Source organism: Glycine max, chromosome 5 (assembly GCF_000004515.6).
Source record: "Glycine max cultivar Williams 82 chromosome 5, Glycine_max_v4.0, whole genome shotgun sequence".
In the NCBI taxonomy this organism is placed as follows: domain Eukaryota; kingdom Viridiplantae; phylum Streptophyta; class Magnoliopsida; order Fabales; family Fabaceae; genus Glycine; species Glycine max.
This window is the reverse complement of record NC_038241.2, coordinates 40,088,876-40,141,481: the sequence shown is the minus strand read 5'-3', so window position 1 is coordinate 40,141,481 and position 52,606 is coordinate 40,088,876. Positions and strand designations below refer to the sequence as shown.

The following is a 52,606-nucleotide window of genomic DNA, read 5'->3' as shown; positions in this document are numbered from 1 at the left end:
AGGTCAGGGTCACACAAATCAAACCTAATGCGGGCTGCGGGCAACCCGTGGATCCCGCGGACCAAACTCGCATAGTTCGCGGATTAAGCGGGACGTGTCCAAAAATATGAACAATTTAAAAAAATTGGTCCGTAACCTGCACGGACCACGGGCTCCACGAGCCAGTCCATGGACCTGGGCCTGTTTATCCACCCCTACACTTGAAGGTAAGGGTGTTTGTGGATTGAAATGAATCAATTTTGAAGAAAAAAATCATCTGATTTAATTTTTAAAATTTTTTAAATTAATCATCAAATCAGCTTGATTGAAAATTTTAATTTGATGCAATTTAAAGTAATTTAGATTTGGTTATTTTTTATTTTATTTTTATTTTTCTTTGGAGAAAGTATTAAATAAATGGCAATAAACACAGTAAACGATTTTAAGGTATTAAATATCTTCAACTCAACGTATAACTCTTCAAATATATACTATTAAAAGTAAATTTACATATTTTAAAATTATACTTATGTATCTTTATTGAATAGTTACTAAAAATTATATTCAATTAAATAGTTTTTTCACATATAAATATAAATTATGTGATAATTTTATAAATATATAAAAGAATAAAATATAACATGAGTAGTAACATAAATCTATTTATATATATATATATATATATATATATATATATATATATATATATATATATATAACTTTGGTTGGTATTAAATTGGATTTCAATTTCAGAAAAAGAAAAGATTCGATTTTAAAATCAAATTCGAAATTCAACAAATCCAATAAAAAATTGTTTTTTTTTCTTTTGATCCATTCAATTTTTTTATTTTTGGGATTGATTTTTTCGATTTTGATTGAATTGAATTTGTTCATGAATATCCCTGTCTAGAGGTGCCACACCGATAATATTAACAGCGAGTGAGATTAAGGCATTGTAAGATTTTCCCTATTGAAACTCTTTGTCTTTAAATCCAGTTAAGTTGGTTTTACATTCTTCTTACAGATTTATTACTTTTTTCTGTTAACTTTTTAACGAACCAAAGCTTTCTTATATTTTTAAGAGCTTTGTATTTACAAATATGCTTAGTGACATGGAAAAAAAAAATCTCCTGAAAAAAAAGGTGTTTAGGTTTAATAACTTTGATTTTATCTATGAAGTCTAGATATGGGGTACAACACGACGCAGATACAACGATATAACAAATTTTTTGAAATTAAGGATTTGATATGTCTTCAATACGTTGATAAATAAAATTATATACAAATGTACCAAAAAGTGTAGACATTTTTTTCAAGTAACGAAACTACACAATAATAACAACATAACACAACATAAAAAATAAGAAAAGAAAACAGAATTGAGAAGTCAGAATTGAAAAAACATAACACAGCATCAATAAATTTATATCATTTAAAAAACAAGGAATAAATCAAATTTCAAAAAAAAAATAACAGTTAAGCCACAGAGAAATCAAACACACAAAACAAAAAATACAGAGAGAAGAGATACATCATTGGAGACGCACACATAGTGGTGACCTTGTTGCAAGAGAAGTGAAACCGCCGTGAATGGTGCTGGAAAAGGGAGAGAGAAGATTGAGAATTATCGGGATTTTACTGTCTCTTTTCATGTTGTCTCTGTGTTGTTCCATCAAAATAATACTATATAACAGTTGTTGTGTTAATATTTAATGGTGACATTTAATTTTAAAAATCATGAAAGATACATAGTTTTAAAGGGATAACAAAGAGACGAGAAGAAATAGCACAGAAATCAAATCCGAATCATCGTTTGTTTGCATTTTGTCCTTCTCTATTAAAGAGGGAAGTCGTGTGTCGAAAGAGAGAAGCATGAGTCATATTAGAGTCTTGTCCCCCCAACCTAAGTCATGTTTAGACATGTTTAGATGTCAATTGGAAGAATTTATATGTACTTTTATTTTTAAAATAATCAATTTTTTTCTTTATTTTGCGTCTTGAAATTTAGGGATGTACATTCAAATGACTAAATATATTCTCCACTTTTATTTTAAAACACACTGTTAGAGTCTCATTTATTTTATTTTATTGGGGTTGGAAAAAAAGGAATTAATAAGGACTAAATTAAATGGAGATAAGTATATATTTATTGATATGAAATTAAGATGAAATACATCAAGCTTGTTGGTACCAGGTCAGTTAAATTTCTTAGATAACACTCTATAGTCGTAACTCTCAAAGCATATGCAAATATTACATAAATAAATAAAACAAATAAATATTAATGATTCTACATAATAATGAAATACAACATGTGTTGTATTGTCGTTTAGGATTCACACCACCACCATTGTTTTGGCTAAGTTTCTTCATATTAATCAGGTGATTTTTTCCATTCTCAAAGGCTCTGCATAATAATTTCTAAGGATGAAATGTCTAGCCTTATGGTGTTGAATCTAACCTTAGGTACATGGTAATAATGATTTTAGTACATTTCACTGAATGTTTATTTTTCTTTGATGATAATGATGTGTTGTTGCTTTTATCCATTCATTTAGTTCCCATGGATGTCTCAGCTATATGCTTTTTTCCCTGAATATGATCAATCAAGCATTTTTTACTTGTTGTAGTAATGTGACACAACTCCCAACTCCATTCTTGCTTGGCTTTCTTATGCAAATTTTCACTGTGATCACTTGCAAATATTGCTACTTTACGCTTTCCACCACAATGAACAACATTTGGTCTAGCCTACAATTGAACAAACAAAATCACTTATGCTCACAGACCAATTAAGAGCTTCAATATGGCAAAATATTCAAAGGATATTCTCAAACAAGGTAACGTTTTTTAATCAAAAGCTAAAAGTGAAAATTTCACAATCAAAAAACATGAAAGAAGGAACACGAAAAAAATATAGAAATTTAATATAAAGATAGAGATGCAAATGAAGAGTAAATTAAACACAAGTATCTACACTAACCAATTGGATCACTTTATCCTTGTAAATATGCGTAGAAGCGAAATAGGAGAATAAATTATGAGACCCACCAAACATGTTAAAATTGTTATTAAATTGTATCTTCTCCGATCTTTGCATTGGGATTTCAAATATTTTTTTGATGTAATTTCCCTCCTCACTTTCTCTTTTAAAGTTATCGTCTTTGTGGCAATGTCTTCTCATTGATTGTTATCTCACTCCCGATCTCGTATTTCTATTTGAAAAACTCAAGATGTTGAAACATTGTTGGAAAATTCACTTGACACAAACTCACACCCTAGAAAGCAAACAATGAAAAAATGAACTCATGTAACAATTTATTTTATTTTTTTAAAACTACAAAACAAATGGGTACATATATTGAAAGAAACGTGAATGGAGCATTATCTTATAATGGGTATCTAGAAACATAAGTGGTAATAGAAAGGGATAGTGACAATATTGTCCTTCCATTTTGGCCATTAGAGTATTTGAACTTCATGACAAAGTTTTGAATATGAAACAAAGGAAAAGATGATGAGAAAGAAAAATAAGTGTCGATGAAATAAAAGATAATGTGAGTATTTATATGCAATGTTAAGTTTAAAATAACATTTAAATAAATTTTTGTGTGTAGTTTTGATTGGAAATATGTCTCACTATTTTGATAAAGTTTGACTACAATAAATTTAATATGATTTTTGTACTCAACATTTAATATAAATAGACATTTAAAATGGTAAAAATTTAAATATTTATTGTTTCAAAATTCTAGCATTGAATAATAATTGGTTACATGAATATTTTTAATAAATTAACGCGTGGAAGACTCTCAATTACAATTAATTTTTTTTTATACCAAAACTATAAAAAAAGTATCATGATTAATATAACTAGTATTTTTTTTTATCGTCAGTTACGTAGAATAATTAGTTGTTTTTATATAATTATCACCTACAATCAATAAACATTTTTGAATATATCAGTTATATTATAATTAAAATTTATATTTTATATTAAAATTATTTTGAATACATAATTTATATTTTAAATTCATATTAAATATTTTCTGTAAGAAACCAAATAATATTTCATTTGGGCATCTAAATATTAATTAAAGAATAATAACATATTTTATTTGAAAGATATAAATTGATTAACATTTTTTAATGCTTTCAAATAAAGGTATTTTATTTTTAATTAATTGAAGGTATTTAATTATTAATAATGAATATAAATATATGACAATGAAAAAGAGAGTTAAAATCTCGAGTATTAAATGAGAGCATTATTTTGATGCATTCTCCTTATATTTCATAGCTATAATACCCTTAATAGTTTATTATATTTGATGAACCTTTTTTGTTGATTTTTTTATTGAAATAATAATAATAATAAGTATGTATTGATAAAATATTAAATATAATGTTTTGAATAAAAAAATCAATATTATTGTGTGAAGTTATTTTACATTGTTATCAAATTAAAGATTATTGTATATAATAAATTTGTTAATAATAAATAATTTAAAGTTTATATTTAAAAAAAATATTAATTGATTAATAGAATAAAAAAAATTTATGCTGAAAATATATAAAAATTAATTTCTTATTACAAAAGTCGACCATCTTATTATACTTGACAACTTATTTACGGATGTAAGTATATAAAAATATTTATACTATTAATACATTTTAATCAAATTTATAATATATTTATATTTTTTGTATGATATAAAAAAAAGAAGAATAAAAAATTGTGAAATAAGTTATGCAGTAGAAATAAGTTTTTATAAAAGTGGCATAAAAAGTATATTGTTGTAAAAAGTGGTACAAGCACATTATAATTTTTAAGGAATTTGTGGGCCGTGGACTTGAAAGGCTGTTCCAATACAATGCAAGTAGTAGTAATAAGGGGTGTAGTTGTTGATGGCGTGTGCATGCACATGCAATGAATGAACATTACACATTTTTTCTTATATATTATTTTGAATACACTCGTTATTATTAATTAGAATTTATAAAAATAAAAAATATTAAAAAAAAGAGTGAAACTTTTAAAAAATTATATTTTTCAATAAATTATAACTAATATTCAAAAGGGTGTTACTTATTATATTTCACGTAAGTAATGAGGATCAAATTGGGGTCACTTTCTTTCTGCCCCAATTATTGTTATTATTGGAACCTTGGAAGAGTCAAGAGTTCTACTTGAAGGAGCTGGCCTAGCCTGTCCATGGTTGTGGGATGTAGATTAGCTTTTCGACTTCCCTCCTCCTATACTATAGGATATCAATATCAATTATCAAACACAACCCACCGCTTTATAATTGGATTGGTTCCCACAAAAATTAGGAACACAATTTTTGATAAATTTATTAAAAATAATAAAATTCTATTTTTTTTATTGAATTTTATTCGTAATTTTCTATTACTTTTTAATAATAATAAGTATGTTAGAATATTAAAAAGTGTCTTATTAACACAATAACACCTTCGGCCTGCCAAACTCATCCACATTCACGCCTCGCATGAAACACGCGTTTGACTAGTTTTTATCGCCCTAACTTGATAGTAGCACTTAGTGCAGGCCTGTTTGACAATTTTTTTTTTATCATATCGCTAGTAATGAGTATTCTTTTATTTTTTTAATAAATATTTTTTTTTGAAAAATTTGACTGATCAAATTAATGAAATTTTTATTTTTTTAATTATATTTTTTTATCTATAAAACTTAAACTTAATATTTTATTTTAAAAAAATCGAGTGTGATATCACTTAAATCAACTATTTAATATTACATGTTTGACACGTTTAATGTTTCATTCCAATTATGCCCTCCTTTTTCAACTTTTCTATTGATTAGACCAACGAGTATCCACTATCAACATACTATTATCAGTGCTTAAAACTTACTATTTTCGCTATACATGTTTCATTTGGTCAGCATAACTGCATAAGATTCTCATTGTCTTTCCTGAAAACTGAAAAAGTAGGTTGACATCATATTCTTCATAGAAATAATTAAGAGTGCTAGTTTGGATAATCCAAAAATGATAAGTATTGCTTGTAAAAAAAATGGAAAGTGTTTGCTTTTATTCTTATATAGTTTTTGTCCCGCAAGTTCTTGTTTTTTAACCGCTATTATTTAATAAATATTGTCTCGCTATTTAAAGAATTATAGTTTACCATATATAATGGAGGCATTGTATCACTAATGTTAGTAATATGTTTTCAACACACTTGTAAAATTATATTATTTATTATTGATTAAAATTTATAAGCAACATTATCAAACTCAAGAGTTTACATATACTTATGAGAATTTTATAGACTCAACTCATCAACTTAACTCTTAATTCATAAGAGTCTACTTCATATAAAAATAATAATAAAATATCTATAAATAAGATACCAATTAAATATTTTAACAATATAATAAAATAAAATCATAAATCATAAATCATAAATTTTATGATACTTAAATTAAATAATCAAGTCTAGTAATATATTACTACTAGATAATGACTTGCATATGTTATAGTAGTAGTAAAATATTTCCATCCATAATGATGATATTAGAGAATAAGAGTTTAATGTTATTAAATGTGAGAATTTTTTGATTCAGAAAATACTAAATGAATGTATGTTAAACACTAAATAAATAAAAAACAACAAAAAATAACTTATATTTTTATCTAATTTTATTGACTTGGTGATAAACTCGATAACATATCGAGTTTTTTTAGAATTTATAAACATATTTATGTTTATAAAGACTAACAAAAGAGCAAATGTTATTTTGCACAAAGTGCAACTAGACAAAACACACAAAAGCATGACCATTATTGTTTTTTATAGTAAATATTAATTAAAAATCTAAAAAATATATAAAATATCTTCTAACAGAATACACAGCTTCGTGCGTATTTGACGAATTAGTTTTCGTACCAAATATCATTTTCCTTAACAAAATTACACGAGTTACACTTTCTATTTAATAGATTTCATATATGATTTTGTTGGTCTTAATAAAGTTAAGATAATGTTAGAATTTTTATTTGATTTGTAAGAGATTTTTTTAGCATGATACTCAAAAGGAATTGATATTTAATATCGAGCTTACAATTATATTAGAGTAATCACGATTGTTTTATTTAAATTTATTGGTTTATTTTGTTTATTTGATCAAGATTAATTATTGTCACGTAACTATCTCTTGGACACGCTTCCTAATGATTCTGAATCTCTGAAGATCAACCTGTTTTAATAAGCTGGTAGTAATATATAATTAAATATTGATTAAATAATATCGATCATGTAAAAATATTAAAATTAAAGGGAATCATGTATCCAAGTCATCTTGTAATTAATTCTAATTTTAATAATAAAATATTATTTTATTTTTATTGTTATATTTCAATATTTGATTAAATGGTCTATTTGATAATGTCCTTGATTAAAGTTAAAGACTTGCTATTATAATAGAGATTATGATAATGAGAAACAAGTTTGTTCTAATTTTAATCTAAACCATTCTTGATTATAGGATTATTGTAAATATGATATCAATAATTCGGATAGATTAATATACAAGTGATAGTATTTATTGGATAAATTTAATAAATCTTATTTATTAATTTGCATATATAAATGAGTCACATGTTGATGAGATAATTGAACTGACTCAATTGAAATTTTTTAATGGTTAAAATTGACCATAAACTGTCAATAGAGAATTCTTAAGAAGAGATATAATAACTTTCTTTGACCTGAGATTGTCATAGTAATTAACATGTTATTTGTCGTATTTTGATTCCAGACACCTAATGCTTCAAAACACTTGTTGAATGAATATTGAATATGATTAAATACTTGTAGAATTAATGATTAATTAAGAAGGAATTCATCAACTCTTGATTTTGCTAATGAGTTTGAGCTCTATGAATAAAATTATATACTGGTCAGGAAAATTAAATGAAGGAAAAAATGAGTTTTTTAAGTCATTATGAGTTAACTCAAAAGAGTTTGATAATAATACTATACTCTAGAGTTAATCCAGAGATATAAAGATGAAACAAATTATTACACTACTTTTCTAATGGTTTTTGAAAGTAAAATGTTATTTCATGCTATCCAGACGTTAAAGAGTGTTGCTAGACGTCTACCTTGATTAGTATATTAATTTGATTAATATATTATCGACTTAGTATTGAACCTACAGGGTCACATACAAACGAGTGTTCTAATCTCTGTTAAATAAATTATTTTAATATTTGATGATTAATTAAATTAGAGAATTTAAGATGATCAAATGATTAATTGATTTCAAAAGGTGGAATATTATTATATTTTTGCTAGTACTGAAAATATAAATAATATGAAAATTTTGGTGAAAAAAGAGAAACAAATATGCATGATTTTGTATTTGAAATTTAGGTTGAAAAGACGGTTAGATACAAGTTTGACTTAGTCAATTATTATTTCAATTTTAATTGTTAAATGGTTAGCAATAGAAGGTAACTTAAAAAGGATATTATCAATAATAATTTTGATTTGATCATAAATTAGGTATCCTTAGCGTGTTATAAATAGAGCCTTGTGGTGCACGTTGAAACAATTTCAATATCACTTCTTTATTATAATCTTTTCACTTGTCAAAGTTGTTGACGAATAGAGGTCCATCTCGGTGTATGAATACACGTGCAGTCTTACACTATTGAAGAGTTTTTATGCTTCAAGAGCTCATCAACGTGTATATTTTTTTAATATGTCATCTGTTTATAATATAATTTAAATACAAAATAGATTCTTTTATTTTCACAATGTGTGTTTTTTGAACACCATTTTTTCCCTACAAAAGCAAATATATATATAATGAAACAAAACAAAAAGTAAGCAATTTAGGAGAAACCTTAGCAAAGTCAACCATAGAGATTTATATGATTCATATTTTAAAATTAAACTTTTAAATTTATTATATTTTTTATACAATTATGTATTTGTGTTATCATTAAAATAAATTTATGTTGATTTAATTATTTTTACATAATACTTTAATTTTAATTGTATAAATATATTCCTTCATTGAGAGAGACAAATGTTTTAAATAAAGATAAAAAAAATTAATTTTTTTATCAAATAGTTTTTTTAGCTAGAAAGGAACTTTAAAATCTAAAAATAAAATTACCAAACAACTTATTCTTTATTTTCAAAGCTCTTATATTTTGAATTTTAACTTTAAAATGATTTTAAAGAAAAAAAAACCCCTACGACTAAACATAACATAGATCAATACTTTAAAAAATGTCAAGCATGCTTTGAAAAAGACTAAAATATATTATTCATTATTATAAATTTGACAAAGTTCGAATTTTATCCTATAATTTTTTTTCTCATAAAATTATAAATTATAATTTTTTTGGCAGAGTAAGGTTTACATATATGCACCTACATCTGCTATTTTTTTTACATCAATTATATGTCAATTTCACTAGATCAAAAACATATTTTTAGTCTTTTAAAAATTAAAAATTAGAATATTTTGAACAAATAAGAGGATTTAAGCAATATATTTGAGAAATAAATTAAATTTAGATCTTATAAAACCTAAAATAATCTATCTTTTTTTTAGAAGAAAATAATCTATCTGTTTCCACTTCTACTTGTGATTCAGATGAATGCATTGCTTGTTCAACTATACAAAGGGAGATGAATAATGGGTAGCATATCCTATAGGGTGGACCATTTGAATACGCAAGCTTTACTAGCATACATAATACATATTTACATAATTTATTGGCGTAGGACATAACAAATACAGGAAAGATAAATCCTACGAAAAATTAGTTCCAGAAATTGCACAAATCCAGTTGAAGAAGTTTTATCGAAATTAAAAAAATTTTCTACTTTGTCCTTGCCGTGCATAAATAATCAACGATTGATGAGCTGGTCGTTATTTTTCATATTATATATTCTTTCGTACAAAATATATAACACGGTTGTGATTTGTAACTCACAATTCTGTTCAGCGCAGGCGATGCTAATTTAGTGCCAAAAAAAAAAAGCTAATTTGTATATTGTTCCATGGTTAATTATTGTTTGATTTTGTTAAATCTGTTATGAAAGTTGAATATTATATATACCATTTCACGGATTGATTTTCCATCGTTCGTTCTTGCTTTTATCGTCCATTATTTCATCTTAACCCCCATCATGGTTATGAGGACTATACATGGCACCTAAGACTTCTTCATTATAATTAAGATATTTCAACCGCAATCAAGTATAAAAGGAAGAAGGGATAGGAAAATGCAAAGAATATGATATTATAGTAAGCCTTTGTCAACGGCTGGGGTTTTGCAAGTCCAAAAAACACGCTGATGAAATCATGAAAACATGCACCATTATGTCCACTCAACTTACCCTTACGTATTATCACACCAAACTCTAATTCACTTTAATTTTGTTTATGAAGATCTTCAATCTCGTAGAAGACCTATAACGACAAACCCTAACTATTTTGTTTGATTAATACACACTTGCACTACACTAATGGAAAAATTAAATAAAGTTATATTTAACAATAATGATAATCAGGTGAAGGTAATAAAGACACACTGCATGATATGTGTTTGATGGTGATCATCTCGCGCGCATTTAATTGGTAACAATTTCTTGCACCAACAAATCTTGAATTTCTGACCCCAAAATTTCTTAAAGCAAGTTACATACACTTTTAAACGTTTAATTGGAAATTGAAGCACTACAAAATGATAAAATTAACTTTGATAACCTGTTAATATACCCAGACAAAATCATGGTGAACCACTTTGTTCAAGTTGTCGAGATCATACTAGTATAATTTAAGCACCTTGAGTTCTGATGAGTTGTGGTTGTGGATTCGAGCCATGGGGGTCAAGGTTCTCGTGCTACTGATGCACGGTAAAATACTAACATGCATTTGACAATTGACAATCACATGTGTGTTATGGTTCTTCTTGAATACACAAGAGTCCAATGTGCTTGCTCCAAGGAAATCAAAATCCAAGTGTTTGAAGAAAGAGAAAAATGCTGGGTGAATTTCCTTGGCTGCCAAACGAAAAGGGCATAGTACTAACATTCCAAGCAATTCGAAACAAAATTTAGATATGCATGTCGGGACTAGATTTTTTTTTTCCTTTCAATTACAATATGATTGATAGAAAAAAGATGTTGATAATACATGATCAAATTAATTTTTGTGTTTTAGGTAAAATTTAAGAGAAGGAAATGGTAGAGGGGAAAGGTTTAGGTAGAAAAAAATCCATAAAAATAAAATAAGCAAAGGTTTAATTTCCAATTCCGTACATACGAAGAACATGCATTGAAAGATATCATAAATAAATTTCTTTAGAAATAACAAGTCTTTAACTCTGAGCCAGCCGAGAATATTTGGACATAAAAAAAAGGAGTATTTATCTATAGAAAACGGTACAGAAGTAGTATTAAATAAATGAAAGATTTTGATAAATTTATTTTGGATTTGATTTATTAAAATTGACGAAGAGGATCCTTTTTCGTAAACTCCACGTTACCATAAATTGGACCTCATCCCCATGGTTGAAATTGAAAAGGAGGGTTAGTTGGGAGATATTGACGATGAATTGTGGGGAATATTAATAATTAACGACAAGGATACTCCTGGAACCAGAAAAAATAACAAAGACACAGTGGTCAACCGTCTTCCTCTAACAAATAAGAGAGTGTCTGTCTGGCACCTTTGACTCCGAGACTATCTTCGCTTCGCCATTCCTTGATTTGACTTCACTATCCATTCCATTCCGATTCCCTTTCCCTACCTTCATTTCCTTTGCTTTTCACTTTTCGCTAAATCACTACAAGAGAGATGCATCGCCGCTAACCTAAAACAACCTCCACGCCCACCGAAGCAATGAAGGCGCAACCACCAGACGGTGCCGCCGCCGTCGCACCCAACGCCGGCGAAGGTTACCTCTCTCTCTCTCTCTCTCTCTCCGTTTACAACTTTGTTTTCTTCTTCTTAAAGTGAATTATGGCTTAGTTTAGGAGGAGAGAAGAAAACCATAAACGCTGAGCTATGGCAAGCTTGTGCGGGGCCGCTTCTCAACCTGCCTTCGCCTGGAACTCACGTCGTTTACTTCCCTCAAGGCCACAGCGAACAGGTCAGTTGTCGTTCCAGCGTTTAGTTATTCTTCACCTATTTGCAACTTGTCACCGTTTTTCTAAATCCGTTCGTTTTGACTTGCTTCAGGTAGCAGCGTCTTTGAAGAAAGACGTGGATGCTCAAGTCCCGAACTATACCAATCTCCCCTCCAAGATACCCTGTCTTCTTCACAATGTCACGCTGCATGTATGCTGAAATCTCTGCTTCAGAAGTGTTTCTTACTTTCCTTTTCTAATTTTGTGCATTTTTCGTGTTTGTATTCCCAGGCAGATCCAGACACGGATGAAGTATATGCTCAGATGACACTTCAGCCGGTTCCTTCTGTAAGTAAACTATTTAAAACTGTATTACATGCCGGACATTGAATTATAACGTGGTATTGATAGAGTTTACCCCTTTTACCTGGACGAATTAGTCCTTGCCTTCTAGTTGCGGGATTTCCTTGGTTCACCAAAAAAAGAAAACATGGTCCTGTTTACGAAGATAGATATTAGAAAAATTCTTATTTGTTAATGTTATGTGTGCAGTTTGACACGGATGCGTTGTTAAGATCGGATATCTTTCTCAGGTCGAGTAAGCCACAACCTGAGTTTTTCTGTAAACAACTGACGGCAAGTGATACGAGTACCCATGGAGGTTTCTCTGTACCCCGCCGTGCTGCAGAGAAGATTTTCCCTCCTCTTGTAGGCTACTTTCCTATTTCTGTTCCTCAAGCGTGACTTTGGAGTTTGATTTGATTCTCTATTTTTTTCCGTATACAGGATTACTCTGTGCAACCTCCTGCCCAAGAACTTGTAGCCCGGGATTTGCATGATAATGTTTGGAGATTCCGCCATATATATCGTGGTATGTTTACATACATCCATTTGTAAATGGAAACTGCTGTACTATCACATACTCATCCTGGCCGTAACATTTTTCAAGCCTACTCCTGAAAATGTTTTGCCTACTAGGACAACCAAAACGACACTTGCTTACGACTGGATGGAGTCTATTTATCGGTGGAAAAAGGCTTTTAGCTGGTGACTCTGTTTTGTTTGTAAGGTAAGAAGGGTTATAATGCTTACCTTTTTATACTTTTGGTGTTGGAGTTTGTGGTTTACAAACTTCTCTACCATATGTTAATGCAATTCAATCAAACTTTACCATTTAGGCTCAGCTTTTTTAAGCTAACAACTTATAGTTTTGCTAGATTTCCTGATTTGAATGTTTCTGGGCAGAGATGAAAAGCAGCAGCTTCTTTTGGGTATAAGACGAGCTAATAGGCAACCCTCCAATTTATCATCTTCGGTACTATCAAGTGATAGTATGCACATTGGAGTTCTTGCTGCAGCTGCTCAAGCTGTTGCAAACAATAGTCCCTTCACCGTGTTCTATAATCCTAGGTCAATATCTTTGATTTACTCCATTATAAAAGTACTAATGCGTCATTTCTTTGACTATCAGTTTTCTTTCCTGTATGTCAAATCAGACTGCAATGGCATGAACCAGTATCCCCATTTCCAATTTTTTTAACTTAATCATTCCTTTGCATGCAGGGCTAGTCCCTCAGAATTTGTTATTCCTTTAGCCAAGTACTCCAAGGCAGTGTATAGCCACCATATATCACCTGGTATGCGCTTCCGAATGATGTTTGAAACTGAAGACTCAGGAACAAGAAGGTGTGTCATTTTGAGACCATGCAGCATATTTGTGAACTTTAGATGCTAAGTTGAAAATAATGCCTTGATGATGAGAACTGGGTGGTTGAATGTTATAGTAGGAAATGGAAATAGTTTATCTTGCAAGTTTCTGTCTTAAACGACACTTGATTTCTTCATTCAGTTTACTTAAGAATTGACATTTCATATAGTATCACTGAGATGATTGTCTGGGAATGGATGTTATCTTGGAAATAATTTTTATAAAACAATATTACATTCAATTATATTGCAGATATATGGGTACAATCATAGGTGTCAGTGATCTGGATTCTGTGAGATGGAAAAATTCACTATGGCGTAATTTGCAGGTACAATTTGTCACATCTTTATCTTTTAGCAATTCAAAGAGGTAAAATATACCATCCATAAGTAGATGAACCTTTGATTGCTGGTACTTTTTTTAAAATCCCCCTCCCCCCTCCAGTTTTTAGCATCATAAGCAGTCATATGTAAGTGACACATATATGTTCAGGTTGGTTGGGATGAATCAACTGCTGAGGAAAGGCAAAGTAGGGTCTCAGTCTGGGAAATTGAACCTGTGACTACTCCATATTTCATCTGCCCGCCTCCTTTCTTCAGATCCAAGATACCTAGACTACTGGGAATGCCAGGTGAATAAATTTTTGGTGCATAACTTTTAGGAGCAAAAACTAAGTATGTTGGATTTTTCACTAGAAACCTTTGTTAGATCCTTTCATTCTTGACCTTCTTACTTGTTTCCACCAAAATTTCTTGTTTATAAAACTGGAGCACGCTAATGAGAGTTAAGGAAATAAAAGTAGAAAATATTTAATGAAAATAACAAATTTATTATATTGATAACACAAATCTTTCAGTACTTGCATTTTAAAGTTATTTGAAGCATTTAATAAAGTATATTAAATGTTCTTTAATCAATGTCCTTAAGGCAATTGGTAAGAAATTAGGGCTTTGGTTAAGGAAACAAAAGTAGAAAATATTTAACGAAAATGAGAACACTTGTTGATAACACAAAAACATGCAGTACTTGCTTTTTAAGTAGATTGAAGCATTTAGTAGAATATATTGATGTTCTTTAACCAGTGCCCCTATGGTGATTAAATCATTAGCAAGAATGTATCAAATTTCTCAATGAAGACAAACTTGAATTCAGTATGAACATGGGAAATTTATTTAGGATGATGTATTTTGTAAGTTATTTTTCAAACCTTTTGCAGATGATGAGCCTGATTTCAACAACCTTTTCAAGAGTACAGTTCCCTGGCTTGGTGATGATATGTGCGTAAAGGGTCCCCAAGCTCTCCCTGGCTTGAGCTTAGTTCAATGGATGAACATACAGCAAAATCCTGCTCTTGCTAGCTCATTGCAGCCAAATTGTGGGCCTTCCATGTCTGGATTGGTTCTGCAAAATCTTCCTGGTGCAGATATTGCAAATCCGCTGGGGTTTTCTACCTCACAAATCTCTCAATCAAACAATGTATCTGTCGATGCTCAGAATATACTTCAGACTTCCCAGCAACTCGATCACATTCAGAAGCCACCATGCCCATCCAGTGCATTGGGAGCAGTCACACAGCCGCTGCAGCAGTTGGGTGATATCACTCAACAACCAAGGAACTTGACAAATCAAACTTTACCACACGATCAAGCTCACACCCAACTTCTGAATCCCCAGAGAGTTGTCCAAACTAACAATATTCATCAACAGCAACAATCGTCCATTCAAAAGCAACAACTGCTTAGAAGCTTGTCTCAGAACCGAGCTCAGAAGCATCAACAAACTACATTGGGTTTGAATGAACGGCAAATTGTGTTTCAATCCCCTATGCCCGATCATTTTAATCAACAATTACAAATGTCTGACAATCAGGTTCGGTTTCAGTTGTTACAGAAGCTTCAACAGCAACAACAGACACTCTTGGCACAGCAGTCTGCATTGCAGCAGCCTGCTCTAATTCAAATCCAAGACCAGCAGAGGCAGCTTTTAGACGTTGCAAACAACTCTAGTTCCCCAATTCCTGGTCAAGTACTGGAAAATCTTCCTACGCTTCAAAACTCACTCCCTGAGGCTAATTCTATCACCCATCAGATAACAATGCCAAGTAGCCAGAAAAATTTTCATTACTCTCATCTATCTCAGCAACCTGCCTTGCTGTCTGAAATGTCTGGCCATGTTGGACTTCCCCCTACAGTTACAACCAATCCACTTTCTGCTTCTGGTGGAAGTATACTGACTGGCGTGGGGCAATCGGTAATTACTGATGATGTTCCATCTTGTTCCACTTCACCTTCCACAAATAACCGTGCCAGTGTACTTCCTCCGGTGGTAAGTTCCCAGATCCATAGGAGCACAACAATAGGGGATGACATGGCTCAGTCTGCTGTCACGATCTCGGGTGCAAGTACCCTAGAAACCATGTCATCTAATGCAAACATTGTCCAGCCGAAGTATGAAGTAAAGGCTTCTTTAAATATTTCAAAAAATCAGAATCAAGGGAATGTTGCCCCTCAGACATACTTGAATGGTGTTGTTCAGACAGACTATTTGGATTCATCATCTTCTACAACATCACTTTACCATTTTCGGAGTGATACTCATATGCATCAGAATACCAACCCATTTTCTTACAATCCACAGTTGGTTTATTGTAGAGACAATAGTCAAAATGTTGAAGTTCAGGCTGATGCTAGGAACAATGTTCTGATTGGCAATAACGTTAATGGCCAAATGGGAATGCCATCGAATCTAGATTCTCTTTTAACCAAAGGCACAGTGGGGCTGGGGAAGGAGTTGTCTAATAAATTTGCCTCCGGAGGCTTGCTTAGAGACTTAGAAAATAACAAAGGTGTTCCGCCAGAAATTTCATCTTCAATGGTTTCACAGACATTTGAAGTCCCTGATATGAGCTTCAATTCAATTGATTCTACAATAGATGGTAGTAGCTTCTTGAATAGGGGTCCATGGGATCTGCCACCACCACCTCCACCACAACAACAACAGGTTCAACGGATTAGAACATACACCAAGGTTTTAATATTATTATTGTTGTAGTTTTAATAGTAAACATGTCTCAATGGTGGATGTATGTTTCTTGATTAGTATGCTTGTTTATAGCCGTTACGTTGTTCTAAGTTAGTCTTTTGTTCCTATAGGTATATAAACGTGGAGCTGTGGGAAGGTCCATAGACATAACACGATATTCAGGTTACGAGGACCTTAAACAGGATCTGGCTCTTAGGTTTGGTATTGAGGGACAGCTGGAGGATCTACAAAGGATTGGTTGGAAACTTGTATATGTAGATCACGAGAATGATGTTTTACTTGTGGGAGATGACCCTTGGGAGTAAGTCCTATTATTTCTTTTCTGGTTAGATTTGCTTTTGCGCACATGATTAATCCTCACTTTTTCTAAATTCAAAAGTCATTTTTTCTCATTACTAGCCTACAAGCAACCACAACAGAAACCTTTTCCTATGGGGTTGATTGCATGGATCAACTAATACTATAATAAATCATGTCTTACTAGCATACTTACCGTTAAATTTTCCCACTTCCCTATTTCTTGTATTTTATGAACATCAAGATCATGAAAATTAGAATTAAAAACAAATTGTTTGGAACATTTGTATGATGTAAAATATCAAGCACCAAAATAATTGGATAATGTGCTTCATGTACAAGGCGTGATTCCTGAACTTGGAGTATGTAGTTGTATCCAATGTTGAAATTAGATCACTTCCATAAACCCTATTATTGTTATTATTATAATTTGATATCTTAATTGCTTGTTATGGATATTTCAGGGAGTTTGTTAACTGTGTCCGCTGCATTAAAATACTTTCTCCTCAAGAAGTTCAACAAATGAGCTTGGATGGAGATTTTGGCAATGGTGGCCTTCCATATCCAGCAGGCAGCAGCTCTGATGGTGGGAATGCTTAAATGGCATCCAGGAATCTGCTAATTATTCTTCCATGTTAGTAACTTACATCGTTTTTAGGACATATTCATCAGTGTTGTCCAAAAGGTTGTGGGGTCGGTCGGCAGATGATTTTGTCCTGCTGCAGCAGGCTGGGTAATATTTGCGGTTATAACTTATTAGGAGAAATTTGTCTCTGCCATGTACAGGCGAATTTGAAGAGCCAAAAGAAGAAAAAGGTGGAAAAATTTGCTGCCCTCAATCTACGACTTACATTTAAGGTTGTTAACCTGGTGATGAATGAGATACTTGGACCACACGCACATGGCACATCCCAACAAAGATGTGTTAAGCCATATGCATGTGATGACGTTGAAAAGTTGAGCAGAAGTTCTCTTGGCAGCGTTTGAAATATGTATTAAATGCAGCGTACTGTAGAAAGAAAGGCTGAAATATCACGGCATAGTTCAGTGTATAAAAGTAGGTTTCTTGTGCGGTCTTTAAAAGGAGTTATTGACATCTGAATTGAAAGGTGGCTTTTTGGTTTTTTGTAAAACACTAGGCAGCTAGATATGTATTGTATGGCCAACTATATATTGAAGCATCAAATACAGAATGCATTGTTTTGCTGCAAAAATAGTCCATCAAATTAACTGGGGACCTCGGCTGACTTGCATTTTTTTTTTTTTATAAATCATAAATGTACCCGATCAAATCATGTTCTTCATCAATTGACTATTCTTCATGTGATGGATTCTCATTCTAATTCTTGATTAGGAATGCCATCGTTGTGCCAAATAAAGGGCGAATGAAAATCAAAGAGAACAATAAAAGTTAAATTATTATATTATTATAAAGATGGTGAATTGGTTGTCAAGTTATTCTAAGAATAATTTTTATCATTTTGTTTATCAATTCGTTATACATATAAAATTATCGGAATGCTGGATTTTTGAACATTATTTCATTGAAGTATATCAAGTTTTAGATAAATATGATATTTATAGTTACATAATCTTATATTTAACATTTATTTATATTTTAAAAGTATATTGTATAATTAATTAAATCTATTTAATGTTTTAATTTTTTTTATAAAAGTATGTAGACTATATATATATATAAAATAAAATTATTAAAATTGAATATATAAAAAATGAACGATTTTGACAAGGATTATGTTAATAATAATTTCATCTCCAAAGAGTAACTCTTTCTCATCTTCATAATTTATTTTCTTCAAAAATTATAATAAATAATTAATCTTAACTATTAAATAAATAAAAAATGAATGGTGAGAATGATAAGATAAAATTACTCTTGTAGTAATTTATTTTCTCCTCATTATTATGGTTTGGGCCTAGTAGACAAGCAAACTTGAAGGCAGAGAAACATGAAATTTTTTTTTCACCAATCATTTTTCTTCAACATTCAACATACTTTTTAATAATTCTAACATTTTCTTTAAGTATAGTCCATATGAATTGTGAATCCGTAAGTTTAATTATCTTAAAAAATATTTAACGTGGTTAAATATAACATTAAAATTTTTAATATATATTTAATACATATAAATTTACATAATAAATTTTGATTTAATAATATATTTCTTTTACATATATAAGTTTTAAATAAAATTCATAGGTTCAATAAAAAAAAATATATTTTAAAAAATAGATAGATTAAAATTAATTGTTATAAAATTTATTATATATATTATAAATTTTAACATTATATATCATCATATTAATTATTTTTAACATAATTGATCCATTAATTTAATTAATTTGACGATAAAACATAGTTTTAATAAAATATATTTTTAATAATTGGTATTCAATTTTTCTCTCTCATTATTGGCTGACTGTATGAGAAAATTTATTGAATACAGAAAGAAAATCACAAGATACAGACGCTAAAAAATAACAAAAAATTGTGGACATACAGAAATTAGGGTTTTAGGGGTTCTGCCTGGAAATCAAATACAATTACACTCCCCACCGTTAGATTCAAACTGTGAGTGGTGCTGGTAGCAGCAGCAGCTGAAGCTCGCAGGAAATGGAGATGGAGAAGGAGAAGGAGTCGCTAACACTGGGAAAGCGAAGAGAACCCGATCTCCCAGTAACAGTAACAGAGACCACTTCAATGCCGAAGAAAGCTCGCAGTTCGGAACGCACGTGCGTGCACGAGGTGGCCGTTCCGAGCGGCTACGTCTCGAGCAAGGACGAAGATCTCCACGGAACTCTCTCGAATCCTCTCCACAACGGTCCCATGGCGAAGTCCTATCCCTTCACTCTCGACCCCTTCCAGCAGGTCTCCATCGCCTGCCTGGAGCGCAACGAGTCCGTCCTCGTCTCCGCCCACACCTCCGACGGCAAGACCGCCGTCGCCGAGTACGCCATCGCCATGTCCTTCCGCGACAAGCAGCGCGTCATCTACACCTCTCCTCTCAAGGCCCTCAGCAACCAGAAGTACCGCGAGCTCAGCCAGGAGTTCACCGACGTCGGCCTCATGACCGGCGACGTCACGCTCTCCCCCAACGCCACGTGTCTCGTCATGACCACGGAGATTCTCCGTGGAATGCTTTACAGAGGATCCGAAGTTTTAAAAGAAGTGGCCTGGGTTATATTTGATGAGATTCATTACATGAAGGATCGCGAACGAGGCGTCGTTTGGGAAGAGAGTATAATCTTTCTGCCACCGGCGATCAAGATGGTTTTCCTTTCGGCTACTATGTCAAATGCGACGGAGTTTGCTGAGTGGATTTGTAATATTCATAAGCAGCCTTGCCATGTTGTGTACACTGATTTTAGGCCCACGCCATTGCAGCACTATGTGTTCCCCATGGGGGGGAGTGGGTTGTATTTGGTGGTGGATGAGAATGAGCAGTTCAGGGAGGATAATTTTTTGAAGCTGCAGGATACTTTCACGAAGCAGACTTTGGGGGATGGGAAGAGGGGTGGGAAAGGCGGTGGAAGAGGTGGGAAAGGTGCCAATGCCTCTGGTGGTTCTGATATTTACAAGATTGTTAAGGTTAGGTCAGTACTTTTGTGTGGTGTTATTATTAGTGATCAAATGAGATGTTTTTCAGCATGTCAGTTGTACCAAGTACTAATGAATGATTATGACACTGTTTGGATAAACTTATTTGTAAGTACTTATAGAAGAAAAAAAATAAAAATGGAAAATGAATTAGAAGTTAAAATTAGCTTATACTGTTATACATAAGTTCAAATCAGCTTTTTGAGAAGTTAAATGAGAGGCCAGTTTCCCGAGTGACTTGTTGACAACTCGGTTTGAAACTAGCAGTAAAAATTAAGTTAAATGAGAGTTTTTATAAAAGTTGAATGCATAAGTTGATTTTAACTTATGCCTGAAACTTAATTCATTTTACTTTTTGTATTTTCTTCTCCTATTAGTGTTTTTTTGTGAACTTTATCCAAACAATGCCATCTATATATTAAGTCTGGATATCATCTGTTATGTTTTTGATGGTTTTTTATTTTCTTTCTCTGTTACGGACTTAGGGTGTGGATATTATTTTGAACAACTTATTTGAGCTTATCTTATGATATAGAGAGAATTTGTGAAAATAACTTATTATATGTCCATGAGCTGTTTACAGGTTATTTTAATTAGTTCTCTAGGATAACTTATGAAAACAACTGACAAGTTATATAAAAACAATTTAACCATATTTTCTTTTCGATTATAGAAACAACTTATGGGAACTTAGATGATACACACATTCAAAAGGAGTTTAATTGAGCTGTTTACCCTAACATAACCCTTAAATTGTTACAAGCTTATTCTGTATCATCATTGTCATGCAAAAGGAGTTGACTTAGTATTCTGTTGTTGACAGCTACTCGCTCCAGTCTTAAATATAAGAAAAAAAACACATTTTTCTTGATCTCAAATACTTCCTCCTTCCCTAATTATAAAACTCTTTCAACTAACTCATGCCCCTTAAGAAAAGTAGTTAATTTAGTTAATCACATTAAATACATCAATTATTTATACTATTATTCCAAAATTATCATTTTCCTATCTCTCTATCATTTTCCTATCTCTCTATCCATTTTCCTGCCTAGGGTAGCTTTGCTATTCTTAGCCGGTCCCAAGTCCGGATAAAAGGAGAGGGTTGTGTTAGGCTTTCGACAGCCAACGTTAAACTTTGTCGAATCTCTATGACATGGATCAATTACGTAATAATGTGAATGCTAGGTCGTTGTCCGGAAGCAACGCGCTGTATGGCTCGAGTACAGTGTCAAAAGAGTAAGGGCCGCTGCATCGCCGCCCGGATGTAGTGAAAAGTAAGCAAGGGTTCCCACATTTTCGTGAACGGGTGTGGGTAAAGAAGCTAGTTCATGACAGGAGGATTCGCTTTGGTACATGGAATATAGGCACACTTACTGGAAAATCTATGGAAATAGTGGATGTTATGGTGAGGAGGAAGATCAATTTTATGTGCCTACAAGAAACTAAGTGGACAGGTGAAAAAGCGAAAGAATTAGACAACTCGGGATTTAAGCTGTGGTATACGGGAAAAATCAGATCAAGAAATGGGGTAGGGATTATTGTGGACAAGGAGTGGAAGAAGGATGTCGTGGATGTAAGAAGAATAGGAGATCGTATCATAGTCTTAAAATTGGTAGTGGGACAGGACACCTTTAATGTTATTAGTGGGTACGCACCTCAGGTTGGGTTAGCAGAACACTTTAAGGTAAAATTTTGGGAGGATCTAGAAGGGGTACTTCAGGATATACCCCAAGGAGAGAAAGTTTTCCTAGGAGGGGATCTCAATGGACATGTAGGTAGCGTGGCTAGAGGTTTTGAGGGGGTGCATGGGGGTTTTGGCTTAGGGGAGATGAATGGGGAGGGTAAATCCATCTTGGAGTTTTCGGAGGCTTTGGATCTTTCTATAGCCAATACATGGTTTAAGAAAAGAGAGGAACATCTTATCACTTACAAAAGTGGAGGGACATGTTCTCAGATAGATTTCTTCCTTATCAGGAAGTCTGATAGGAAGTATTGCTTGAACTGTAAAGTTATCCCGGGAGAGAGCTTGACTACCCAACATAGAGTTTTGGTTATGGATGTAAGAATTAGAGATAGGGCGAAGAGAAGAAGTCCTCTGGTAGCACCAAGGATCAAATGGTGGCACTTGAAGGGTGAGAAACAAGGAATCTTCCAACAAAAGATATGGGAGGGTTGGTGTGGACAATCACAAGGAAGTGCAAATGATATGTGGAACAAGATGTCCCAAGAGATTATTAAAGTGGCTAAAGAGACGTTGGGTGAATCTAGAGGTTTTGGACCTAGGGGTAAAGAATCGTGGTGGTGGAATGAAAATGTTCAGAGCAAAGTTAGAGTAAAAAATGAGTGTTTCAAGGAGTGGTCTAGGTGTAGAAATTCTGAAACTTGGGATAAGTATAAGATAGCTAGAAATGAAACCAAAAAGGCGGTGAGTGAGGCAAGAGCCCAAGCTTTTGACGGACTATACCAAGCTCTAGGAACCAGGGACGGAGAAAGATCTATATATAGGCTTGCTAAGGGTAGAGAGAGGAAGACTAGAGATTTGGATCAAGTAAAGTGTGTTAAGGATGAAGAAGGCAAAGTCTTAGTGCATGAAAAAGATATCAAGGAAAGGTGGAAGGCGTATTTCCACAACTTATTTAATGATGGATATGGATATGACTCTAGCAGTCTAGACACAAGAGAAGAGGACCGGAACTATAAATACTATCATCGGATTCAGAAACAGGAAGTAAAGGAAGCGTTGAAAAGAATGAGTAATGGTAAGGCGGTGGGGCCAGACAACATACCTATTGAAGTGTGGAAAACTCTTGGAGATAGAGGTCTTGAGTGGCTCACCGAACTCTTTAACGAAATTATGAGGTCAAAACGCATGCCGGAGGAATGGAGGAGAAGCACGTTAGTGCCAATCTATTAGAACAAGGGGGATATACAAAATTGTGCAAATTATAGGGGAATCAAGCTCATGAGTCATACCATGAAATTATGGGAAAGAGTGATCGAACGGAGATTAAGAAAGGAGACTCAAGTTACTGAGAATCAATTTGGTTTCATGCCGGGAAGGTCGACCATGGAAGCGATTTATTTATTACGGCGGGTGATGGAGCAATATCGCATGGCCCAACAAGACTTGCACTTGATTTTTATTGACTTGGAGAAAGCGTATGATAGAGTGCCTAGAGAGATTTTGTGGAAAGCTCTAGAGAAGAAAGGGGTTAGGGTTGCATATATTCGAGCTATCCAAGATATGTATGATAGGGTATCGACTAGTGTTAGGACACAGGGTGGAGAGTCAGACGATTTTCCCATCACAATTGGTTTACATCAAGGGTCAACCCTTAGCCCCTACCTTTTTACCTTAATCCTGGATGTTCTCACGGAACAAATCCAAGAGATAGCGCCGAGATGCATGCTTTTTGCAGATGACATAGTCCTCCTTGGAGAGTCGAGGGAGGAGTTGAATGAGAGGTTGGAAACTTGGAGACGAGCTCTAGAAACACATGGCTTTCGCCTAAGCAGAAGCAAATCGGAGTATATGGAATGTAAGTTCAACAAAAGAAGGAGGGTTTCTAACTCAGAGGTGAAAATAGGAGACCATATTATCCCTCAAGTCACACGGTTTAAATATCTTGGGTCTGTAATACAGGATGATGGGGAAATTGAAGGGGATGTGAATCATCGCATTCAAGCAGGATGGATGAAATGGAGAAAAGCATCGGGGGTGTTATGTGATGCAAAGGTACCGATCAAGCTAAAGGGAAAGTTTTATCGGACTGCGGTAAGACCGGCGATTTTGTACGGAACAGAATGTTGGGCGGTCAAGAGCCAACATGAGAATAAAGTAGGTGTAGCGGAGATGAGGATGTTGCGGTGGGTGTGTGGTAAGACTCGACAGGATAAAATTAGAAACGAAGCTATTAGAGAGAGGGTTGGAGTAGCGCCTATTGTAGAGAAGATGGTGGAAAATAGATTTAGGTGGTTTGGGCATGTAGAGAGAAGACCGGTAGACTCTGTAGTGAGGAGAGTAGACCAGATGGAGAGAAGACAAACAATTCGAGGCAGAGGAAGACCCAAAAAGACTATAAGAGAGGTTATAAAAAAGGATCTCGAAATTAATGGTTTGGATAGAAGTATGGTACTTGATAGAACATTATGGCGGAAGTTGATCCATGTAGCCGACCCCACCTAGTGGGATAAGGCGTTGTTGTTGTTGTTGTATGTAGGGAAAAAATAATTAATGCATCTAGAAATTAAAAAAAGGGTTTTATAAAAATGGACAAACAAATTTCTGAAAAGGGTCTTATGATTAGGGACGAAGGGAGTATAAGAAAATTTCAGCTAATTTTACCTTATTTAATGCTACTATCTCTAAAATACCCTTCATTTAATTGAGGTGTTAGTTTTAATGACTCTATTATTTCTAATACCAAGTTCCAATAAAGGATAAGTTAGGAAAAAAATTACTTCTTAATTGAATTTGGTGCAGTTAAACATGGTTAACTAACTTTCTTAGTTGGTGTGAATCGATTTTTTTCTTCTTATATTTGGTACTGGAGGGAGTATGAGCTTTCGATAGTTTTGACATATTGGCTGGTTCTAATGATGGTAAAATCAGAAATGTGGCCAAACATGCTAAAGCAACACTCAAATGGAGTAGTTCAGATCAGAGAATTTTCCATTTTTCTGTTTGAACCAGACAAAATATACTTGTTAGAACTGGCACCAATTCTTTGATAATGTCTGTTAGTATGTAGACCTAATATAGTTAATTACAGAGTGCTTGATTTATTATTGTTACTTTTCAACAAAAAAATACGATGAAAATGAAGAATGGAAAAGTATATACATTGGGGAGGGGGGGTGTTTCCTGGCAAAGAGGTGAAGGGAATGTCAAGACAGATAAGCACATTAAACAACAATACCCTACTCGAGTTGGGAATCTACATTGTTTTTACACTAGTCACAGACAAATTGGCAGTCTGTCTGAGTCTCTTGATCCCTTTGGTTTGTTTTCTTGCATTTTTTTAAGAATTGTTATTCTTAACTCGTTGTGTGGAAAAACATTCACCTTATTGAATTTGTTGGAAGTCTAAAGCTCCTCTAAGGTTACTTGAATTTTCGGAAAAGCATTTTTTTTGGAAACAATTGCTTTTTTTTCCTCCCAAAAACTTTCTCGGGATGCTGTAACAAAAGAAGCACTTTTGACTTTGAAATAGCCCAAACATGCAAGTAATTTAGGTGTTTGTCTCCCTTCCATATGGTGTAAAGCACATGGTCTTTTCAAAGGAGTTTCCTTTACAGATATGATGAGAGATTGAGTAGCTTTACTATCATGGTGTCTATTGTTCCTAGATGCATATCTTTTACGTTTGTCTTTTTTAGGGAGGACTTCTTATCCTCATTTCCCTCTAATTTTTTTTCCTGTCTCAATAAACCTCTTCTATATAATAAACACCAATGCTTAGGCTTTATTTGAGCTAGAATGTTTCTTGATTTTCAGATGATCATGGAACAGAAATTCCAACCTGTTATCATCTTTAGCTTCAGTAGAAGAGAGTGTGAACAACATGCAATGTCTATGTCCAAGCTTGACTTCAACACCCAAGAAGAAAAGGATACAGTGGAGCATGTTTTTCGAAATGCAGTGCTCTGTTTGAATGAAGAAGACAGGTGCTTACCTGCTATTGAGCTGATGTTGCCACTTCTTCAGCGAGGAATAGCTGTCCATCATTCTGGACTTCTTCCTGTTATCAAAGAATTGGTTGAGCTTCTTTTCCAGGAAGGACTTGTAAAAGCCCTCTTTGCTACTGAAACAGTAAGATTTTGTCCAGCTTCTGCTTTCTTTCTGTTACTTTTCGCAATGTGTCTCAGATGCACTTTTCTTCAGTTTGCAATGGGTTTAAATATGCCGGCAAAAACTGTTATATTCACTGCTGTTAAGAAATGGGATGGTGATAGTCACCGTTATATTGGATCTGGTGAATATATACAGGTGAGAGATGATATATTTTTTGGGCAATGGTGGTTGTTAATTTATTCATTCTAGTGCCCACATTACTATTAGTGATTTGCTACCTTCAGATGAGTGGAAGGGCTGGGCGTTGTGGCAAAGATGAACGTGGAATATGTATCATAATGATTGATGAACAGGTGAGTATACTAGTGGTCAAATTTGTTTTCTGTTGCGTAATGTGTTTCTTATTAATTTTGTATCATAATGATTGTTTATTTTGTCTTATCTGTCATCTATATAACAGTCACATATTTGAAAACTAATTAGTTTTACATTCATCAGCTTACTATTTATCTGATTATTTTATGCAGATGGAAATGAATAACCTCAAAGACATGGTTTTGGGTAAACCTGCTCCTTTAGTTAGTACATTCAGGCTTAGCTACTACTCAATTTTAAATTTGATGAGCCGTGCAGAAGGCCAGTTCACGGCCGAACACGTAATACGAAATTCATTTCATCAATTTCAATATGAAAAGGTTTCTACTGAACCATTTACTTCAAAATTTTATTAGCATTATTTGCACTTGGATCTTATTAGCATTTGCTTACCCTTGTTCAGGCCTTACCAGATATAGAGAAAAGGGTGACAAAGCTGGAGCAGGAAGTAGCCTTGCTTGATGCTTCAGGAGAGGTAATGTTTGTTTGTGGGTTCTCAGTTTAAATTTCTTAATTATATGTTTGGTATTCTATTAATATATTGACATTTGATTTATTATAATTTATAATTATGTAGGCTCAAGTATCTGAATATCATAAGCTAAAACTGGAAATAGCACAGCTGGAGAAGAAGATAATGTCAAAAATAATGAGGCCTGAAATAATTCTTTATTTTCTTGTCCCTGGTCGATTGGTAAGTGATAGCATACATCAGCATGGAAATGATTTTGAACTATGTTTTGCTTCTCTAATTTTTCTTCAGCGACTGTGTGTAAATGAGTTTGTGACATCATTGACACGTCAATATTTATTAATTATTACTTATTAGTAAACATTTCATATTTGTTTGGTTCTTTTTTTCCCCTTAAATGTCTTTGTCTACAATTTTTCATTTTTTGGTTCTTGTTTAGTGTTTAATTGGTCATTTGCTCCTTTTCCTTGTCATACTTTACTGAGTTAGATGGACTTATTAACCTTTCAGATCAAAGTAAGAGAAGGTGGAACTGATTGGGGCTGGGGTGTTGTGGTCAATGTTGTTAAGAAACCTTCTGGTGGTGGTTATATGGTTGATACTTTACTTCATTGTTCACCTGTTTCAAATGAGAACAGTTTGCGGCCAAAACCATGTCCGCCCCGCCCTGGAGAGAAAGGTGAAATGCATGTGGTAAGTTCACATTTCAAACTGTTACTTCATTTTTCATGGCTTTTGGTTGTAACTCTTCTTATATCTGAAAAACTTATGCTGCTATCTGTACAATTACCATTAATAGGTTCCTGTTCAATTACCATTAATCTCTGCCCTTGGTCAACTGAGAGTATCTATACCTCCTGATCTTCGACCCTTGGAAGCAAGGCAAAGTATACTGCTTGCTGTACAGTAGCTGGGCAATCGTTTTCCCCAAGGTCTTCCAAAGCTTAACCCTGTAAAGGTAATTATTTGTCACATACGTCACAAGTTGCTGGTATGTTATTGTTCTCTATCTTATAAACAAAGAGTTAGATAAATAAAATAAAATTATTCAACATTTGACCTCAAAATTAGGGCTTAACTGCACTTGATTTTTCAGTGATGCATGCATTTTACGTAAACTATAAGACCAAATCTTTTGTTAATTTATTGTTTGCTGACATTCTGTCTTTTCATTATAATGTTTTTTTCCCCTGTATTTACATGTCATAGCCAAAACTGTTAATGGCCTTTCTATGTCATATTTTCTCCTTCATTGCATTTACCTTGTAACTTCTCTATTTGATTCTTCTGTTTTTTAATGGGTAAGATCTTTAACCATATGATTTCTATTAATTAAAATAAAAAAAAGAAAATCTTTCTTTTTGGTAACCAAACCTCTAGTCATAGGTTTTAATAGGCACACTATTTTCTGATTATTTTAGAGAACAAATCAGCAGACTATTGAGCTTGAGTGATCCTTGACAGAATCAGAACATTATTTATGTTTTGTATTCTCTAAAATAATATTTTCAGGACATGGACGTACGGGATTCAGAGATAGTTGAACTAGTGAATCAAGTTGAGGAACTTGAGAAAAAATTGGTCGCTCATCCTATGCATAAGGTTTGTTAAAATGAACCATATTGTCCATGTGATAAATGCAGTGTTGCTTTCCCTTTGAGTGTTACCTTAATATTTTCTTACAAGTTAGCATCAAGATATGGATCAAATTAAATGCTTTGAGAGGAAAGCAGAAGTGAATCATGAAGTTCAGCAACTGAAGACAAAAATGCGGGATTCCCAGGTATTCACTTTCTTTGCTAGACTCAATCATGAAGTTTGGAACTGAATGGGAGTCTGGACAGTGTCAGCTAAGCATTGCATTGTATTTGTATCCAATGTCCATGTGGCTCCATGTAATTTAACGGCTTAACAGCAGTGGATTGTTAATGTAGTGATTTTATTCATGACAAATTCTGAGTGCACTATTGTGGATAACTGTACTCAGTACTCCTTTATTTAATTTCTTGAACTCCTTTGTTGCATGATTTCTTTGTTATTTTAATGGGTTCAATGGTTATCAAAATAAATTTGTGCAATTTTCAGCTACAAAAATTTCGTGAAGAACTTAAGAATCGCTCACGAGTCTTAAAGAAGCTTGGTCATATTGATGCTGATGGTGTAGTTCAGTTGAAGGGACGAGCAGCCTGCTTGATTGACACAGGCGATGAACTCCTTGTCACTGAATTAATGTTTAATGGTGAATCAATATTTGTTTCCCAATTATAGTTTACATTTCATTATGTTTTGTAACCTGTTTTTTTCCCTTCATTTCCCCTCCACCATTAGGTACTTTTAATGACCTTGACCATCATCAAGTTGCTGCCCTTGCGAGTTGTTTCATACCAGGAGATAAGTCAACTGAGCAGATACAACTGAGAACAGAGCTTGCAAGGCCTCTGCAACAGCTTCAAGATAGTGCAAGAAGGATAGCTGAGGTAGGTGTTTTTTCACTTAACCTGAATTTATCTTCTGAATTAAACTATAAATGGTATCACCCTTTTGTCACAGATACAACATGAATGCAAATTGGATATAAATGTGAATGAGTATGTGGAATCAACCGTAAGACCATTCTTGATGGATGTGATATACTCATGGTCAAAGGTTAGTTATACCATATTTTTGGCATGAATTCCTTGTATACTTTTAAGTCATTTACTTGGCCTCCTGCATTAAGGAGCATGTTAGAAATATATTATAAAAACCATTCATGTGTCTTCACCCAATAGCTTAAGCTTTTGGATTGATGATTCATGACAGTTTTTATTTGCTGGATAAGTTTATTTTTATTATTTGGTTAAATTAAAAACTGTTCCAACCCTTGACACCATTTTTGTGTTTCAACCCTTGCACAAAAAACTCTTCATTTTGGTCTTAACATTCAAAAATGTTTAAAAATTGGTCTGTGCTGATTGTTGAAGCCATAATTTTTTTTTTCATTCAAGGACAACATGTAGAGTTTTTTTATAGCAACTACGGGCCAGAAAAATGTAGAGTAAACATTATGGATCAATTCATAAACATTTTTTCACGTGGGGAGGAAAATGTGAGTTGTGATTTAGTGAATAAAATTTTAACAATATATCAAATTGTTACACAACTGATCATGGACCTTGCCTGAGCCTGAACCATCATTTTTTTTAAGTTAGAGCTTTAAGAATACAGCAGGACATAATGTTTTTCTTGGAGTAGGAGAATGTGAGGTTGGCAGTGGAAAGATGCCTGTTGCATTTACTGTCTCTTGATCTGTAATTGTTTTTTGGTCCCTTTATTAATAAAATTGAGTTGAGAGTCATGACTACAGGAGCTGAAACTATTCACTGAGCAGTCTTAGTAATATATACATTAACAAAAGGTAATATACGTATACAGACTTTATATTTTTATTTTTTCAATTTAGGCGTCCTATACTTCAGTGACAGACTAGTGTGTGGTTTTTTATAACTTCCAATTTATCTTCCGAGCTTGACCGTTGATTCTACATTGCAGAGGGAAAAATCCCATGAATTGGTTAGAGTGACAAGTCCCATGGTCTACTAGTCTTTATTCTTTACCAAGTAACATACATAGTATCTTCAACAAGGACTTATCTGCATACATTGTGGCACTAAAATTCATTTTATATCGTAAATTTGAAACCCAAGACATGTATAGACATCTCAGCTGCACAGTGAGACTAATGGTGGGTAAGCATTCTCACATGCGTGGGAGAAAAAAGGAAAGATTTACTTGTTTTAAGTATATATTAATTTATTTGGTCTCTCCTTTTAAAATCTTCTCCCAGGGAGCAAATTTTGCTGATGTTATACAAATGACTGACATCTTTGAGGGGAGTATTATTCGGAGTGCTAGAAGGCTTGACGAGTTTTTGAATCAGGTACACGAATGTCCACCCTCTAGAAAACAACCACGTGTTTCAAGTTTTACTATGATTTTGCCTAAAACTTGCATCTTGCAAATAGGTCCTTTTCTATTCAAGAGATGGAAAAGAGCAAGTAAATGTGGTTAAGTTGGGTGGTTTGATGGCATGACTCAAAGTGTGCTATTCTGGGCTATTGCATTTTCAATTAGGTTTCATAACTTGATTACTGATGCAATATTTGACGTATGTTTGAAGTTTGAGGTGTTTTGCCACAAGTGAAAGTGTAATTTACTAGAGTCAAAGTAAAAGTGGTTTACTTGTATTTTGGAAATTGGTTTATTGTTGGAAAACCTTTCCACTTACCTCTTAAATATTAGCAGTTTTTGAAATTCCTTAACTAAGAACCCAGGTCGACATAAATTTAATGTGCCTATTTGGGACAGAAGAAAGTCATAGTGCTCCGGCTCAGTTCTTTAAATGTTGCAAAATATTCAAATATTAGCTTTAAGGGGCTTATAAGATAAACAATTGGTATGCTTGATCATTCTCCAAGTTATCTTGTTTAATTCAATATTTGAAAGTCAAAGATAATACAGTGACATGATGAATTTTATCGAGTTCTTTTCGTCTCGCTTTTTTCCAGTTGCGTGCTGCTGCTAATGCAGTTGGAGAGGCTGACTTGGAGAAGAAATTTGCAGCTGCAAGTGAAAGCCTTCGACGAGGTATTATGTTTGCAAATTCTTTGTATCTGTGACTTGTTTTTCTCCAGACCTTACGTTATATCTCACGGTCATTCCGGCTGGCTGAAAGTTTACTTTCCCATCCAACCTTTTGGCATGCACCCACTTCCTTCTCTTAAAAGCTTTCTGGTGTAAATATTTGTATGCTGTCACTAATGGTAAAGGGTGTGAATATAGAGTGATAGAAAAATCTGGTCAATAGATAGAAAATTCCGGTCAATAAAGGTTCATCTTGAGAGTCGCAGATCATTCATTTATTTACCTTCAGAACCTCTAGTCTGTCTGGGGCTTGAGGAGTGAGGGTGCCGAAGATATTTGTTTGTAATTTGCTGAAAAATTTTCAATACAAATTTTGATTGATAGTTCATTATTTTAGTGATCTATCTGTATTATTAGATTCCAGATGACTGAAGGAATAACAATTTCCTTATGTAAAATGCGCCTCTTGGTTCTTGTGAGTTGTGATGATTGCAGTGCGGTCAGTAGATAAATAAATCATAAATGTCTCCCCAACAGGCCAAAAAACAATTGGATTAGATAATTTTTAATAATAAATTTAAAAATGCTCAATTATACTTTAGTTCTAAAATTTATTTATACAATTATTTTTATATATTTAAATTAAAATATAATCGATAACTTGATATGTTATTTAAAATATGTTAGCAAATAAACTTTTTAAAATAATAGGAAAATTCCTCCTAGATAATAATAGAGGTATGTTTTCGGTCCCTTGAAATATTTCGGGATGTTAGTTTTAATTCCTACCAAAATTTTATTAGTTGAATTGCAAAATTAAGGAACTATAAATGTTATACTTGGAAAAATTAAAATAAAATATACCATATCTTAATTTTTTTTTTAAGTGCTCAAACTTGTCAAGTTACTAGTTCGCTTGAAATTGGTTTAATTGGCTAGTTTATTGTTTTACTCGGAAAACTAGGTAAGTCATGCTAGTTTGATGACATCTTTTATTCAACGAGCATGTCAAATCAATTATTGGTGTGTGGGAATAAACATTAACTTCTATTCATGTTGAAAGCGCTCTGGAAAGTGAGAATACGGGTTTAAAATTTGGAAAGTTCATTTGATAAGCGAATTGAATTCAATTTTGATAACCATGCTTGTTTCTTTTAATAAAAGTTCGAAAATTAAAAAATGCTCTGGGTTAAGATGAATATAACAAATGAAGTTAATGGGATGGGTAAATTTTTATTATGTATTTGAGTCAAAAGAATGTACATTGATGATGTATATAAATAAAACTTACAATCAATAGTGCGAAAATGAACTTATTTTGGTGGTTGATCTGTTGATATACTTGACGTAATATAACTTGTTATTTTTGAATTATTATTGTCTCGCTTGGAATTATTCAGTGTCTTCATGATCAATTAGCTACTTTTATTGTTTGATTTGTTAAAATCTACTATATTAGACAAAACAAATACATTTATTACATATTTGATATTTTTTTAAAAAATAATACAAACAAATGACAAAAAATACACAAGACAAACAATTGTTCTCCAACTCAAGCTTTTGTCTTATGTGATTTTTCTTGTGTTGTGCTTTGGTGTGTATCAAAGACACTCTTAAAATATAATTAACTACTAACACATTTTAATATTATGTAAACATATTTAACCATTAATATTGCAAATACAAAATGATATTTTTATATAATTACATTAATGTATTTTTCATGTGTTGTAAGACAAAGTTAATTACTATTAAGTATTTCAATAATTCTATAACGTTATTAACTGCATGTAAGACATATTTAACTATAAGTACCACAAGTATAGATTAATAATTATATAATTTTATTTTAGACTTATTGTATTTACCTACATAATTAACCACGTTGAGTGAACACCAAATATAAAATTATAAAGAGGTTGAATATCAATACCCCTTATTTGCGTAGAGATTTATTTATTTATCACCATATTATTAGTATGAGATATCATGACTTTGTTGATAACTTATTTTTGCTGAAACCTAACAGAAAGAGAAAAGAAATAAAAGATGGGAGTGGAGTATTTGAATATTTGAATGATTTAGATGTCTAAATATCAAAACTCTTTTCTCCTCTTAAAATTAAATTTTAAAAAAGTGAACCAGGCTTTTAAGGTCGAAAGAAACCCAATTGTGGTGGGCCACGTAGCAGTCCAAATTGTCCGAGTACCTTCCAACTAGATTTAGATTTAGGCGGAGCTTTCAATTTCGCACCTCCCTCGTTTCCATCGACATCCGCATCAAAAGACCTTCTCTTTCTCTTGCCATCATTTCATTCCCCATACGCTCCATCCATCACCCTTTCTTTCATTCTGTTGGGAAATGGAAGTCACACTTTCAGCGTGCAAGTCCATTAGCTCGCCTTCTGTTCCCGTCGCAGTAAGCACCCTCTCATTTCATTCGCTAATTACAATTACTATATTCATTCATTCATATGCTCATATTGTTCCATTGCTCTGAATCTGATCCCAAAACTAGGCTTTATTTGCGGGGAAAGCAGGAACTAAGAGTTCGCAATGCAGTTTTTTAGCTGGAGCAAACAAAGTGAGGTTTCCTAGGCAAGTCGGTCAAGTTAGCCACGTTCGCAAACAGCGCCAAACGCGTCACTGTGGTGCTCTCCACGCGACTTGCAGCGGTGACAAGATCCTGATCGCGAATAGAGGCGAGATTGCGGTTCGCGTTATTCGAACCGCTCATGAATTGGGGATTCCGTGTGTGGCTGTGTACTCCACCATTGATAAGGACGCCCTTCATGTCAAACTGGCTGATGAAGCTGTATGCATCGGCGAAGCGCCGAGTAGCCAGTCGTAAGTCACTCACTGCCTTTTCCTTTTGTTAGTTTCACTTGTTGTTCTGGCTCATGTGTATGTGTCTATCTGTGTGTGGTTAATGAAATAGTTTTTGAAATTCCTGTTTAGGTACTTGCTGATCCCGAATGTTCTGTCGGCTGCTATTAGCCGCAGATGCACGATGTTGCATCCTGGCTATGGTTTTCTTGCGGAGAATGCTGTGTTTGTTGAAATGTGCAGGGAACATGGAATCAACTTTATTGGGCCCAACGTGAGTAGATTATGCAGTTTGTAGAATACACAGTTTGTTTGCTTCTTGTCTGGTGACCGCACTGATTAGAGCTTTACAATTGGCTCGCCTGGATTGAATAAGACTTATTTAAACTGTCCCATTAAATCGTACTATTGGCTTCGCTAATTAAGAGGTCTACAATTGCTTCTGTCTAAAGTATCTTGAAGCCCTGGAATTTGATTTCCAGTTACTATAAATACACTAAGTCATCAAAATATCTTAGGTATTAGTATATAGACACATCGAAAAGGTACGAGGATTTCTGTTTAGTGTTTAACCATGCTGACCAGCTTGAAAGATTGTAACTAAAGTAAAGTAACAATATTGTTAACCTGTACACAAAATGTTCTTGCAGAGTTGTGTTTGATATTCTGTTGTTTGTCTGTTTAATATTGAAATTTTTTGTTGAAATTTTTCTGTATACAGGTGAGGTTCAGTTTTTAAGCTTTTTTATAGCATAGGCCTAGTCAAAGGTGGCCTGCAGTTGCAAGTTACCATCTGTTATCACATTTTTAATTTGATTTTAATGGATTAGTCTTAATTTTTAATGTTTTCCCTGTTGAATATATATAGCTTCTTTACTTTATAAAGCTGTAACTGTAAATCGATTATTCTAATATTTCCCTTTCAAATGCTAATACTGAATATTTAGTTAAAACTTTCAGCCTGACAGTATTCGGGTTATGGGTGACAAAGCAACTGCCAGAGAGACAATGAAGAAAGCAGGTGTTCCCACCGTTCCAGGAAGTGATGGCCTTTTACAGGTATTATATTAGGCTCAATTTACAAGTAGCCTCAATGTAAAGGTTGGAGGCCAATATCATATTCTATGATATCTTTTTGATGAATTGAATTATTGTAACAGAGCACAGAAGAAGCTATTAGGCTGGCAAATGAGATTGGTTTCCCTGTGATGATCAAGGTAGATTGCTTTATTATTTTGTATTTGTAACCTTGTGCCTATTTGAAGCAAATTCCAATTTTTTGGATTGATGTAGATCATTCTACACATGCTTTATAAATACACACATAAACATATATTCTCTCATGTGTAAATACTATATATGAATCTAACAAAGCATAGTCTCGTAAACTTTTACCTTCCTTATTCCTAGTTCCTATCCCTTAATCAGTAAATATTCATCGGATAATGAATCTTGTTTGAAAGTAAAATTATATTATGATTATGATTAATTTAAAATTCTTGTGGAAATAGACTTAAGAGTATTTAGAATTTAATGTAGAGTAAAGCTACCCTATAATTTAATATCAGCTAGGTTCTTAACAAAAGTCAATATGTCTGTTTGAAAGTACTATGTTGGCATACTCTCATTTGTTTGTGTGTTTGCCTTTTTCCCCCCAACAACAATGACATTGAAAAAAGTTAGCTTCATCTCTAGGTATGATCCTCCATTTGTATTAGGGCTTAAGCCTAGTTAAGAAAGTTTTGGCAAAAATGCGCAACATATGCTGAGTTTCCTTTTCTTTACTTTGTCATCCTTAAAATAACTTTTGATTTGATGTTGGAAGAATTTCTGCAGACTTTTGTAATTACAGTCTACAGGAGCAACTTGCATGATTCTATTTTAAGGATGACTGTTTCAAAACTGGAAAATTTGTAATTAGGCAGGGTACAATTTTGTACATTGATTCTTTTTTTTTTCGTTAGTTGTGCATTGAAAAGAAATATTTATTAGTCTCTATTCTATGTTGTTTATTTCATTGCTGATTAAAAAACTGATTGAATGGGCCTTGTGAAGTTCTTGTGTACAATTTTCTTTAGCAACTTTTTTGAACTGACAAATGTATGGTGTTTCTTAGGCAACAGCTGGTGGTGGAGGACGTGGCATGCGTCTTGCTAAAGAACCTGATGAGTTTGTGAAGTTGTTACAGGTATTTTTGCCTGAAAGGAAGTTCTTGTTATGTTGGCTGTACTGCTGAACTAATTACAGTCTTTAGTTTCTTATCTGTTGTAATAGTTAAAGGGAAAAGCTAGAAGTGGTAAATTTGAAATACAAATCAAGTATAGAAGCCATAATGATCAATAGTTTGTTTTTTCATCTATTTTTTCATGAAAAATTACTTATATTTTGGGGGAAAAACAGTTTTTTTTTTTTTGCTGTGTTTAGTTTTTTTATTCTTTAAATAATCGGAATCTAAAACAAATCAGATTTTTAATTACTTTGAGAAGCTGCTTTGAGTATCTTCTCAAAAACACTATAATTATAACTACCTTTTAAAATATAAAATGCTTTTGATAATCATAACCAAATAAAAAACAACTGCCTCTAATAAATCTTTAGACAAATAAATCACTTTTTTATACATTCTTTAAATCAACTTTTTTTAAAAGCTTCCAAAATCAGGTTAAAGAAAAGAACTGAAGGAAGCAAGAATGCTTGCACCTTGAGGACAGTCTTTTACCATATATATCTTCTAACAAAGCAATGGATCAAGATGGATTCTGATTAAAGGGAGATGATTTTATTTTGAACGTAAATAGTTGTAGTCTGGTAGAGAGTTTATGCCATTGATGGGGAAAAGATATATGGTAAAAAAAAAATTCTTCAATTTGATTTATTTGCAGCAAGCTAAGAGTGAGGCAGCTGCTGCATTTGGCAATGACGGGGTTTATTTGGAGAAGTACATTCAAAACCCAAGGCACATTGAGTTCCAGGTAATGTTATTTTTATTTTTATTTCTTATTGAAATCTATTATCTGACTGAAGCCTGGAGATTAGAAAACCTTAAGGAAATTTTATCTGTTAAGAACTTGGATCTTGGGGAAACACTGAAGTTGGGAATGACTTAAGAACTGGAGCTTTTGCATTTGAGCAATGTAATAATCAATTTCTTTTTGCTTACATATGAATGTCCTGATTGTCTTAGAGGCTCTGAAGTAGTAACTTACAGTGTCTATTGATGACATTATTCCATTTGGTTAACTAAATCCATACAATAATGAAGGAGTTATAACTCTAAACCCAAAAATTCCACATTGTAGTTTAAATTGTTCTGTCCATAAAGTCAATTTAAATTCTATATTTTGTATTCATGCCAATTTCATGGATCACACAGTTAATTATTTAACAATGTAGAAGCACCTTGCAGCCTCCTTTTCTGGCTATAAGTTAGAGCAGGTTGAAGAAAAGCTCTGCATTGGTGATTGAGTAAATGGACAGTCTTACAATTGATTTGACAAATTCTTAGTTGGTTTGGGTTCTTACATTTTTTAGTGCAAGACCTGTATGATTTGAAATACATAATGAAATTATTTTGTTATTATTATGAAATCCTTAAGTCTTATTGGAGTACTTACAGCTTAATGCCTTTATGATTGTTGGTGATCGCTTGGATTTGTAAATAATATTGTATTTATTTCATCTATCCCTTTGCTTCATGGCTGACAGGTTCTTGCAGATAAATATGGTAATGTTGTTCACTTTGGAGAACGTGATTGCAGCATTCAGGTACTGTCATCTAAATTCCTCTATTTCCCATCTGTCTGTCTATGTTTAGTTTGTCAAATTAGTTGTTTGTATTAAACATATTAATACTCATCTCGAATATAGATGATGTTTAAATGACATTGAATAAAGCATAAAAACAGTGTTCTGTGAACTTGTAATTTGTGTTTCTGACTGGAGTTTTTTTTTCTTGAGTCTGCATTGTGAAAGATTAAAGCAATGTTTTTGGCAGTAATTCAAGCAAATTATCATCATAATGGTTACTTATAGTTTTTTCCATTATATTTATATTAATGGAGTTTCAAATGTATATCTAGTATTGCATGATAACAAATAACGGAGATACATGTGATAAAATGCAGAAAAAAAAACCCTTGAACTTGATTGTGATTTGAATGTTATTAAACAAGCTTTATAGTGCTGAGCAAAAAAAAAACAAGCTTTATAGTAAGATAGCAGTATCAAAAGGTGTTCTGAACTTCTGATTTTTTTGTTTCTGTTTTCCTAATCATGTTGCAAGAGATTGTACCTGAAGTAATGGGTTCTGTTGAATGCGTTTTTCAATGCAGAGGCGTAATCAGAAACTGCTTGAAGAAGCACCATCTCCTGCCCTGACCCCTGAGTTGCGAAAGGCAATGGGAGATGCAGCAGTTGCTGCTGCTGCATCTATTGGTTACATAGGTGTTGGAACGATTGAGTTTCTTTTGGATGAAAGAGGTTCCTTTTACTTTATGGAGATGAACACACGTATCCAGGTTGGAAATAATTTTTAATATTCTTGTATTATATAAAATGAACCTAGGCAAATGTTCAATATTGTGAGTGAATAATTTCCATTATTTTATTCTTTTGCCAGGTTGAGCATCCTGTGACAGAAATGATTTCCTCAACAGATTTGATAGAAGAGCAAATTCGTGTAGCTATGGGAGAAAAACTTCGATACAAACAGGTAATAGAGGAGATATTTTACTTTTGACTTTTTAGAATCTTGCTCTTATTGTAGTTTTTCTGCAGGAGGATATTGTCCTCAGAGGACATTCTATTGAATGCCGTATCAATGCAGAAGATGCTTTTAAGGGATTTAGACCAGGGCCAGGTATCTTGATCTATCAGTGGTGTATTTGTGGAAAAATATGTTAAAAAATAGCTCAGTATTTGAATTTGTTGTGTCGAGTGCTTGCATTTTATGGTTGATTTATTTTTTATTTAAGATTATTAATATAAGGACATTCCCCTCAAATAACAGGTAGAATTACAGCATACTTGCCATCTGGAGGTCCATTTGTTAGAATGGATAGCCATGTTTATCCTGATTATGTGGTTCCTCCAAGCTATGACTCCCTTCTTGGAAAGGTGTGCCAATCTGTTCTCTTTTATAGAATTGATTTGCATCCTCATCTGGATTGCTATACTACATGATTTTAGTTTATGTTTTTATGTTCCATATGAACTTCAAATTTGTGTAACTTGCCTATCTCCTGTCAATATATAAAGTATCTAGTTGTACAATTCAATGTAATAAATAACATCAATATTTAATACAAATGTATATTAATCATAGTCTTTTCCTTTTAAACTCAATTGCATTTTAAGTTTGTTTCTCTTCTTGATGCTTGGGCTTTTTGGATTTAAACAATGATAAGTTATAAATATAAATTAAAAGGTTACTATATTTGTTAAAAAGGAGAACATATTGCCTATTGGTATGTGTTTTGTTTTCCCACACAAGTGGATAGAATGAATGGAGGAAAAAAGCAAAAAAAAAAAAAAAAAGAGGGTTCAAAATATTAAATGAACAGGGTGTAATATATTCTAAATGTAAGTTTCAATTTATGTTGTGAGGAGGCTTAGATGTAATAAACACAACTATATGTGAAGTGCACCTTTTATTTCAAACCCTTAATCTTGTCTTGACTTTGTGAATTTTTTGTAGCTGATTGTATGGGCTCCAACAAGAGAAAAAGCAATTGAACGCATGAAAAGGGCACTTGATGACACTATTATCACAGGTAAAATAATAGGATTTTTATGATTTTGATTATTCTGACAAAAAAGAATCAAATACTTTTTCTTTGCACCTCAGTTAATATACTTTGCTAAAAGAACAAAAAGTTAGTTTAAAGAACTGATCCTCTGTAGTTTGAAACAAATTGCTGGAGGTTCAGTTTTTTGATCCAAGGGATCATATCTACTGAACTAATTTTGCCACAAAGATCTCTGCACTTTTAAACCTTAGTTGTAAAAAGAATGTGCTGATGATCTTGATCCTTGTTTTAAACCCTTCACTTTGTATCGTATAATTAACAGTTTCAATTTTGTTACAGGAGTTCCTACTACAATTGATTATCATAAACTTATCCTTGACATAGAGGTAGGTGTGCCTTTTATATGTACTTTTGGTAACATTTATCCTTTAACAATACTTTCTGTTAGTCAAAAGTCAGAATTTAAATGACTAAATCTAATATATGTCATACCTTCATTGTTTTACAGGATTTCAGAAATGGAAAGGTTGATACTGCTTTTATTCCAAAACACGAGGAAGAGTTGGCAATGGTAAGAACCCAATATAACCTTGAAAATATTAATGTCCCTAACAATGGATTTAAAAATTACTTTCGTTGTTGAAGCCGACCAATTTTGGTAGGAAAACTCACTTGAACTTGCATGTAGAATCATACACTGAATCCTTCAATACTACCTATCATGATTGATTGTATAGTGTTGAAATCTCCTGTTCCAGCTGATAGACCTTGTCCAGGATTTTGAGACAATTATGGAAAGCTGCTTTTAGAAGTTTTTGGCTCATCAAATCAGGGTTTGGATTGGATACAAAAATGTAGTGTTACAGTCTAGTTGCTTGTGCATCAGATGCTCACAAGTTTGGTGTGAGACTCAAGGCTCACATCAGATGCTCATGTGCGTGATGTAGGATATAGTTATCCCAAGATCATGAAACAATTGGTATAAAAGCTTGCCACTGCTCATGTTGCAAGCAAACGGCACTTGAGCATGGTGACACTGGCGTAGAAGTGTCTGTCCCTGGCTAGTGAAGAGCTAGCACACAGCGACACTTGGATGATGGGTGGTATTGAAAAAGGTCAGATGGTCATGACACTTGAGTTTGGTGCAAGAGCGCTCGTGAGCATACTGTGAGATTTATATCGTCCTAGAGTCTCCAACCTCTTGAGCTAACTTTTGGGCTTGTGGTTCTCCCAATATCTTAGTTTTTTTAATTTGACCCTAGATAACTAAATCATTAAGTGCATGCGTATGCATTATGTCAAAATGGTGTGTAGAAGATGAGGAGCTACTAGCAAGTTTATAAATTAAAGACGTTCTTGAGTGATCTTTGAGAACGAACGAAAACAAGAATGGTCCTATTGCCGATAGTATTGAGCATCCTTGCTAATGTATTCTGGGAGTTTCTAAACCTAAACGTTAAAAAAAAAGTTGTCTTAATTGTCCTATTTTATTGTAATTTTTGTTGACAATTTTTTATTTATTTTGTAAGTTATTTGATTTGATGTCTTTTTCAATGCAGCCTCCGCAGAAGATGGTACTCGCTAACAGGGTGAACGAACTAGCTGGTTCAACTGCCTGATGAATATGATTGTGTGATGTCAGAATTGCTTTTTGTAATCGCCGTGTTGTCAGTGCCTCGAAGTGAATGTTTTAATGAAATTTTGATAATTAGTCTCGTACATTCCTTTTCTTCACATAATTATATTGTAAAATCAATTAATTCATGTTTGATTTCATCCCAAATATTATTGCAAGGAATTAAGAATAGGTCCTTGCATTTTTTTCGGAAGTCATAGTTGTCACAATGGTTGGTTTAGAGGATCTTGTATTAAGAGCTCGATGCTAGATACAGTAATAAAAACTTAACCTTATCCTAATAGACTGGGTTTGTTATATGGATCAATTGGCGTCGCTAGATACTTAGAATAGATTTTGTTTATGTTATCTTTTTTATGATCCATGTTAATTGTATTCATCGAGAAAAGAGAGATTTAATGTAATCCAGCCCTTTTCGTGACCTTATCAGCCATGGAAATTGTCGTCTGGGCCGTCAGACATTAGTCACGGAACAAAGAAACGACCTTTGATATTTGAAAGCGAGGTTAGCAATTTAGGGAAAAAGGTACAGACGTGACTTAAGTTCATTGTGCTTTCTAGAAAAAGTTGAATGAAGTTGAAAACTAATCAAACTCGACTATGGATTTTGTAGATTGACAAAAACCGCTAGATACATTCTCGAGTTTCTTCAAGACAAAGTAAACTAAAACTTGGCTTTGAAGTGCTTGTTGTGATGTCATCAAGTTGTTAAACCTGCTGCCTTGTCGTCCACTTGTAACATATTAGCATTATTAAGTGCAGTTTACATTCTCCCCGGTGACGATGAGCTTGAGCGGCTTTCATATCCAGACATCCCTGACATTGACTGGGATTCACTCATGGAGTCCTACAAAAAGAAAAGAATGTGATGTTACTGACTGTAATATAAGGTGAAGAAATTAAACGACTTAATTATGAGTGATGGTGACTGACTCACTTGAACTGAGGAAAAGGTGGAGCTTGAGTAATTGTAGTTGTTTCTGGGAGTGAATCCAGTGGACATACCGAACATCATCATCATGGGCATGTTTTCTTCAGCAAAATCTCTGAGTTTGTTGAGCTCAGGCAATACAACTTTTCCAAGATCAGGTCTATCTTTTCTTCTCATTTCTGCACACGCCAATGCAAGCTTGGCAAAATGCAAGGCATGTTCAACTGGCCAGTCCTCAACGGCTGGGTCGAGCATATCCGCAAAAGTCCCCTTCTCAATAGCTCTTCCAACATGGTGAGTCAGTCCCATTGGTGGCTTGGCTGTTATCATCTGTAGAAGCATGATCCCCAGTGAATAAATATCAGATTTGATTCCCAGCATGCCCGTTTGCTGATACTCAGGGTCAATGTAACAGAAAGTTCCAGCAGTTGATGTCATGCGATACTGTGTCACTGTGTCTGCAACTGTAGGAGGGACAAGCCTTGCCAATCCCACATCACTGATCTTGCTCACATAGTTACGGTCAAGCAAAATGTTTCCGGGTTTTAAGTCGCGATGCACCAGGGGTTCGGGCTTCGTCTGGTGTAGGAAAAGGAGCCCGGTGGCAATCTCTGCAGCAATTCGGAATCTTAGTTGCCAAGGAAGAGCTGGTTTGTTGCCTCTCCGGAAGAGGCAATCATCCAAACTTCCATTAGCCATGTACTCATACACTAAGCACCCAAACTCTGGGCATGCTCCAAGGAGGAGAACCATGTTTGGATGCCTTATGCAACTTAGCACTTCAACCTGCATGCACCAAATGTCAAATTCATTCATTCAATTCAACTATAGGGTACAAATCATGTTTCTATATATAGTCATTTTCATACCTCCTGCTGAAACTGTGAACGTCCCTGAGCTGCATCTGGTTTTAACACTTTTATTGCAACTGGCGTGTGGTCTAGTTCAGACCTGTAGACTGGTCCATAACCACCTTCGCCAATCTTGAGAGAGTTGGAAAAGAATTTTGTTGCCTCTTCTATCTCCTCTATAGTGTATTTTCTGTACCTGGCAGGACTATGTGAAAGGATATCTGCGTTCTTCTTCTTGTGAGCGGACTCTACACTCATTCTCTTTTGTGCTTCCAACTCTGCAATTTTTCGAGATGTTTCTGCTGCCTCCATGGCAGCCATACATTTAACTTTCTCCCTCTCAGCCATTGCCAATGCTGTTCCTTCAGCTAATCGTGCGTCTTCCAATTTCCTTTGTTCTTCCACTTTCCAACGCTGAAGTTCTAGTGCCTGTTGGAGAATAGTGTCAATTAGTCAGTATGTGATTTGTAGATTACATGATTTAACAACTTTATGACACAGTAATATTCGAAGAACTTGCATGTTAGGTACCTTTTGCTTTGCTGTCATAGCTTCCTTACACGCTGAGCTGTACAATTCCATTGTCTGCTTCAGTTCTAGCTTCAGTCTCCTCATTTCAGCTTCCACTTCATCCTATAATTTCAAACAAGACATTTGTTAAATCTTGTCCTGCCATGTTAATTATCTCTATAGTATGCCTTAGAGCCTCAAACTTGATCTTGACAAGTTAGAAAGGCAAGCAAAAGTCATGCTACATCAATCATGGGTGTTTTGGCATGTCAATAACGTAGATTAGTTAACCACACACACACAAACACACACATATATATATAGCCTACCGAAGCTGAAAACATTGACGATGACATCGATGTCCCACTGTCTTGTGAACTGAATGAATAGTCACCATGATCTATTGACTTGGCTCCTGAGAATGAAGAACCAAAGCTTCTGACATCAAAATCTGAGCCTGTTGAAAGCCGATTAGTTCCAGAGTCCATATCATCATACATTGAAGGGAACATCCTATCAACACTTGGCCTTCCACTGCTCACGAATGAAATATCAGAGTCGGGAATTGAGGACTCGTATGATATGTAATTTCCTCTACCAGATCTGGTGAATGGTGATCTGTCCATACAATATCAAGTTAGTTCTCTCAGTAAGCCATGAAATCTGTCTGAAGCATAAATATTCATTCATCTCCAACTCTCATATACATCTCCATTTTAGAACATATTGACATTTGTAATTAGCATTCTTATGTTTCTTGCATGGCAATGATATCATTATAGCTTATGTGATTTTTGAACTTTAAACATATAAGGTTTCTACTCCAATCACATTATTGTGTCACTCCAACTAAGGATTCATGAGGTACTTACATGATTTCGTCTTCATCTGATGATAGCTGGCGGACAATGTATGATGGCTTCTCTGATGATGCTGGCAGAGATACAAATAATGTTGTGTTTCTCATGAACAATGTTACCAAAGTAAAAAAAATAAAACAATGAGATATTAAAGAGAAATTGGCATACGTCGTGGTGGGATGGGGTTACGTGTTATTTGTGTATCCATTCTCTCAGGAGTTTGGAGAGACTGCTGCGGCTGCATTGTATTGTTACGGGCTGGAGGTTTAGCAGTTAGTGGAGCAGTTGCAGTTTTCACAGATGAGATTTTTCCTTTGGCAATAATGTACACAGTGCAGAATGGTGGTGCCCCTTTGGACACAAGACTTGGAACATCAGATGTCCTAAATCTTCTGTCATAAACAACTAATCAAAATTAATGTTCTCCTAAGACTTGGCTAACATGTAATTCATCAAAAATAGGATGCTTCCGTGTTTTGATGAGGAAGGAATATTATTACCTGACAAGACCACTCCTTGAAGCTGCCCCGAGTACCAGAAGCTCCACGGAATACTTAGAAATACCTTCTATTAATCCCTTACTTATATCCATGTCCTCCAATAAGATTTCTTTGCATTGTATCTGTGGTGAATTCAAAAGAAAAAAGAAAAAAAAGACATTGAAAAGGAAACCAATTAAGAAAAAAAATAAAATAAAAGACTTGTATGATAATTTTATTGTGGAAAGATGGAAATGAAAGGAGCAATAATGTGTAAGAACTAACGCTCTTTCTATTGCAGAAGACACGAAATGAAGCGAAAAGCTCCTTGGATTCGTTGTCCATTTGTTGCATGTATGCTCTGGCCACATCATCGTTGCCTTCAAGGGATACAAGGTTTCCCGCTGCATTCAATTCAAGTCACTAATGTGTGTCACAAAGTATTTATTTTGATTAAAAGGGCCTAAGAACATTAAACAACCAATGCTAATGTACACATAAAGTTACGAAATTGACCTTCCATGTTTGAAGCAATATATATAGGCAGATAGAGATTTAATTATTACTTGGCGTAGGAATGGAAGATACTCTTTGCCTAACATGGAGCAATAGGAGAGCTTGGTCTTTGGGAAGAAGATTGTCAACTGCCCATTTCGCTGCATATTGGCTTGTTTTGTTGTTTTCAATTGCCACTGCCACAACACGTCCTGCACCCAGCTTCTTCTCTTGAATCAACCTTGACATCTTTATAATTTCCCCCCTTTGAATTATTTGCTAGCTGAAATAAATTGATGTTTGAACAATTTGTCTCGGGGGCATTAGTTAGTTTTGGATTCTCCTAGAGACAGGTTATATATATGAAGCTTTCAAAGAAACAATTTAGTAAACGTAAGTGCACAAACAACCATAACGAGTTGTGACTATTGTCAGCGCTATTTTAAGCATTCTTTGAAATTCTAATAGAAGTTTCGAGTTCTGTTGGCAGATTGCCAACCCTTTTATTAGTTTGCATTTAGTTGTTGCCTTCCAAAATTAGTAAATATTCACGCGTACATCAAGTGGCACACATTGCGATAATCTACAAGGGTTGACACAAAAGCAGCCATAATTAGTTTTAGGAAGATAGACATGCTTTATATAAAAGAAAAAAAAAGTTTAATACAAAAAGATTGATTTATAATTAAAATATTTATACCAGTATACAAAGGGGATACAATTTTGTATAATTGTTTTTGGTCTCTACATTCTTTAGACTATTTTATCCTTACTAATATTAAAGTAATAATAATAATTAATTCTCTTTAATTTCTTTTTTTAGAATTCTTTTGTGGTTTTGTTTTGCTCTTCACTTCTATCCCAATAAATTAGTTTCTACCACAATAACACAATAGTATGCATATTAATATTGACCCCCTAACCAAAATGGTAACCACCCACTAATCACTCTCCACTATTTCATTTTTATCTCTTTTTTCATTTTGTGTCATTATGGATGACGTAAGTACGATACAAAATTTCAAGGAATTAATCTTTATCTTTGATTTTTTTTATTCTAATTCATTGTAATTATTGTTTAATTAATTTAAGTTAACAAACCTTTCATGTGATATATAGTTGGAACTGTCATTGTCAACTAGAAGGCAATTTATGGAAAAAGAGAGAGGGAGACTATTTCTTTCAAAGTCAATATTATTATAGTTTTCATGTGGTAATTAATTATTTTTAGTTGTGTTATTCAATTTGTTTTCAATTACATTGGAAATTATTGCAATATATTAATTTTTTACACAACAACACAATAGAAATGCAAACACAATATTTATGTTTCTACTGGTATACATGGTAGTATTAAAAAGTATAAGTTATTATTTATTAGATTTTATCTCTTTCAAAAAAAATATTTATTAGATTTTATAATATTATATTATTTATTTAGTATCAACGGATATATGTGCACTTTTGATTTCTCCTCCATTAATATTATATATAATATATTTGATATATACACCAAAAAAGTCAAGTGGCATGATACTTCTCATATTTTTTTTATTTGTAAAAATGGAAGGCATGTATTTAAAGCTTTACAATAACTCACATATTATCTTCAATTAACTGAATTAGCTCTCTTGATTCTTATGTTGGTTTTGAAGAAAAGGATCTTGGAGCAAGTGACTTAGGGACTTGAGTGACATTTTGGAAAAAAAAAATTGAACTTAACATGCACAATTGTACATGAGAGGATCAAAGTTACATAATGGTAATAGTTGAGAGATCAAAATTAGAATTACTCCTTCTTATTATCTTTAAAATTAAAAAATCAAGTCTTTTCATCTAAGTATTTGTCTAAATTTTAAAAACATGTTTAAATAATTATATATTTTCCAATAACCTCTAACCATATATCAATAATAATATATAATTACATTTATTTACTTTTAATCATTTAAAAATATCATATTTATACATATAATTGATCATGTTTCCATGTGAACCATGGGTGTGGGCAGAACTTGGGTGGACGATTGATCTTTATTCAAGAAATAAGACATGTCTTTGGTGACTCAATTTGGAAAAGGAGAAATGTAAGCCCGGTGAACAATCGACATCTACCTAGCACACTTGATTTGTGTATATATACGATTAATTTTGTTTCACAAATACTTAAGAGTAAATAAACTTGATTATATAAAATTATAGATATGTAGTTAATAATGTTATAATGTTATTGAAATGTGTTATGGTAGTTAACTTTATATGATAAGTAGTTAAAGTGTCACAAGATTATTTACGACCACACGTACAGTAAATGTGATTAACTTTACTTCATAACTAATTAATAATAAATTAGTATGATTATATACAATTATTGATATAATTAATAGTGTTGTGGGATTATTGAAATGTCTAATAATAGTTCATTTTACCTCATAATGATTAATAGTGTCATAATTTTTTAAAAAGTGACTAATAGTCATAAAATTATTATTAAAATGTTTAATAGCGATTAACTTCATCTCAAAAAATGCAGTGAAAAAAAAACTTTATTTATCTAAAAAATGGTTAATATTAACCACGTCTATAGTTGTATACAATCCTGTTTATCGGATAGACGCTGGTTATACAAATCCAGCAAAACCCTATCATATTACTCATTCAACTTTAACTTCAAGCCCATATTATAATACCCTTCTCTATTATTTTTTTCTTTCCTGCATTATGCATGGCTATTACATCATGAAAGACCATAGCAGAAAGAAAAAAGTCCCAGATATTCCATCTCCCGTTCATGTCATGTGGCATTCTTTTCAAAGGGACAGAAAATCTAGGAATCAATAACTAATTAAGGTACGTAGTCTCAGCAATCATACAATATTCAAGTTGAAGACTTCATGTCTGCTTCACTAGCATAAGAAGTAAAAAAATTCTCTTGATCATGATCCCTCTGCTTGACCTCCTGGATTTTCTCAACTGCTTCTTTCAAATCCCACCTCTTATCCACATCCCCTTCACAACAATTCAAGGCAATCTTGAGAAGCTTCCCCATCTCTCCCTCACTGTTCTTTGTTGCCCCCATTTCTTGATCAAACACAGCACTTGTCCACTCTTCTGGGACAACTGAATGAATCCAACTTGCCAAACTCACCTCACTCCCTTTACCTTGTTGCAAGAAGTTAGCAGGGAACTTCCCAGTTAGAATCTCAAGAATTAGTATTCCAAGGCACCACACATCAGTCTTCTTTGTAATTCTTCCTTGTTGCAAGTACTCAGGAGACTTGTATATCACCATGATGTCCTGAGCCAGATCCTGGTTTATCACTGGGACTAAGCCATAGTCTGTGAGGAGTGGCTCGAATGATTCAGTCAAGAGAACATTAGAGGACTTGAGATTTCCATGGGGTGCAATTAGGCTTGGCATGTCCTTGTATAGATATTCAAGACCTTTTGCTATGCCTTTCACTATCTTCAACCGGATTGGCCAATCAAGGCTTGGTTCTCCAATGGATTGGTGTCCTGAAACAAGTAAAGATATTTGTAAAGAAATGTTAATTTGTCAATTTATATATGAATAAATAATAGAAGTCACTAAAGGTCATTTAATCACAATGCACAGATTGTTAACTTTTATAATAATTATTACCGTGAAGGCGAACAGCTAGGCTGCCATTCTGAACATAGTCAGTGACGACGAGCTTCTCCTCCTTTCTATAATAGTAAGCCAGAGGAGGAAGCAAGTTAGGATGGCTCAACCTCCCTAGCCTTCTCATGTGCTCTTGAAACTCTTCCTTCCCCACATTGTTCATCTGCTTGAACCTCTTCACCACTATTGTTGGGCCATTCAACAAAGCAGCCTTGTAAGAAGAGCTAAAACAGCCACTGCCCAAAATCTCTGCAGAGGCTCTCAGCAACTCATGCAAATCAAACCTCTGCCTATCATCTCTCAGAAAAGATAGCTTCGTGTGGTCCCCTCTTCTGCTGTGGTTGGAGCTTATTGATCTTGTTGACCTCATACTTTCACTACCCACTTCCCTCAAACGTCCTTTGTTACACCCAGAGGGTGGATTCTCCACGGACGTTGCTGACCCTTGATTTCTTCTTCTGTGAAGGATGAATAATACTACTGCTGCAATCATAATCACTGCCACACAAACAACCACCACAGCCACAACAATGCTCAAAGTCGAGGGCTTCGAATTACATGCTCCCAACGGGCCTCCACATAACCTTTCATTACCTGCATGCTCATTATTTAGAACATTGATGCTATGCTTTAGTGTCATGTCAACACAAAAAATCAAAACATCTATATATGTTATGACAAATGCTGACCACTTCCCTTAGTGCACTTGTTAAGGAACAAAGTAGAAACTTTTTTTATTGGAATGGATAAAGTTGTATTGTTCATGACTTTTTTACTTTTTCTATGATTTTCACATTAAATATTTTCTCATTTTTTTTATCAATGTTCTAAGGTTACTGGTTAAGACTGATATGTTATATATTAATAATTGAAATGCTAATGAAATATTTTTTTGATCGGGCAAATGTTAATGAAATATTAATGAGTCACTAGTACTGACCAGAAAAGGAAGAAACTGGCATCCTTCTAAGGGAGGCAGGAATTTCGCCACTCAACTCATTGTTAGCAACGCTAAATGATTTCAATTTGTTATGGCGAGTAAAACGTGGAATGGGACCATTGAATTTGTTTCCCTCCAACCTCAACTCTATGAGCCTCGGCAACAATACGAGCGAAGTTGGAACAGCACCGGTGAAATGGTTGTTGGACAAATGAACCTTCTTCAACCACTTCAACCCTTCAAAAGTTCTAAAAGGAATCTCCCCAGAAAACTTGTTGTTGGAAAGATAAATAGACTTTAGACCAATGAGGTGGTCAATTTCAGGCCATGCACCCTCGAAATCATTGTTCATGAAACTCAACGTTCTAAGATAAGGCAAGCCTTTGAGAGAGTCCACATCAATGACCCCTTTGAGGCCCATGTTCTCAAGCTTCACGCCCCACACTTTTCCTTCGTGGCAGAGAACCCCGCGCCAATTGGAACGAGCACCAGAACAAGGAGGAATCGAAGCGTTCCACGAGGACAATTCATCGTTGTGGGTTTGCAAGTTCTCCTTGACTTGAAGGAGCAATTCAGAGTCAGAAGCTCCAAAAGAAGGAACAACAGTGAAATGTGACGATAGGTAGATGAATAGTATTGTCCAACAATGCCAACCACTTAGTGCCATAGTGAAGGGCTATAGGCACTAGGGGCGGCATGCACGCCCTAAAGAAGAGACTGCCTCGCAAGGGGGGGAAAGGGTGCTAGTGAAAATGAGAATAAAGGGTTGGGAGGATGGAAAAGTTTTGATTGCATTGGATTTTAGAAAAGGAGAGCCAAGAATAGGAGATGGAAAAAAGGGTTGGTTTTAGGAGGGAAGGAATAATTTGCATTGCATGCAGAGGTTGACCAAGTTCCTTATTATTTTCTTGGTTGCATGAGAACGTGTATTCAACGCGAGAAGGACCCGGAGAGCCCTTAAATTTCCACAGCACCCTATTTTTAAGGCTTCCTTTCTGTTCTCATGACTCTGCTTTGACCAAACATCGCCCAACAACGTTACACTCCCTCCCACTAAAACATCATCAAACCCTGCATATGCATGTTAGCCTACAAGGGGTGTTTTTATATAATACCGTAAGTTTCATCGTCTATCCCTCTCTCCGTTGCACTTATAACTTATCTCAGTTATCTGATCCACTTGACCCTCTCGAGTGGGTCTCTAGGACATAGTCAACTTCCACTCCAGGACAAAAGGATTGGTGCAGAGATAATTACCTATTATTAGACATTAATCCCGATTAATAAAAAATAAAAAATATTTATCATCAAATAAACACAAAATTTATTAACTTATCATAACCTAAAAATAAGTGTCAAGGATTAAAGACAAAATTATTATTTTATTAAGGACTCATCTCAAGGTAAAAATTTATTAGAAAATAAACATAAAAATATGATTTTGATTCCTAATAAATATTCAAATTTTATATTTGTTCCCTAATAAATTTTTGTTTTTGGTTGAGTCCCTCATAAAAAACACTTTTGTTTTTTATTTTTGGTCCTTTATATTTTATTTTAATCCCGACTAATAACAAATAAAAAATATTTATTATAAAGCAATCATAAAATTTATTAATTTATCAAAGACTAAATCAAG

General features: G+C 33.7%; 4 protein-coding genes, 1 long non-coding RNA gene, 1 other non-coding gene and 1 pseudogene across 9 annotated transcripts; 5 read left to right on the top strand and 2 right to left on the bottom strand.

Annotated features, from left to right (window-relative positions):
- The first annotated feature begins 11,594 nt into the window (after positions 1 to 11,594).
- Positions 11,595 to 18,378, top strand: LOC100803302 (auxin response factor 19). Of its 4 annotated transcripts, none has more exons than XM_006580431.4 (14): positions 11,595 to 11,945; positions 12,025 to 12,140; positions 12,230 to 12,328; positions 12,409 to 12,465; positions 12,670 to 12,825; positions 12,904 to 12,988; positions 13,096 to 13,186; positions 13,363 to 13,527; positions 13,681 to 13,803; positions 14,078 to 14,153; positions 14,318 to 14,456; positions 15,042 to 16,825; positions 16,978 to 17,168; positions 17,629 to 18,378. In XM_006580431.4, exons 1-14 carry the CDS (start codon positions 11,891 to 11,893, stop codon positions 17,762 to 17,764), a joined length of 3,273 nt encoding a protein of 1,090 aa, XP_006580494.1. In that variant the 5' UTR covers positions 11,595 to 11,890; the 3' UTR covers positions 17,765 to 18,378. The 4 variants fall into 4 exon arrangements, with proteins under 4 accessions (XP_006580494.1, XP_040871605.1, XP_003524425.1 ...); XM_003524377.5 differs by having other exon boundaries at positions 11,597 to 11,945; positions 15,042 to 16,852; XM_041015671.1 differs by having other exon boundaries at positions 11,596 to 11,945; positions 12,020 to 12,140; positions 12,230 to 12,465; positions 15,042 to 16,852.
- A 1,225-nt stretch (positions 18,379 to 19,603) lies between these two features.
- Positions 19,604 to 32,435, top strand: LOC100799404 (DExH-box ATP-dependent RNA helicase DExH10-like; annotated as a pseudogene).
- On the top strand, positions 30,579 to 30,685 carry MIR10420 (microRNA MIR10420). Its single transcript, NR_161689.1, has one exon. It is a non-coding gene; the product is annotated as a microRNA MIR10420 (primary transcript).
- Positions 32,436 to 34,322: 1,887 nt separating the features above from the next.
- On the top strand, positions 34,323 to 42,559 carry ACCC-2 (biotin carboxylase precursor). Its single transcript, NM_001250429.2, is given in 16 exon segments — positions 34,323 to 34,468; positions 34,568 to 34,896; positions 35,008 to 35,149; positions 35,836 to 35,934; positions 36,036 to 36,092; positions 36,992 to 37,063; positions 37,758 to 37,847; positions 38,581 to 38,640; positions 39,207 to 39,392; positions 39,494 to 39,586; positions 39,652 to 39,733; positions 39,884 to 39,990; positions 40,571 to 40,646; positions 40,962 to 41,008; positions 41,131 to 41,193; positions 42,182 to 42,559. Coding segments are annotated over 16 exon segments (1,620 nt in total). The 5' UTR covers positions 34,323 to 34,411; the 3' UTR covers positions 42,242 to 42,559.
- A 185-nt stretch (positions 42,560 to 42,744) lies between these two features.
- LOC100803837 (U-box domain-containing protein 35) lies at positions 42,745 to 46,633 on the bottom strand. Its single transcript, XM_006580435.3, has 10 exons — positions 46,456 to 46,633; positions 46,175 to 46,293; positions 45,911 to 46,032; positions 45,579 to 45,802; positions 45,423 to 45,483; positions 44,880 to 45,168; positions 44,572 to 44,673; positions 44,059 to 44,469; positions 43,196 to 43,975; positions 42,745 to 43,105 (listed from the first exon to the last, which is right to left on the bottom strand). The coding sequence occupies exons 1-10, from the start codon at positions 46,631 to 46,633 to the stop codon at positions 43,022 to 43,024; spliced, it is 2,370 nt and encodes a 789-aa protein (XP_006580498.1). The 3' UTR covers positions 42,745 to 43,021.
- Positions 45,053 to 46,776, top strand: LOC121174917 (uncharacterized). The gene is made up of 2 exons (XR_005891616.1): positions 45,053 to 45,186; positions 46,191 to 46,776. It is a non-coding gene; the product is annotated as an uncharacterized lncRNA (long non-coding RNA).
- A 2,158-nt stretch (positions 46,777 to 48,934) lies between these two features.
- On the bottom strand, positions 48,935 to 52,216 carry LOC100804368 (pollen receptor-like kinase 1). Its single transcript, XM_003524379.5, has 3 exons — positions 50,968 to 52,216; positions 50,028 to 50,621; positions 48,935 to 49,900 (listed from the first exon to the last, which is right to left on the bottom strand). Exons 1-3 carry the CDS (start codon positions 51,632 to 51,634, stop codon positions 49,263 to 49,265), a joined length of 1,899 nt encoding a protein of 632 aa, XP_003524427.1. The 5' UTR covers positions 51,635 to 52,216; the 3' UTR covers positions 48,935 to 49,262.
- Positions 52,217 to 52,606: the final 390 nt, after the last annotated feature.

What these genes read in the sequence shown, in the direction of transcription:
- LOC100803302 (XM_003524377.5), top strand. Translation starts at nt 11,891, where the DNA reads ATGAAGGCGCAACCACCAGACGGTGCCGCCGCCGTCGCACCCAACGCC. An exon ending in ACCGTGTTCTATAATCCTAG is followed by an intron (nt 13,528 to 13,680) that starts GTCAATATCTTT and finishes CTTTGCATGCAG; the next exon opens with GGCTAGTCCCTCAGAATTTG. An exon ending in CACTATGGCGTAATTTGCAG is followed by an intron (nt 14,154 to 14,317) that starts GTACAATTTGTC and finishes ATATATGTTCAG; the next exon opens with GTTGGTTGGGATGAATCAAC.
- LOC100803837 (XM_006580435.3), bottom strand. Translation starts at nt 46,633, where the DNA reads ATGTCAAGGTTGATTCAAGAGAAGAAGCTGGGTGCAGGACGTGTTGTG. An exon ending in TCTTCTGCAATAGAAAGAGC is followed by an intron (nt 46,033 to 46,174) that starts GTTAGTTCTTAC and finishes AATTCACCACAG; the next exon opens with ATACAATGCAAAGAAATCTT. An exon ending in CCACCTTTTCCTCAGTTCAA is followed by an intron (nt 43,106 to 43,195) that starts GTGAGTCAGTCA and finishes TTCTTTTTGTAG; the next exon opens with GACTCCATGAGTGAATCCCA.
- LOC100804368 (XM_003524379.5), bottom strand. Translation starts at nt 51,634, where the DNA reads ATGGCACTAAGTGGTTGGCATTGTTGGACAATACTATTCATCTACCTA. An exon ending in GCCAGTTTCTTCCTTTTCTG is followed by an intron (nt 50,622 to 50,967) that starts GTCAGTACTAGT and finishes ATGAGCATGCAG; the next exon opens with GTAATGAAAGGTTATGTGGA. An exon ending in CCTAGCTGTTCGCCTTCACG is followed by an intron (nt 49,901 to 50,027) that starts GTAATAATTATT and finishes TACTTGTTTCAG; the next exon opens with GACACCAATCCATTGGAGAA.